The 72089-nt window shown below is 35.5% G+C and overlaps 2 protein-coding genes across 3 annotated transcripts in view; both read left to right on the top strand.

Annotated features, from left to right (window-relative positions):
• The first annotated feature begins 1900 nt into the window (after positions 1 to 1900).
• Positions 1901 to 56720, top strand: LOC129225731 (sialin-like). Of its 2 annotated transcripts, none has more exons than XM_054860224.1 (11): positions 1901 to 2015; positions 14773 to 14852; positions 16570 to 16778; positions 23198 to 23431; positions 26372 to 26555; positions 35338 to 35468; positions 36573 to 36722; positions 47268 to 47400; positions 50045 to 50200; positions 55592 to 55677; positions 56304 to 56720. In XM_054860224.1, exons 2-11 carry the CDS (start codon positions 14810 to 14812, stop codon positions 56499 to 56501), a joined length of 1524 nt encoding a protein of 507 aa, XP_054716199.1. In that variant the 5' UTR covers positions 1901 to 2015; positions 14773 to 14809; the 3' UTR covers positions 56502 to 56720. The 2 variants fall into 2 exon arrangements, with proteins under 2 accessions (XP_054716199.1, XP_054716200.1); XM_054860225.1 differs by having other exon boundaries at positions 1909 to 2015; positions 14759 to 14852.
• Positions 56721 to 70799: 14079 nt separating this feature from the next.
• LOC129227002 (sialin-like) overlaps positions 70800 to 72089 on the top strand; it is a 34054-nt gene continuing 32764 nt past the window's right edge. The window contains exon 1 of the mRNA XM_054861629.1: positions 70800 to 70934. The gene's annotated coding sequence lies outside the window, so the exon portion shown is untranslated. The remainder of the gene's footprint in view (positions 70935 to 72089) is intronic.

The following is a 72089-nucleotide window of genomic DNA, read 5'->3' on the forward strand; positions in this document are numbered from 1 at the left end:
AAGAGCCAAAAATATTCAGGGATATTACAGTTACGGAAAAACAAAATCGTTTCATAAACGTTAATCAAAAGTAACAAAATAAAATGCACATGAAGTTTTTCGATAGTTAAAAAACCAAAAGAAATTTATAACGCTATCCAGACATTAACCGCTAACAGGAAATGATTCTAACACTTGAATGAAAAAGCCAAAAAAAAAAAAAAAAAAAAAAAAAGCTAGAACTGAGAGTTTTTTTTTTCGCTAGCTTTCTGTTATAATCTACGTAGCACAAGAATCATTTTTATTAAGATTCTCACTTGTTGATTATTGATATCTTATAGCTTTTTTTTTTTTTTTTTTTTTTTGGTGATTAATAAAAGCTGCTTATCGAGTACTCAAGAAAATAATGACAGATATTTTTAGTAGCGTTTTGAATGATGGAAATTTCACGATAGTAACGGTTAACGGAAACTAAAAGACAGTAACGGTAACTGAAAAGCAATAAATGCACTTTTAACCACTTAACTATGTTTGAAAGCCCTAAAAGCTACAAAGTGATCAAAAGCTGTACTTACTTGTAATTTCGGATAATTAATCCAAGAAAAATTGTGTTCAAATCCAATAGTGTACTTCATTTAATGTGAAAGACACACAAACGCAATCATCATTTGTCCGCCATATTGAGGTGGTTGAATGTATGTCTAACTGTCTAAGGCAAAAGCGCATGCGCAATGGGTCTTTTTTGTGATTGCATGCTGTTTCGGCTCCTCTGCTCTATTTTCTAGCTTGCATTGCACCCTCAGGCACTATGCTTTCACCTTAGAGGGAATATTTTCACTCGTCTGGAACCCCTGGTTATAACAGTGCATGCTCTAATAGTATCGCTCGGTAAAGTTCGAAGTTCTGTTCGGTTAATTGAGAATATTCTGCCTTCTAAATATTTAAGTTCGGGGTACCCCTGATGACAGTCCACATCACCACAAAGGAACCGAATTTGGAACAGAAGAACACATACAAAACTAAAAGAGCAATTTAGGGTGTTTAATAGTTAATGACACAAAAAGAAAGCGCTCTTGCGTCCATTGGAATTACATGATTTTATCCATATGATTCTTATAGACGTTATATGTTTACCTCTCGTGTGACGCGGAAGATATTTATGCTGCATTCCAGTCCAAAAAAGTTTTCTCTTCAAGAATCAAGTTCAGAGTTAAAGATATACAGTCGGATCTCGATAACTCGAATATTCATTTATCTCAAAGTTTTCATTGCGTCCCAAAATTTTGAGACTGCTGTGGAAACTTCCCATAACTCAAACTACCAATAAATCAAACGTTTTAGCTGGTCCCGTGGGACTTCGAGTGATCGAGAATTAGTTGTATATACATTGTTGTAACTTATGCTATGTATGTATCTACAAGTGTAACAATTTTGAACCAATCCAAGACTTCCATTTTTATATAGGTACTAGCGGTACCCACACGGTTTTGCCCATAGTAGAATAATAAAAGGCCATTTGATTCGCCTGTATAGTTACATATAAACGTCTACTATGAGTAAAGTTTTTTTTGTGCCCTTGGGAGTCAAAGTTGGCGCCCTCTTGGTTTACCCAGTCCGCCCCTGAAGGTGAAACCATCATGCTTAAAAGTTAGGTTTTCTTTTTTACTACTACTTTTAAACAAAAGAGTTCGCATTCATTCGTGACAAGCCAAATATTTACTATTGTTCAACAGAAAAATGAATAAACATTTTCTTCAGTTTCAATCCATTATGTAACGATAAATATTGTGTCAGAAATCTCGATGTTGATAACCATTATCTTCTACCTAATACTATATCTGAAAGAGTTATGTCTGAGATAAGTTTTCGTGATAATTACTCGGAAAACCTCTAAGTGATGAAACGTTTGCGCAGTGTGGTCTAACAACCTATTACCAAGTCTTGCGAGTGCCATGTGAAAAAATATCAAGAACTGAAAATGTAAGGTGAAATTATTTTTGTCTTTCCTTTTCTGAAACGAGGATTTTATGATATAGGTGAGTAAAAAATTATATTTTGTGTTGAAAACTACAGAAGTTCAAAGAAATATTGCAATGACACGTGTTTCGGGGTTTCAAGAAATTCCTTTTTTTTAACAAAAAATATGTGGTTATGGATGAAAAAGCATGCGACGAAAGTTAATAGACGAATTTCTTTTTTTTTTTTTTTTTCACAAGTTCACATCTCTTGTAATGAAAGAGTAGCTTACTTATAATCACGAAAAGCGCATGGGAAACTTTTATTGCTATTTTGCTCGCTCCTTACGTTGATTTTAGTTTTTAGAGTTAGTTGGGCTACTATTGCAATCTTTTTATTGGCGAGAAAGTCCAGTACCGCTTGCTTCTTCTTACCTGAATAGTAGTATTGTTCGCCAAATGGGCAATACACTGCCAAATAAATCGGCAAGTCATTGAACCGTTTTTCCTCACCCTTGTTTGGGGCTGTGCACATATAACGTTATCAATTTTTCACATATTTTTGACCCCCCCCCCCTCCCCTACGATATCAAACGTTATCATTACACGACCCCCCCCCCCTCACTCTATGATATCGTTATCAGGTACAAAAAAATTAAGTTTTTAATTCTATATCCCACCCATTAATTTATAAAATTATTTGTGTACAGTCAATATCAATACCATAATTATCAGTAATGTTTTTATAAAATCGAGGTATAATTAACAAAGGTATTAAAAATAGAATAATTTTAATATTACGACTAATATGTGATAAATTAAAAAATGTATTTGTTATAATTATTTTATCACGTATAAATTGACATTTAAAAAAGGAAATTTAAGAAATTACAATAATTAAGATAAGGAAAAATGAACAAAAATTAAGTGGAATACAGTGATGAATAATGAAATAATGTCACAATTCTTCCCATGTTGGTTCCATTAGTTCTATTATAGGTATCTCGTCTGAAATGTTTGGAAGATCACTTTTCAAATCTGCACTGCAATCACACTCATCTTTATCAATCCACTGTAGATCATCATCATCCCTAAAACAAGCCAAAAGTTCTGTCCGCCTGCGAGCAGCAATACGCTTTGGTTTCATTTTCTCAATGATCATGGCTTTTCCGCATACTTTTGAATGATCTTTTAAAGCCTTTAAGGTGCAATGATATATATCACACTTCACACAAATGCGTTTTTTCAAGATTTCGTCGTTTATTGATGGCAAGAACAAATCATATGCAATTTCACTAACATTTGAAGATGTCTGCTTCAGCTTGGCAGCATCCTGCATCAATTGCGCGGCACACAAAGGAAGATATGCTCCTCCCTTTTGAATGGTTAATCCCTCACTGACTGGAACAGGAACTGGCAAGAAATGGTTCTTTAAGATTGAACCAATATTTGATCGTTTTGGTGTACAGCACGATCGATCGTCACATTTTACTATTTGACACAAATATGTGGAACATCTCATATGTGTTCTTTTCCAACTCTGACAAACTTCTGAACTTATACGTTCACTTCCAGGTGCCTGATACTTTGCTACTACAGGGTAGTCATCAATTACTGTTGAATTCCATACTTCAGAGAGCACATTTGCAGCTGCTTCGAAGTTTTTCTTCTCTTTCTCGACATCAACAGTCTTACCACTCGAATCCAAGTGATTTCCGAAGTGATCATGTGGCAAAACTAAACCTGAGAGTTGGCGGCTAAGGGGTGCCATTCGCCTCTCTACTGCATTGTAGGCCGAACGACCAGGGGCATTTGTGGCTAGGAATACGGCATCCAAATCAAACTTTTTAAAAGTCTCAATTGCGGCAAGCTGTACTTTTTCATACCGAGGATTTTCGTCGGGGCCACCATCACTTGTGATGATTAATACTGGTTTTACAGTAGAATCTTCCCTTCGAACTAATTTTGAAAATTCTGGCAGAGTCATCACATTGTCTAAGTCAAATGCATGAGTTTCAGCAGTTGAAGAATCGTGTTTAGCAGAGCGAATCGCTATATAAGTTGGACCGGAATATGATACTCTTGTCGGATCGCATGGTTTACCATCTTTAATTACTAGTCCGGCATAAACACTTGGTATTAGTTTGTGTCTAGCTGCTTTCACAAAATCATGGTCTGGAAGTCGAACACGATAGTCTAAGTGCATTATCAATGGGCTTTGATTTTTAGCAGCTGTAATGCCAATTGGTACCCTACATTTATCATCAACTGACAGAAAGACAACATCTTGACTGGTTAACGTTGCGGATAATTCTTTCAGGTGATTGATTGTCATTTTACAAAACTCGCTGTCTGCGTGAGCTCTTCTTTGATTGTTTTGTGGTTGGCATAAACGGACCGGCACAGTAGTAACATGGCGCTTTCCTTCGACTGTAGAATAATTTCGCGGCAGTAATCGCAAGTAAGTAGCTGTTCTACTTAGCATTAATCCGTGATTTTCCTTCAGTTCGTTGTGCAAGTCGTCTAATGTCATACATGAATTAAGGGCTTCACAACGTCGTCGTCCATCTGCACCAGCTCCCTGCTTCGCCAGTTCACAAATCACTTTCAAAATCTCTGGTTGGTCATTTTCCAGAGCTGGTCTCCCTATTTTCTTAACTAACTTCATATTATCTTCAGGATATTTCTCTTCCAATGCCTCAAAAAGTTTTCTCTTTTTTTCTCGCGCTTTCCTATTGGCTTCAGCTACATTTATTAGCCGTTTTAATTGCTTTTCTAGATTTTTCACATCATCTCTGGCCTTTTGAATATCAGAGTGGCTCACTTCAGCGAGCCCAACATCCCTTTGACGCAAAATCAAGAAAAGCCGATCTTTCGCTAGGGCAATTTTTGAAATCAGTGTCTTTTGTGCTGGTGCTTCTCGGGCATTGTTGATGGGCTTCTCAGATGAATCTTTCGGAATAACTTCAGGTTCGGGTTTCGAATTCGTTATTTCGCTACTTCCAGAACTGGTACTGTCATTCATAGCTGTTGACGCTGCAATCTGTGCTTTCTTCTCCGTTGAAGGTACCTGTGTAAAAATAAATGTTGTTTAGTGAGCGCCTTTGGAGTGAATGTTATATTTTCAAACAAAATATTACATTCACTAAAAAGAATTATAATAAACCCTTGACCGAGATATTAAGAATACCAATCGATTAAAAAAATTCCATTCGAAAATTCGCATCGGTTCGAGAGTTATCGTGCGAAGAAACGTCCGTACGTCCGTACTAACATTACGATCTTAGTATACACTACGTGATCCTAATAAAGAAAAATCTGACAAGTGTAAGAAAAGTCAGAAATCCATTTTATCAAATATTCAGAAACTGCAATTCAAAACCAACAATCAAAATCACTATGCTAATCTTTGATAAGTTCTAACTTTTGTTTTGATATTTTTATTTTAAAAGGATGACTAGCCTGTTCCGCAGTTGTAAAGGGGACTAAATAAAAACGAAAAGTACAATTTACATTTAACAAATTTCTAACGTATATAAGAATGCAGAATAAAAGAAAAATAATCATTTTTCTAAAGCAAACACGATTCAGTTTCGATTTCATTAGAAAAAATGTTCTGATGAAAAAAAAATCTTCCTGTCTGCTAAGGAAAACAAAAAAAACAGAAGTTCATTGGAAATGACAAAAAAAAAAAAAAAAAAAAAAAATATAAAATCATAACTAAAAAAATAAATATTCTCTAATAAAAAAAAACTTCAAAAAAAATGTAAAATCAAAAATAGAATAATCAACCATGGTCAAAAAAGAAACTAAAAAAATATAACATTCATCTATAATTCCAAACGATAAAAAAAAGCAGATGTGTATAAAAGAAAGGAAACTGAAAAAAAAAATTAAATTAAAAATTCTCACCGCTAAGAAAAAAAATCTCCTCCATAATGCTCCAATTTTCTAGTGAAACGGTTTTAGAGTAGAGTGGACGCAATAGTTTACATCCCCATGTTAATACCAACGCATGCATTATCAAATTTTTAGACCTTTGTCCAAAAGGATAAAAGCCCTGCTCTCTTTTTCTTTGCAATTTTGTTCAATTCTTCAAGCTTTCTCTGTAAAACAGTGTTGAATTCTGGATCAAACTTGTGAGCATTCCAAAATATGGTTGCCTCTCTCTGACAAACTTGTTTTGTTTTATCTGGATTTGCAGTTTGAATGCTTTTATGTAGTTCTAAAAACATTTTATTTTTATCCATTTCAAGAGATTTAGAAAACGTCTTCACACAACAAGAACGATTGCATCGATGAGTGTGACTCCACAAGTTGCCGTCTTCATTCCTTATCAGTTCGCAATTCGCATAACTTCATTGGTCAATAGGTAGAAAAAAAAAGCGAGGGAATGGAACAAAGGTGACATTGGGCGACCTTGGTCGATAGAACAAAAAGATGTATCCCAGGCGAATTCTCGGAATAACCGTGGGGGAGGAGGATTTGGCTCTGGAGTGCAGGTGTGATATTTCTGGTGTTATTTCAATCAATCGTTACTGTATGTGTTTTGTGCCTTAAATTAGAAATAAACTCGCGAATATTGCACGAAAAATACGAAAATTGCAATATTATACGAAAATTTAAAAAAGTGATAACGTTATCAAACTTAAAACCCCCCCCTCCCCCTCTCGATATCATACGATATCATTTGGCTTTACCCCCTCCCCCCCCCCTAAAATGATAACGTTATATGTGCACAGCCCCTTTCAACTAATGGAATCGTTGAATCGGTCGGGCAGCGGAGCTCAACTCGCCAGAGGTGTACAGTCACGTGTTTTGCTTCTGTATTGTGGTTCTTCTTGATTGTGGATTTACATGGAGTTACTGTCTGACCATCGATTACATGGAAAGGCTTATATCCGGTTTATGGGCGGAAATGGACGTATCTATTAGTTTACAGGGGTGTTAGTTGGTTTGTTGTAGATGTGCACTTTTGCCTCTCTGTTATTTAGCCTTAGTTTTGTAAAAATGAAAATTTGCTTACAGCAACATTTTTTAAATCTAAGGCATATTCGATCTGTGTTCTCACGGCAAAAATTGATTTATTTATTTACAACAAAGTTTCAAGCTTACCATTTTGCTTTTACATTCCTGAACGAAAAAGAAAATATTTTATTTTATTTTTGTTGTTTCCATGGTAACTTTTTTGTTTCCCATTATTTGATTTTTGAGAATGCAATAAATGGATAAGGCACTAGTGACATTATAAAACGCAAACATCAAAATCCCATCGTTATTTTCCCTTCTCCCTTGCTAGATTCATTCAGATGGAATCGTCTTTACTTGGCACATTACCAAATTACATACAATCCGTGGTCAAACAGTAATATTCACCAGAAGAAGACAGCGATAAAATCACATACAACACCTACTAAAACAAAGATGTTGTCACTACAGAAACTTAAACTGGCTATTTGCTCTATATGTTTGGTCAAGAAGTAGGACTGCTACCGCGATTACTTGAGAGTTTTTCAAGATTTTTTGCTTGATGTTATCCTAGTAAAACATACCCTGTTCACTTGTGCCCTGTGATCACATGTTTAGTATTATATCACATGTCGTCACACTTATTATAAAGTAAATTCGTCATTAATTAATTTCTAGACTGAAGCAAGTACAGAATTCAGGGTTTTGGGCTTTTGAAACTTTACAAGTAATCCAGATTTTCCAGAATTTCCATAATTCAATTCATCAATTAAAAGCTTTTTGAAAAGTTATATCTCATACTTTTCCCGTTTAACACAGAAATGTGACGCGATTTCCTTTTTTCCTTTTTACTTCCTTTTACAAAAAAGGAAGTATTATATTCGCGAAAAAATTTTCACTCAAAATTCGGTCTTAATTTCCCTTTTGCTCACCCTCGAATAAACGTTGAGTTTTTTTTCAGCCCGACCACACGCGGATAAGTGCCTAAGAACGTATAAACACTCGAAATATCCATTTTGACGATCCCCTAGTTAATTACAACGACTTTTCTCGTGATGTCCGTATGTACGTATGTATGTGCGTATGAGCGTATGTGCGTATGTATGTCGCATAACTCAAGAACAGGATAGCCTAGCAAGTTGAAATTTGGTACGTAGACTCCTAGTGGGGTCTAGTTGGGCATCTCTCCTTTTGGTTGCATTCGGGTGTCTCTAAAGGGGCCTTTTGCCCCATTTGGGGGGGGGGATCATTATTAATTTCGATGTATATTTAAGTGGTGTTATAATTTGGCGGACACTTGGCGATATATCGCCAGTTTTTTGGTAGCCAAGTTTTGTCGCCAATTGGCGACAAATTTGGTGATTTTTTAAAAATCTTGTTTTAATTTGGCCAATGGTGGTGATATTTAGAGAGTAAACTATTGAATCACATTAAAACTGCCAATAATGGGAAAATGACACTAAAATTGGAGTAAAAGGAAGTCATGTGACGTACACATCAGCTCGTTTTTTTTTCATTTCACGAAGAAAGTCATAATTGTTCCTAAAATATTACCAACTAAAATATTATCCAGATGGAACAGATTTCCGAGGCCAAATCAAAACCTTAACATTGTATTTCCAACAATTTTTCCGACAAAACAACTTTTAAACTTCCAAAAATTTTCATCATGACCATTATCAATGCAAGAGAAAGTTACCCGATGAAGTATTCCTCGGTAACAATTGAAATAATCTAACAAGATATCTTTCTATTTTGATTTGGAACAAAAGCGGAGATTACATTTCAATTCACAATAGGATATGACTGTTGAAAATTTTCAAAGCAACTCCTAGTTTGACATTACATTTGATGCTTTTTTTAAGCACATTTTAGATGATAAAACTAGTTATTATGAATTAAGTGTATCTGTTTACAAAGCACTTAGAGGACTGTGTATGCTTTAAGAAAACAATATTTTTGTGTAACATCAAGGAATTTCATGGATTCATTGGATCCAAAGAAACAGATAATAATACACCAATGCATAAACATTTTCTGCTTGAACCAACCAGCATATATTGAGCTTAAACTTTAAGTTATGTTTATCAAACTTAAATTTGAATTCTCGTGACAAAAACTTTAGTGATAGAAATGCAATTATTTTAAAAAATGAAGAAGCATTTGTTTTATTCCGAAACTATAATTTGAAAAGATAGAGAAAAAAAAATATTTTTGAATCTTAGATACTAAAGGTTTTACGTGAAGCATACAAAAAGCGTACATTTTAACATATGTCTCCCCCCCCTGTTATATGTAACTCTGTGTTGTGCGAGAAATATGATGTAAAATAAATGATCTTAATAAGAGTAGTGCAACATTAAATCAGAATGTCTAAACGTCCCCCCCCCCCCCCCCGTTATAAGCATTCTTGAATTATGCGCGAAATGTGATGCAAAGTAAATTATCTTTATAAAAATAGTGCATCTTGGAACCAGAAAAATAAGATGTCAAATTGCTTATCCCCCCCCCCCCCCCCCCGTTCTTCATGGCGTAACGAGATTTCTGTAATTTGTTACATCGCAGTGAATATTAAAATGCAAGGGTACGTTTTATTTAAACAATTTAAAATTATCCCTCGAAAATAGCTTCTAAAAACTAACTTCAGAGTGATTGGTTTATAAAGAGACAGTGTACAGTGGTGTCAACTTTTTTCTTTTGTAAAATGACAAGTAAAAAACTAATATTTTAACTTTCCCATCTTACAGTTTTTAGGTTTGCTAAATTAATTTTGTTCCCCAGTGTGAAGATAATCTCAGCTTTAAGGTGAGGTTTTCTTCCTTCGACTTATCAATCATGATCCTTAATAAGCATAAAACTGCAGTGTCATAAGGCTATATTCGAGCTGCTTGGTGTACGTTTGATATCGCAGAGTATCGCGAATTATCAACCGATTTGGATAATATAGTAGAACCTCATTTAACCGCACTAATAGGGGATCCAGGTCACGTGAATTATTAAGAGAACGTATGAAACAAAATAGATCCTATAAATTGAGCCAAAAAGTACATATATAAACTACTGCACACAGTAAAATTTTCATTTTAAATTCAAAAGAATAAAATATAAAACTGCACAAGAGAAAAGGACAAAAATACAAAATACGACTTACAAAAATAAATTTATTGCCCTAACTCGTCTTTTATTTATACAGTATACAGTAGCGGATTTTAAGGGGACCCAGCCCCCCCCCCCCCTAACGAAAAGATAAATTGATTTTGCTATTGAAAAAATATTTTTAATGAACTCCTCTATAACATAGATTTTTTTAAAGTTTCCTTTGAAAAGAACATAAAACACATAAAGCATATTTGAGCAAAAGCATTTTTGTTTGCTAAAGAAGTAATACTGGAGTTTCTTGGCAAAAACCATAATATTACAGGAATCGGCATGTAGTATAAAAATCCTATCGCAACTATATCATAGTTTTAAGAACCAATAAACAACTGCTTTGAGAAATTCGTAAAGAAATAGCTTCTGTGTTCTTCAATAAAACTTTTATGTTATGAAGCTATGATCTTCTTATTAGTTTCATAATGATATATAGTTAAATTATAAACTAGTGACTAAAAGTGGAAATGAGGTATGGGATTATTTGCCCTTGTGTTATAATCATTAAGTCAATGTTCTTAAAAACAGATTGTTTAAAAAAATATTAAGCACTTTTTGCAATGCACTCAAAAGGACAAAATAACGTTTCTGGGTCAGAAAGGACAATTTAAAAATTCCTGTAGCTTTCGAAAATTCCAAGAAAATTCACAACAATGTTTTGAGCTTACCATTTTGCTTCTACGTTCTTGAACAAAATGCCACGGAAATATAAGTTCGTTGCTTGAGGCACCTGGGACCCTGCCCCTTATCCTCTGGTGTGGTATGTTGATGGTTCCCCGGTTGGGGGCATGGCTTTATTTTGGCGCAGAAGATGGTTGCGTGGATGTACGAGAGATGTGGCTTCCTCTAACGGGAGTACCATAATGGTTAGCCGAAGGCTCTTCAAAGTAAATTTCAACTAAAGTTCTTCTTTATTTAAATAAGATTAAGTATTTTTTTTTTTCGCTTCCTACATATTTTTAAAAAGTTTTATACTTTTTTTTCCCCCGTGGGGGATTTCTAGGCTATTTGAATGAATAAAAATAAAATAAAATTAGGACAATGATAAAATGTTGATAAGAAATTTAAAAAGAAAATAGTGAAATGAAAATAGATAGGAGCATGCTCCCAGCCAGCGTGTAGCACAATAACTAGAGTGGAAACGAGGTATGAACCCGATAAGGGATTCACTCACCCCGTTTCGAAATTGAAACTAAGCTAGCAGAGCGGGAGGCCTGCGAGAATTTGTCGGATCCAATGGATCGTAATTTGGAAGGATGTTAAGTAGTGGATTGCCTGGATTGCCAACACGGGGGATGTTGTAGTGAAATCTCTTGGCAAGCTTTTTGCAAAAGTTGTGGAGCGTCGAGATGCCAACCTCTTCCACCAGTTTGTCCGTACAGACGTACCAGGGAGGGTCGCACGCCGCTCGAACCATCACTCTCTGCAAGTTCTCAACTCTGTTAAAGTTAGAGATTGCAGAAGTCGCCCATATGGGCGCTCCATAGGTAATAATGGGTCTTAGGCAGGACTTATAAATGAGCAGTTTATTATCCGTTGATAAAACGCTTTTTTTGTGCAAGAGACAATTTAGTGGTTTTTTGGAAGTGAGGTACTTCTTGCGTACCTCTTCAATGTGAGGTCGCCAGGTTAAATTACGGTCGAACGTTATGCCTAAATATTTCGCCCGCTGAGACCAATCAATCGGGTCGGTATAAAGATGCAGTTTAATAGGAGGGAGCTCAGTTGTTCTTGTAAAAAAGCAGGTAGCTATACTTTTGTTGGCATTAACTTTGATTTTCCAAGTCCTTAGCCAGATATCTAGATGTGTTAAGTGGTTTTGAATTGTTGAAAAGGCTTGATAAAGTCCCTGAGCGGAGGCTAGTATGCAGGTGTCATCTGCATAAATGGCAAGATGCGTGTTGTCCATGTGTGGGATATCGTTAGAGAAAATTGAGTAAAGAGTTGGGCCTAAGTGGCTGCCTTGGGAGGCATCCCGCCCCGTATGTGTCTAGGTGTTGAGAGAGTTTCTCTCACTCGAACGATAAAGTGCCTATTCATAAGATAGGAGCTGATAATGTTTATGAGTGCATGAAGTAACCCAAGGCGTATAAGTTTGTAAATTAGCGCATCAATCCAAACCCTATCGAATGCCTTCGCTATGTCAAGGAAAAGCCCGATGGTTTTCTGATGATTTTTTTCAGCCTCTCTGATTAGTTCTGTGACTCTAAGTAGTTGGTGGATTGTAGAGTACTTCCTGCGGAAGCCGAACTGTTCAGCTTGTATGATGTTGTGATCCGCAAGAAAGTCAAGAAGTTTATTGAGAATGCAGAATTCAGTAATTTTGGAGAGAGCAGAGAGCAAGCTGATTGGTCGGTATTCCGACGGCTCCGCTAAGAACAAAATGAAAATATTTTATTTTCCTTTTATTGTTTCCATGGTAACTATTTTTCTTTCCCCTTATTTTATTTTTGAGAATACAATAAATGAATAAGGCACTAGTGACATTATAAAACGCGTGCATCAAAATTCCATCGCTATTTTTCCTTCTCCCTGCTAGATTTATTCAGATGGAATAGTCTTTACTTGGCAGATTGTCAAATTACATACAATCCGTGGTCAAACAGTAGCTTTCAATCACAAATTTGAGTGTTGAAACATACATATTTTTCTTATTGAGAAAATTTGGTTTGAAATGACTACAACCGCACTTTTCTTCGTTTGTGGTGTCATTTTCTTGGAATTTTCGAAAATTACTGAAATTCTTAAATTGTTCTTTCTGACCCAAAAAAGTTATTTTGTCCTTTTAAGTGCATTATTAAAAGTGCTTAGTATTTAAAAAAAAATTCTCTTATTTTATTCTTTTTAGTGCAAATGTATTTCAGAAATAGAATAATTTTACCATCACGAAACTTCACCTTTTTTTTATATATATACATATAAATGCTCGGTACTAAAAGGAAAAAAACCTTTATACTGTCCTACCACGGATTGTATGGAATTTTCAAACGTCCAGATAAGACGAATCTATGTGAATAAGGGGGGAAAGTAAAAATTTGATGCGCGTATTCCACTTATTTGAATGAGACTCTGCTTCTGCGAAAGCTGACATCGGTAAAAAATAATAAATTCGTCCATATCCGGCTGTAAAACGGATGTTTGTCTTTCGATACAATCCGTGGTCAGACAGTGCGTGTCTAAATTTTTAAGCAGTTGGCACTAAAAATTAATCCTTGTTCCTCTCAAGGATTTATGCTTACTAATTTCATGCTTGCTTAAGAAAAGCCTTGATTCATTATGATTGCTTTTAACATTACTGTTGCGAGGCTACAAAATTTGTAACAATGGGTTTTATATTTAAACTTTCAATGGGGAAATTACATGAAATTTCCTATTTTCCCATAGACTAATAATAAGAGTAGACCGAGCTATGGCAACCCTTTTGCTGCTCATAAACCAAACCATGTGACTGGTGGATATCCTAGCAACAGCGGGCGTTAATCGTAGCAGACGATCAACGCCAGCTCGAAATAAAATAAATAGAATTTATGGAACACGGAAGAATGATCTTTTATGGAGTCCGATTTGTAAATTTGTTATTCTAAGTTGTAAATATTTTGTTAATATAGTGAGTTTTTCGTTTAGATAGTATTGTGCATTTTCTTTAGTCAATTTCAATAACTCTCTAAGCAATAAAAGATGCAAGCGACCAAGAAGAATCAGCAAACGGTAAGATTTTTACCTACAGTTTCAATTTAAGATAACGATTAGTACATTTTTGCGTTAACGCAAAACGTTTACGCCATTTCGTTCACGCCAACGCTGACAGCTCCAAATGAAATAAAAGTTACCGAAAACTGATCAAAAACTATTATTAATGTCAAAATAATGCATAACTAAAAGAAAAACAGTTCAATCTCTGCACCTGGAAGTTTTTTTTAATGAAAACACATTGTCTTAAAATACATATCGAGTGCCAAACTATGGATAATGCTGCCATCTAGCAACCATGCTGCCAAAGTCTTCGCCAAGCCCTTCCACTAGTCACATGATACATCTATGAACCAATTTTTTTCATCAGCAAGAATGAGAAAGCTCGGTCTACTTATTATTAGTCTATGTATTTTCCATCCTAACTGAAATAATAATTTATTTTAGAAGTTTAATTTTTCAACGTTAAGTTGTACCATAAGATTAAGCAAATCATTTAGTGAAATCCTGTAGTCTCTTATTGGTCTAGTTGCTGAGATATAAGCAAAAGCAAGCCTCAGATTACTCCGTGACAATCAGGCCAAATATAATAATAGTGCTTAATTAAAACCGCTAATTTTTTAGCATCTCGGTGTAATTTTAGTATTTAATTGGATTGAAATGTTGAAGATATTTTGCGTTCTCATTCAAAGGGGGTGTATTAAGTGCATTATATTTATGTACTAAAAAGTAAATTAATTGGCCTTGAGGGATTAAAAAAACATTAAAAAATACATTCATAAAAACTTTGTTACATAAAATCATCGTTTGGGGGGAGGGGGTGCGCTTTTCAATTTTTGAGCCCCTCCAAAAATTATTTCTGCATCCGCCCCTGACAGTATATACATCTAAATAGTTGTCCGGATTGCGTGAAGCCCGGTTTAATAGGGCCCGGATTAATGAGGGGTTACTGTAATTTTAAAATGAGGGGAAAAAAGTCTATATTTTAAAATATTCTCTATTTAAATGGAACACAGTTTCTATCTTTTAGGTGTTGTGGCGATTAAGTATTCTTTCACAAGAAAAAGATGGATGAGAAGATGAGTAGCGAAGCCCCTCGCAAGCGTCTTCGTAAGTACTTATTGCATCTATAATATAAATTGTTAATACCCTGAAAGTGTTCAATTTTTTTCCCAGCAAACACGAATTGCTTATTGGTTTCACGTAACCGTAGTTGATGCTCCTTTGATTTTATTTTTCTATGCTTATAATGGAAACTCCTCTGGTCTATGGGCCTCCGCCAGAATGTCCCTCCTCATAGGCGGTGGCGTTCATGTCCCCCGGAATCGACTTTTTTATTCCCGATCCTCTCAACTTTACTCAATCCTCTTTAGACAAAAACAGTACAAAATATTTAGCATTAATTTGAATTTTAGCATCTTGCATTCAAATTATGTTTTTCTTAACTATGAATGCGATTGTAGCCATTTGTAGAAACAAGAAACACAGCGAGTAGAATCCTATCGAAAATCGTGATTGCAAAAAACATAATTTGAATTCAAGACGTTAAAATTCAAGTGAATGCCAAGGGCTAGGTGCTAGATGTTTTTTTCCTTCTTCCTTCTCTCTCTTCTCTTTTCTTACCCCCCCCCCCCTATCAGCTGGAGCAGCGATCTCTTAAGTGCGCTAGGCGTACCCTGAAGGGGATAACATTTTTCGTGCGCAGTAACTCCCAAGAAGACTGGAATGCAATTTACTCCAAATTGTATCTCTTCATTCCTCCAAGAGGTTAAAAAGGACCAAATTTTAAAGCATTGAATGCTTGAAATTACCCTGTGACGTATATTCAGAGCAGTTAATTTAACTTTATCTATGACTCTTGCGGTTCTTATAGCTTCATGGTGCTGGATTAGTACCTCGAAGATCCGTGGGTCAACATCCTCAGAGAAGATAGACCCGCGCTAAGCTCGCACGTGTTGCGTACGTCATGTGCCCCAACTGAAGTTGCCCACTTAAAAACTTTTAAGATGTTTTACTTCAACAGGTATCATATACACGGCTCATCTTGAATCCATCTGCCATTGATGGCTGCCTTATGCAAAGTGAGGAGGATATAATGCCATCATTGAGAATATCATTAATATTTTCCTCGATATGACAGATCCAATATTTTTTTCATGCGAAATAAATCTGATGGCTGGGGCATATTTTTCGGCACATTAGGCCCAGTTTCAAAACTAACCTTTTCAAATATCAAGGGTGCTAGCAAACGAGGGAAATCAGCTACAAGGTGGTTGCACAGTGTTTAGAGAGAGGACCGTGGTTGCCTGATTGGCAAAACATCGTACTTGTGACCGGAGGGTTTCGGGTTCGATCCCAGCCTGTCAACCGTCTTCAATAATGGTGACTGGTGGACGTTAAATATGCTCGTAGTCACAAAGTCCTCCAAGTGAAACGATATCTCTGGGGAGTCCCTTCACTAGGGATTGCTCGGTTTCTGGTCCAGATCACTAAACCAGATCTGTCTTTAAAGTCTCATCCAACTGGTTTAACAACAAAAAGTGTTAGGAACGAGAGATGTTTTAGTGGAAAGAAAAGTTCAGAGAAGGATTTGAAGATCTTGGGAATATATAGGTGGAGAAATGTAACAAAAAGTCCTACCGCCTCCTTAAGGAATCAGATAGAGAAAGCCTTAGCCTGCACCAGGCTGTAGTGCTGCTGAAGATGTTTGATCCGATATTGTTTCATAGGAAATAAATCATTTGGTTTTTCTGAAAAGAGAACATTTATTTTGTAGCGAATTTTTTACTCAATCGCATTGCTGTGCTTAATATTTCAATATTTCCAGAGATGTCTGGCATTCGCTACTTGTTCACACTGCTCAGCTTCTTGGGCTTCGCCATCCTCTACATCATCAGGGTCAACTTAAACGTGGCCATCGTAGCCATGGTCAACAGGACTGCTGTCTACAAAGATCACAATGACTCCAAGTCTGAAGAATGCCCAGAAGATCTGCCGCCTATACTTCAAAACCAGACGTCTTCAGGAATTCAAAAAGTAAGGCAGAACCATGGCGAATCGACTATGTTTTAGACTATTAAGCATTTGTACTGAAACAGCTATAATATCTATGCATTTAATCAGCGTTTGAAAAATCCCGGGTGACTAAAAAATACCTCGGCGACTATTTTTTCCAGGGCAAGAATCTTTCAGCAACTATGCTGCACTGTATTTTCCAATAAATTCTGGAAAATCATTTTCCTGGACAAATGAAAAAAAAAGTTAACATTCGAGAAACTTTTTTTTTTTTGTTTTGTTTTGTTTTTTCATAAATTATTTGCTCTCGTCTCCTAGTTATCGAGAAAAAAATGCCTAATAGTCTACCGAAATTTTAGGGAAAGTCACTAAATTAAATGTCTTAGCGATAAATGGAAATTACCATGGGACTTCGCCGTCTGCATGTAGCAGTACATGCATCTGCAAAATGTGTGAAAGATGTCTTCCATTTCTCACCCAAACTAGCCAAGTTTGAGTCTTTAAATACCGGCACATTTTAAGACCTCAAGTTCGATGACAGGGAGATAGAGCAAGTAATGTATGCGTCCAAAAACATGTTTTGCAGCAATCCGAATTGCTTATCATCCTCACTTGATCGCTATTGACGTTCCGCGCGGTTCCCCTTTCAATGTTCCCACGTAATGATCATCTCTAGTAATACATGAGGCAACAACTCATCCCTATTTGTAATGTACAGTGCTCGCCAAATTATTAGACAAAAGAGGTTTTTTAGTTTTTTGTACACAATTTGTACTTAAATACTATTTATTTTACTGTTAAAGTACAGTACATACTGTACACTGATTATTACGTTATTTTAGCATAATTTAATGTTTGCAGGTGGCAGCACTGTCTGCTTCTTTTCTGTTCTTTGTTTATCTACCTACCAGGAACATAACCTCAATCAGCTTAAAAAGTCACTAGTTCTTTTTATTGGTGTGTTCTCTTATATTTAAAGTTAGTTTTAGGTAATTAGTGAGTATGTGTATGTGAGTATATATAATAGTGAGTATAAACGGTTTTTTAAATCCTTTTTTAAAAAGTTAAGAAATGGTGTAAACCTTGTGAAAAGTATGCCAAAAAGACTTAAAATGCTCATCAAGAACAAGGAAATGCATACTAAATATTAGATAATTATTTCACTGTTCGTTAATGGGTTTATAGTTATGTAATCAATAAAGAATTTGGTTTTTAAACAGTTTTAGTCTAATAATTTGGTCAGCACTGTATTTCAATTGTTAAATATATTTATTTACTTCATTTTACACAAACTGCCGAATGGCAACACCTCATTGTCGAAAAAAAAAAAAAAAAAAAAACCGCACGAGATCGTGTTCGGTAGATTTTTAATTTAATTGAGCTACGACTTCTTGAGGTGTACGACGTTATGTTCAGTAAACGTTATGTGTGATGTTAAAAAAGTCTGATTGATTTTAATATTATAATGGAGTCAAATTTATATACGAAATGAGGGAGTTGGTTTATACCTTCCCGACTTTCTTCTTACCTTAGGTTGGTTTATACTTTATAGTTTTGTCATACCTCGACGAAAACTAACCGATGAAGAACGTGCTATCGCAGTACTAATGTGTTTAGATGTTATCGCAATTCGGATTGCGAAAACATTTTTTGAATGTGTGCAACTTGCCAGCATTCAAATGAAAAGGGCCCGAAGGGCCCATCGCCAGACGCAGATGTTTTTTTTTTCTTTTTTAATATTATTTCGGTTTGCTACGAATTTAGAATTTTTTCACCAAAACACTAACTTATGAATTCCTGGTAAGATTTTACAGCTATTGTCGGTTTCTGCATATAATAATAAAAAAATGTAACGACATAATGTAGTTTAAATACCTTCGACTGTCATCATCGGTCCATTATATTTTTAAAAAATTGAATGAATGAAACTGGCATAATATTTTTAGTTTATTTTCCTTTTATTATTTCTATTTTGATATCTTTCACTTAATTATGTATCCTTTAGTTTCTTATTTATTTATTTCTTACCATTCAACGCTTTGAAAAGAGAAAGTTGAGTTTGAAAAACGACAAGACTTAGCCTGCATTTTTTCTTCAGTATTACTTTCCTTTATAAAGAAAAGAAAAAAATTCGCAGAAAAAAAAAACTCTCAAAAATCGGCTTAAATTTAAATTTTGCTCACCCCCGAGTGTTTGCTGAGTTGTTTTTTCAGCTCGATCCTGCATATCTACCTATGGACGCCCGAAATATCCATTTTGACTATTTGACCATTTGACTACAAGATTTCACGTAGCGTCTGTATGTGCTTTTGTGCGAAAGTATGTATTTCGCATAACTAGAAAAGGTACTGAGGAATATAACTAGAGAAGAAAGCAAGTTGAAATTGCGTATGTACACTCCTAGTGGGGTTTAGTCGTGCACCTCCTTTTTTGGTTGCATTCGGATGATCCAAAAGGGGTCTTTGACACCTTTTTGGGGAAAATCAGTGTTAATTTCAATGTTATAATTTGGCGTGGTATTATAATTTGTTTATAAGTGATGTTATAATTTGGCGAACATCTGACGATATATCGTCATACTTTTGATCTTCAGGTTTTGTCTCCAACTATGCTTTGAAGCGAAGTTTCTACCACAAAGCCACGCAGGCCCCCCAACGCAAAATGAATGAGGCATAATGAGTGATATAGTTTACAAAATCATTCCAATAAATTAATGAAAAAAAAATCTTTCGAAAAAATTGTCATTTTCGTGGAATTGCCTTTCACTGAAATTAGAGGCACGGTGAAAATTCGTTTTTACATACATAAAATACGCTTTATCATAAAATCTGTGATTCTTTTTGGTAGGAATATATGTGTAGTTTCAGCTGATTCAACTGGAGTAAGTTTTTGATAAAAATAATTTTTTTTCTTCAGTAATAATTTGCCTTCGTTGTAACTGTAACGGATGCTTCAATAAAATACCTTTTTAGCAGGAGCATCAGGGGCCGTGGTAGCCCGATCGGTAGAGTGTCGGATTCGGGGCCGGAGGGACCTGGGTTCGAACCTCGATGGTCGAAGACCCACCGTCGTCATTAAAGGGGACTGGGCGACGTTAAATATGCTCGTGGTCTCAATGTCCTCCAAGTGAAACGATACCTCTGGGGGTGCTAGCACCAGGTAGCTATTAGCTCCTGGACTAGTTCTAAATTCTCATTAACTGTTCGATCCGGTGATGGTGCTGCCATCTATCGGTATATAAAAATAATGGAGGCAAGGCACTTAGTATGCAGTCCTCGACATAAATACAGTTGTAGTCAGTTGTGACTCTGAATAGGAATAGGAATAGCAGGAGCGGCACGGATTTTCATTCTGTTCTTTAAGTACTGAGTATTTCAACAAAATTATTTATTCTTTGGGTTGGGAGATTTTTATTTGATTCTGATTCAGCAATCAGGATTGCTCATAGTGGTCACATTGTCCAATGTCTTACGTGTGTCAAAACCTACTCTCCTTGCAAACGGTAGATATCGAGTAACGTGATCATTATCATGTTTTTGCATGTACAAATACAGTGTTTATTTTTAATTATTACTGTTTGTTCTGCTTATAAATGTTTTGAGACGATAAATCTAAGTTTAGTGATATTTCTATTTCTTTGCTTCTTTTTATTGGCAGTATCTTTCGGGTTGAAGAGTTAAAAGTCATTATCATATTTTTTTTTTAACTTTAAACGCTTTTCTACGGCGATTTTAAATGATTCTAAGCGTATTTAAATTAGATGCTATTTTCTTTGAAAGAGAGAATTTTGACGGACAGGTGTAATCTTTATATCAGGATTTCTTTTTTAAATTACTTTATGGATTATGTTTGGAGCTTAGACAAAATTATATGTGCACATTTTAACTAACGAAACAGAATCTTTCTTTTTATTTCGGAGTGGAAAGGGTACACTTGCTCTAAGAGTTTTTTTATTTAATTTTATAGCACGAGCAGAGCCGTGCGGGTACTGCTAGTAAGATATAAATATATCCAATTTTCGACTTACACATTTAAGAAGATACAAATATGGCTTTTTCAACATTGTTGCCAACTACGATAATGAAATCTTTTGCATATGAAAAATATTTAATTCCCTTAGGTAACAATCATGAGTTGCACTTAAGGACACACACTGCATTGGAATTTTAAAATGTTAGATGAGAAGTTCTGTAAAATCTATTTCAGCTGTGTTTAAATAACAAATATTGCTTCGTTTTTTTTTTAATGCACAAAAAAAAAAAAAAAAGCTTCTTTAAAGCGTACAAAAGAGATAATGTTTACGCGAACTTTTCAGTCAGGACAAGGAAATTTCCATTACTACAGTGGTGGTAAAAAAAATTGCATCACCCGCGCCGTAAAGGAGAGGAATATCATCCCGACTGCATTCAACACACAGTCAAGCATCCCGTATCCCAGATGATTTGGGGATGTATTTCTGATCAATTAGTTGGTGGGCTTCACTATGTGCAAGGAGCAGTAAACGCTCAGGTGTACATTGGCATTTTGGAGGAGAAATAGCTTCTTACTATTCCGGATCACTTTACTTCAGTTCCAAACATCATTTTCCAGGATGATTCTGCTCCGTGCCATAGGGCAAAACTGGTAAGTAACAATTTAAAAACCTTTATTCTGCCATTGAACTTATATTGACATGGGGTTAAGTAATTTTTTTTTTCTCTAAACTCACACGCAGGTTCAGAAATGGAAAAATGAGCATGGGGTCAGCAGTTTGTCTTGGCCCGGAAACAGCCCGATCTACGTAAACAATTATCGGATTCCTGCTGTTAAATGTTTATTTTATAAGTTTTGCATGATTTTACATACATTCCTCGTTAATCGGTCGACCAAAACTTCTCACATAATCCCATTGTTGAGAATATGCGAGGTTGATGCAATTTTTTTTACCAGCGCCGTAGCTACTAAAGTAATAGAAAAGGCTTATAAGTTTACAACCATGAAAAAAGACACTGAATCCAATGAATTTAATGTGAAACAATGCTTAACTACATGGTCATGAATCGCCAAAAACATAATTTTATTAACATTTAATTCAGTGAAAAAAGTAAATGCACCAAACTGTCAACAGATTTTAAAATCACCCTTTCAACAAAATTTTGCTGCTTGAGAAAGCAAACGTATGCGTAAATTTTCAAGCAAAAATTTTGTTCATTACCCTTTACAATTATTATTTTTTTAATGAAATATGTGAACTGCCAAGCGCGGGACGACATGGCGGCTTTTTCGTGGAATGGCCCCAAAGAGTTTACCTTGTTTCTTAAAAAATACGAGAGTAGTGCCTTATAAAACGTTTGGTACTTACATATTATGCCACCTTCTATTTTCATCAACACCAAAACTATCGCAAAACTAAAACAATAAAATCTCGCCAAAATCATCAAGCCGAAAGTTTTTTTTCCAATGGGGTGGTTTCCTTCAGTCAAAAGTACTACTTTTAGTCACTGAAATTGATAGAATGAGTAAAAAAAAGTAACATGGACCCAGAAAATACTTTCATTTTCCTAACAGTTACTTTTTAATTAATTTTTTAAAATGTCCGATTTTGAAAACAAGGCGTGGTCTTTATGACGTCCTAAATTATGCAATTTAGCGCATCTTTGTACCACGTTTCCACGTTATGATAATCAAAAAGCGAATTAAATATTGCGCTCTACGCTTGCTTTCAACCATATCGTTGCCAATACACTTGAGTAAAGATGCGAATTAAATACTTTGCTCTGTGATTGGCAACTCTGAATGACATTTCATCATTTCTGATGTCACACGAGGGGCCGTGGTAGCCTGATCGGTAAGGCATTGGACTCGGGACCGGAGGGTCTCGGGTTCGATCCTCGCTGGTCGAAGACCCACCGTCGTCATTAAAGGGGACTGGGCGACGTTAAATATGCTCGTGGTCTCAATGTCCTCCAAGTGAAACGATACCTCTGGGGGTGCTAGCACCAGGTAGCTATTAGCTCTTGGACTAGTTCTAAATTCTCATTAACTGTTCGATCCGGTGATGGTGCTGCCATCTATCGGTATATAAAATAATGGAGGCAAGGCACTTAGTATGCAGTCCTCGACATAAATACAGTTGAAGTCAGTTGTGACTCTGAATAGGAATAGGAATGTCACACGACAGAAGCGTAAACAATGAAAGCCCACCGATTTAAGCATTTTTTAAAAATTATTAAACTTAAACAAATTATTTAAAAATTGGTCAGATCCTATGTTTCTGAGCATGCTCTTTCAGAAAAAAAATACTTTTAAAATTTTGGAAAAGACCCCATTGGCGACTCCGTTATTGGCGAAAATGGTGGACGGGATAATGTTGCAAGTACCAATGTTTTAAAGAGGTCTTTTCATTGTCTCATACTGCACGTTTCGCATGACAATACTAGTGAAGATGTTTTTCAATTCAGGATGGTGAATTCATCTGGTTTGTAGAGATGCAGTCAGTAGTGATAGGTGCTTTCTACTACGGTTATGCCGTATCACAAATCCCTGGAGGACGCCTGGCCGAACTGTACAGCGCCAAGTGGGTTTTCGGTCTCGGGACATTCATTCCCTGCTTGCTAACTGTGCTAACTCCACTTGCAGCACGCGCCAACATCGGAGTTCTAATTGCTGTCCGAGCTCTGGAAGGACTTGCACAGGTATGAAAGGTTAAAAAATTAAAAATGTTGTTGTTGCCAGTTTAATTTTTTAATATTAATTGATTACCGGAAGAGGTGGTAATGAGCTAGGGGGTGGATAGCTTTAAGAGGGCCATTGATCTTCATTTGGGGACTTATAAACTGACTAGGACCAGCCTAGCTGGACTCAGAGCCTGTTACTGGTCGCTGCGTTTGTATTTGTGTTGTTTCACTGGCACTTCTACGTCGGCTAAACACTGATTTAGGTTGAATTCTGAAACACAAAATGGCCAGAGTAGAACAGCTAGGATTAAGACCCTGATGAATTTCGTGAGGATAGTTCGACTTTTAAACTTCTGTTCGAAACAATACTCGGATTAGTAAATGATACACCTGCGGCAACAAATATTGACAACTTAACTTTTTGCTATTGAAGTGAAGTGAAGCGCTACATGTTGTCATTGCGTCATGTTACTCGCGCCTCGCACTCGTACGAATCACGTGTAGATAATCCTTGGAATATTTTTTACCATTTTCTTTTCCCTTCTTGTATTGTCCAAAATGTTTGAATAAATGTGTCGCTTTTGTGTAACTTCGTTTTCTTCATGAACATAACACGCCAACCTGCCGTAAATTGGTGACCTGAGGACTTATTAAAAAAAATGTATGCAGTTAATGTTATCTGCAGCCTTAAGAATGCGTGTTAATGAAGCATTTTGCGTCATTGTTTTCCTGAGAACTTTGATTAGTAAGTTTTTGCATTTGGAGCTACTACTGTGAATTAGCGATGACTGCTCCCGATCAACAAAATCAGGTTGCGGAAGTTGCAATTCGCATCCCACCAAGTTTTGCTCCTGGCCCTCAGGACAACCTCATCAATCAATGCCGCAAAGTCAAGTAGTCAGTGGAAATCAACCTCATGGGCCAGGTGTTTCACAAAATTTTAGTACAACACCTCACCCTCCTGTTGGTCACTCACCTGGTCCCCAGCAGCAGCATTAACAGCAGCAGCAGCAACAACAGCAATCTCCAGTCTCTCAACAAGCTCAACAGCAGCAGGCACAGCAACAGCCCCAGCAACAACAACAACCACAGGCTCAACAGCAGCAGCAACAAGCATCGCAACAACCACAGCAACAGCCTCAGCAGCAGCCTGTACCCCAGCAACAAACATAACAGCAGCCGCATCAGCAACAAGCCGGATCCCAGCAGTCTTCCGCTAGCCAACAACAATCGAGAATACAGTACAGCCAGACTGCTAATCAGCCTCATCAGTCCCAGAGCAATTTCAATATTTCTCAGAGCACCACTCCCCAGCCTCAAGTGTACACTACCCAATCTGCTACATAAACCAATTACCTCATCGAGTGGTTCTTCATTGAAACCTACAACTCCTTCATCAGAAGATGAAGCAACTGTTCAACCAAGGACTACACGTTCTGGATGTCATGTGCATTTTCCCGCAAAATATCGTTGACACTGGGAGGGGAGTATGCGGCAACAAATATTGACAACTTAACTTTTTGCTATTGAAGTGAAGTGAAGCGCTACATGTTGTCATTGCGTCATGTTACTCGCGCCTCGCACTCGTACGAATCACGTGTAGATAATCCTTGGAATATTTTTTACCATTTTCTTTTCCCTTCTTGTATTGTCCAAAATGTTTGAATAAATGTGTCGCTTTTGTGTAACTTCGTTTTCTTCATGAACATAACACGCCAACCTGCCGTACACCAAAAATGTCCTAATGAGACTTAATGATTAACACTGTAATATTATTCCTCTTCAAGACAAAAGTTTCATATTACTTGCAACTAATTGCGTTTATCATTTATACTAGTTACGTAGTATAATCCTAGTTACTACATCAATCATATAATAACTAGGGGGTCTGCCACTTGCTCATTAACTGTGCCGGCAAACGGCAGTGGCTCAATGCCACCTGCGGCGGGTGACTATTGATGATCTAAATGCTTTTACCCCTGTATATGTCCTCCGGAGATCTTAGATATCTGGCCCCATCCGTTTTGGAGGGGTGAGACAGGGTGGAATGGCTTTCCTTGGATGACTTGTATCTAACGGTGATAGTATTTACCTGGTAGACATTCCCAGTCCCCCCCCCCCTTCCCCAAATGTGTGAAACGAATAGGATTCCAGGTCAGAATGTGTAACAAGTGGTTCCAACATTGAGCATTTTTAGTTGAGCATTTTGCGCAATGCGCTCACACGTTGCACATTTGTGTATTGGAACTTTATTTTTAAAGAAAACTTTATCTTTAAATTCATATAATACTTACTGTACAATGTGCAGTAGTTCCGAAAATATGATTTTTTGAAATTGGGTCCATCATTTCACCCGCGTTGTGCTTTAAGTACGTTACTCATTGAACCTCCAAGGAAAACTTTGAAATGAGAGGCCTGACTCTAATCTACCTCAAATAACTCTGCCTCTTCCCTTCTTTTATTCCGATAAATGGGTTAGGTTAGAGCAGCTATATTAATATGCCGGCACATCAGCTTAAGTTTAGCCAGTTTCGATCGGATTTTTCATTGTTCGGAGCTAAAGTTACCAGAAAAAAGTTACGGGTTTTGCCAAATTATCCAAAATAAATAAATAAATATTCGCAGTGAAAACTCAACAAACGTGATCACTTGCCAGAAAAGACAGTCACTCTAACACGCGCTCCGATCTAAAACGGCTGATCTTAAGCTGGTGCGTCGGCTCTTATATATATATAGGGGCCTTAGGTTCACCAGTGGTGATGTTAGGTTCGGCAAGTGCCAGATATATGTACATCGTAAAATCTAAAGTTGCTTTCGAAGTAAAATCAATATAAATAAACATAAGCGCAGGTTTTGCCTATGTTTACAATCTAATAATTTTCGGGTTTGTTTTTTTCTGATTTGAACTCTCTTGTTTCTGTTAATTGCAAGTTTTAATTGTTAGTTCCGTATTTGCAGGGAGTGACGTTGCCTGCGATGTACTCCCTGATGGGCCGCTGGTTTCCTGACTCGGAGAAAGCTTTCCTTTCCGCTTTGGTGCGTATTGGCTTCGGCATGGGCACGGTTGCAGGCATGAATCTCTCCGCCTATCTTTGCGAAAACGGTCCTTTTGGTGGTTGGCCTTCTGCTTTTTACATAGTTGGTAAAAATGTTCAGTCATTTTGAATTTTTTTAAATTATACTTGATCATCTAAAACCAATAAAAGTTGGTTGTATCTTTGTATGTATGTATGTATGTCATCGCAATTCCTGGTGAACGACAGAAAACTGGGCATCGAACCAGGTATCGATAAATTCGTAATTTTTCTGGCTACATGTTTAGCTAAGTCTTATAATTGTGCGACTTTAATTAGCGGATATACTAATGGGCAATTCCACGGAAATGGGGAACTGATGACCAATTTTTCAAAAATCCTTTTTTTCTCACAAATTAGGTATCATTTTGAAGCTTATGAGTTGAATTATATGAAAATAAATAAAATTACCACAAAAGTTAATGTTTATAAGAGTTACAAGCCTTTGAACAAAGGTATTTTAGACATGCAGCCATGGTGGATTTTTTAATATCTTGTTGGAATTGATATTTCAAACTATAGTTGCAACATTTTTCAAATTGTAACTGATTCAGATTCCTGCCACAACACTTTAGAACAAATTTAGCACAAAAAATGAGACCTAAACAAAATATTTTTGTTTTTAAAAGCTTATTTATAACAGGCACTTTGATAAAATTACGTCCGACACTAAATTGCATAAAAGTTTGTGCTGTATAAAATAGGATGGGATATTTTACAAAACATTTTACCTGCAAATCACAACATCAATTACTATTGAAAATGTGCAATCCAAACGAAATTCAAATAAATAGTTTTTTGTTATTTTATGGTGTCGGACGCAAAAAATTAATTACGTCCGACACCAAGGTTTTTAAATTTAGTACCTTGTTCTGATTACAGAATTTCTTTGATTGAAAATAGAAGGGATAGAGGACAGCAATAATAGCATTTCTTTATACTTTAGTCATTAAAATGTTTTTATAATAGGTACTCTTACTTTAAAACATTTTTTTTAAACCATTAAACTGGTAGGTAATTGATGAATCACAACTGGTTTAATTTGTTACGTATTTTTTTCCCCTAGAAGCACTGAACTTATAAGGAATAGTTTTTTCTTTATTTAAAGCATATTAAAATACAGCAATTTTTCAGCAGAACGAAATCCAATCTAGTAAACTGGGCACATGCCATACCCAAGCCACGATCTTCACATCCCATGCGTGAATTCCCAAAGAATTCTTTCAAACTTTTGCAATAATTTTTGATACTTTGGATCATACTAAACTCGCCGTGCATAAATTTATAAGTTACCTTTCGGAATATCTTAAAACTAAATACTCAAGCACAAAAAATAGTTTTCTCAGATAGACCCAGCTTACAATTTAAGCAAAGCTACCTATTAACAAAATTTGCATTTATTTGAGCAGAAATTCAACACAAAATTTACCCGGAATTTCTTTGCAGTGTTCCCTGGGAAAGGAGCTGTAGACAGCATAGTTGGTAAGATAAAAAAAAAAAAAGTGGCGTAATGTAAACGCTTGAAGTAAAATGACGGCGGGGGGGGGGGGGGGGATCTCAACCAAATCAGACCACCACTGCAACCAAAGGCTCATTGTACTAGACAAGCTGGAATAGTGTTGAGCAGTATGCCGCAAGAATTATGCATCTGTGGCTTCTTCATTTATCGGCAGTGAACTTTAAGTACACATATCATCAGAAGAGACCATGCATAATTCAGCAACATTGTAACAATATTTGAGAAAACCCTTGTAATACTGCATGCACTCAAGTCAAAGCAATTTAATTGAATAAAATTACTATCTCTGACACTTCTTCCTCAAAAACACTTAGGATGGTTGTTCTAAAGAATTATCTGACAGTGATACATTGGATGAATTTGAAGATTTTGCACAACTTAAAGTACACAACTGGGTTGCGGTTAACTATGAGTCTGTACATTACCCAGGATGCATTTCTCTGTTAAATGGTGAAATGATTGAAATGTCTGTGATGTATAGGACGAAAGGGCACTTTAAATGGCGAAAAGAGGAAGATAAAATCTTGTATACAAAATAAAATATTTTTAAGAATTTTTTTTTCCACTTATGCCAATTAGAAGTGGCTGATAATCAACATTTACGAAAAAAATTGATATTTACTGTTGTAATTATCTAAACATCTCATTTATTGTCATTAACATATTACTCAAGGTTTAAAGCAAAATTAAAAGTAATTTAAAAAGGTTTTAAACACTTTTGTTTACATCCGACACCATGGCAATTTTGTACATATTACGTCCGACACCAAGTTTTTTCGTCCGGCACCAATACCGAAGTCCCTATTTTGGCACTTAATACCCCTAAAATTAAAAAAATATTTATGAGTTATTAATATTTCATCATTGCTCTTTGACATAAAAGTAGTTTCATTGTTGCAGATTAAGCCATTGACTTGAATCTTAGATTTCAGTTTTGCAAGTCTCATTTTTCAGATTCAGCTCATACGTCCGACACCATGAGTTAAACATTTTTTTTTCGTAAAATAAAATTTTGTATGAGAAATTCTTTTTATGCTAAAAAGTTCTACATACATTAGTAAGTATTTAAAAAAATATTTTGATCTGTTTCAAAATTGTTAACCAATAAATGTGTTGGTTTTTTAAAGTGAATTTTGTGCAATTCTTACGTCCGACACCGTGGAATTGCCCCAATTAAAAGCATAATTTTTTGACTGGTTCCTCCTTCCGAATCCCTGTTAGCTGACTTTCCCGTCAAAGCATTCGCAAGGCGGCTAATCTAGTCGCCCTGGCGGTTAGTTTATAGTCCAGAATCTGAAGGGGGTTGAGCATACATGGAAAGGCTGACGCAATATTATTTTTGATTATTGTTACAGGCACGATGGTGATTATGAAACCACATGTCGTCGCCCCCCTGGGTGGTCGACAACCCCGGGGGAGGGGGGAAAGCAGTGGGGGAAGACGTTTGCTAAAACATTCATAACTCGCGAACTATTTGAGATAAAACACTGAAAAAAGTGGCAGTCGACGCAACAAAACAAGGGCTTCATAAAAGTTGAATATGATTATGGACCTATCTTTGTTGGTTTCTGAGTAAAATTCCATTTTTTGCAAACAAGAAAAATTTTTGAATAAAATGCGCAAAACAAACTTTTTTTGACCAAAATGAATTCCAAATCAAAATTGTTTGATTTTTTTTCAAATAAAGTCCTAAATATCATTATTCAGTTTGTTAAAACTATTTAAGTACTGTTAACGCGTTGAAAAACAAAATGACAGTAGCAAGCTCGAACACTATTCGTAGTATAGTTCAGGATCTGAAGGGGGTTTGAGCATGCATGGAAGACCTGACGCAAAATTATTTTTGATTATTGTTACAGGCACTATAGTGATTGTAAAAACACATGTCCCCCCCCCCCCTTGGCGGTCGACATCCCCGGGGGAGGGGGGAAAGCAGTAGGGGGACGCCGTTTACTAAAACACTCATAACTCGCGAACCGTAGGAGGTAAAACACTAAAAATGTGGCAAAAGATGCAACAGAACAAGGGCTTGAAACACCTAAGTATGTTTATTGTTCTATCTTTGTTGGTTTATAAGTAAAATTCCTTTTTTAGCAACCATGCAAAAATTTTGAATAAAATACGAAAAGCTTTTTTTCCAAAGATAAGCTCTTTTTTAAAATTATTTAACCGTTTAGGGAATCAACTAAATCTGAAACTTCATCATTCAGTTTGTTTAAAACTACTTAATTATTACCAATGAGAGCGTTAAAAAGCGAAATAGAAAATGCAAGCACTGCCTAAGTTAGCGCATTGAATAAAACGGCAGTATGCTAAGGAGAAAAAAATAGCCTTATTATCCTTCTGACGAACTATTCATTCTTCAGTTTACAAACTTATTCCAATTACAAAGTATTCAATTATGGCTTTAATTTTGTTATATACTGCTTTAAATTTGAGAGGAACTAGGGAACCAGGCCCACAGTAGTTTCAACAATTCAAATATAATTTTTATTTATTTCTATTAATTTATATTTTCAATTTGCACAAAAGAATATTGCGGGTATTGTTTTGCGGATATTGTTTTTTATAATTTACCCAACAAAGAACAATGATACAAGAAATAATAAGTTCTAAATAAATATAAAAAATGAGAAGCATCTTTGAGCTTTTATGAAAACGAATATAAATATAAAATTATACACTAGAGTTCTAAAAAAACTAATTAAATAAAATTAGTAAAATAATGCGTATTAAAAAATAATTGCAGAATATCAATATGCATACATAAAGCATTAATATACCAGAAATTCTGAAAGCTGGATCGTACTCTTTTTTGTTGACTTGTAGCTGTTCTGTTGAATCGTTCTCTTCCGAGTATTTTGTACTTTATGGTTTTTTGCTTTAGCCTTAATAGCACAGTATTTACAGCAAGATGAATTATTGATAAAGCATTTACAAGATTATTTACAGTTCTTGCCTGCGCAGAGTGAAATTAAACTCTCTGGTAACACTGGCTGCATCATAAGGTGTGGCTTTATTGTTTTATTTTCATTCAAGTAAAACCCAAACTTGGTTACATCTAAAGGCACTACTAAGGTACAGGGGAATTGATTCAATAGTACAGTTGAGCAATACTTCTTAGCACATGTTGGAAAGAATTTCAGGAGCATGGTAGAGAGCTGATATTATATTTATTTCTGATGGAAGTGACAAGAAATTATTGTGTAATGGTTGCATTCGCAAGAAATACCTATTTTCTTGACATTTTTTTTATAATAGAGCTTCTAACAGTTGAAATTCTGAAGCACTCAGATATTGTTTCATTGATAACTCTAGTGTACAAAAAACAGTTTCCGACTTTTTTGGTAAAGAGAAAGCATACTTTTTTGTTCCTATTTTACTTATTGAATCGCAGTCGGAAAATGCATCAAAAGCTTGTAAAATTTTAGATGCTTTTTCCCTAAGTGCTCCTGAAGATAGATGCCATCCTAAAGCTCTTTTCGTTTCCACAACACCAGCACATGAAATGGCAACCTCTGTCCGTTAACAAAGATTGCCAATAAGAATTCATTAGTTTCTGATCTATAAACTATTAGTTATTTTTTCCACTATTTTGCACTGAATCATATGCAGAAAGATTATGTTGCGTGCTTCGTCCTGGTTGAACTCGGGCATTTCGGAGAAATTTATTACTTGACTCTCAGATTTTAAATAATATTCATTTTCGTTTTCAGAGTTACCAGACACCAGAAGCTGCAGGAACGGATATGTTACATATTACATACTCTGAAATGTACTTTTAAAAGTTCTTCTTATTTTCAGGAATGTCTATGACACGAAACCACTGGTTTGGTACCTAGTGATTTTTTTTATAAGCGAAGGAGACTTTCCTGAACTTCTGGTTTTCAAGTTATGAAAACGACAGTGAGATATACCGATCGTGTTTAAGGTCCACTCGTATAGTTTGAGTATTGGAGAGAAAGTGTTATTATTTTTTATTTGGAGACCTACAAAATCTTTGCTGCATTTGAAAGTAGTGTTTGGGACATCATGGACCAAAGTCATTCCATCGATAACTTGAACTTTGTTCTTAAAATAGGGTGCTTCTTCCAGAATTTTGCTGCAAGAAGTATCATTTTCAATTACATTCACAAAATCGGACCTCTCGCTTTGCTTCAGTGAACCATTCTGATGAACCTAACCTAGCATTGTGCTTATTGTATGGGAATAGTTTTTAGATGTACTAACAATGTTTTTTTGGTTTTCTTTTGCTGTTTTGCAGCCGCTATTGAAGACATTGCCATTGCAGGACTTCTCTGGATAAGAGACTATTCACATTTTCTTTAACGTTCCACTGAAATTTTGATGCTGCTTATGTGGCACTAGCCTCTCTCACTATGTTTCATAACTCAGGTGTAAAATCTGCAAAAAGGTTATCCTGATTGTTTATCCTTTCCGTAATTACTTCGTACTTGCAAACTTGCATGTTTTAATTTTTTAAAAAGTGTCATTGTGACACATACTAAGCAGCTATAATGCGTTAAAGGTTAAATAATGAAGTAATTACTTAACTGGGACATTGTTTTGATAATATTACGAAATAAAACCGCCAAAACAGGAGAGTCACAAAATTTACTTTGGTTTATGTGGAGTCTTAAGGTACATTCCGCAAACTTTTTTTTTTTTTTTTTTTTTTTGTGAATTACCTCAAATGCTTTTTGAGCTTGCTTTTAGTTCACTTTTCAACGCTTTGATAATAATTAAGTAATTTTAAACAAACTGGATAGTGATATTTCAGATTTTATTGGTTCCCTAAACAATTAAATAATTTTGATAATTCGAAAAAAAAAGAGTATTTTATTCAAAATTTTTGCTTTTTTGTGAAAAATACAATTTTACTCAGAAACTAACAAAGATATGATGATAGTCATACATAGCTTTTATGAAGCCCTTGTTTTGTTGCGTCGATTGCCACTTTTTACAGTGTTTTATTTCAAATACTTCGCGAATTATGAGTGTTTTAGCAAACGGCTCCCCCCACTGCTTTCCCCCCTCCCCCGGGGTTGTCGACCACCCAGGGGGTGACGACATGTGGTTTCATAATCACTATAGTGCCTGTGACATTAATCAGAAATAATTTTGCGTCAGGTTTTCCATGCATGCTCAAACCCCCCTTTAGATCCTAAACTATACTACGAATAGTGTTTGAGCTTGCTACTGTCATTTTGTTTTTCAACACGTTAACATTACTTAAATACTTTTAACAAACTGAATAATGATATTTAGGACTTTATTTGAAAAAAAATCAAACAATTTTTATTTGGAATTTATTTTGGTCAAAAAAAGTTTGTTTTGCGCATTTTATTCAAAAATTTTTCTTGTTTGCGAAAAATGGAATTTTACTCAGAAACTAACAAAGATAGGTCCATAATCATATTTAGCTTTTATGAAGCCCTTGTTTTGTTGCGTCGATTGCCACTTTTTTCAGTGTTTTATCTCAAATAGTTCGCGAGTTATGAATGTTTTAGCAAACGTCTCCCCCCACTGCTTTCCCCCTCCCCCGGGGTTGTCGACCACCCAGGGGGGCGACGACATGTGGTTTCATAATCACCATCGTGCCTGTAACAATAATCAAAAATAATATTGCGTCAGCCTTTCCATGCATGCTCAACCCCCTTCAGATCCCGGTCTATTAGTCTTTACGCCGGCGCCATTGCATGCAGAGTCGGATACAAGGGAAGGGTGATGGGATTTATGCCCCCCCCCCCCTTGAACCGTTGACAATAGTATCCATCCACATTGTGTTAAAATACTTCATGAACAAATTATAATAGATTTCCGTAGTCTTTTCAATTAATAAATTATTTTTGAAAGTAAATATTTGAAACACTACTTCTTTTCGTTGCTTATGAAACTAATTTGTAATGTTTATGAACTATTAGATGCCTTATCCCTAGCCGTTGTAGTGCTTTTTACCCAAGCAATTTCAGAAATTTGACGTATCCAAAACTGTAAGTTTGAGATAACTTCAGCCTCGTCAAAGCAAAGCATTTCCCGGCATGTTAAACATTACCAAAACATATTTTCAAATTATCATGCCGTGGCGTGAGTTTCATTGCTGATGACGCCAGGAACGTTACTCGAATTACTTTCATTCGCTATTATATATATATATATATATATATATATATATATATATATATATATATATATATATATATATATATATATATAGTATTTTAATATATAAAAATCTTCTGTGCGGACGTTTGTCACCATAAGGCTTTTAATCGGCAGGACCGATTTTGATAAAAAAAATTTGTGTGTAATTAAGTTGTGGCAAGCATGGTTTCGAAGCGCGATGGATCGAATCGGGAACGGTTTTGTTAGTTAATTAATTAATTTAAACATTGGATGGTTATATTCCTCAAATGATTAATATTTATTTTTATAATTGTTGAGCGAGAACTTAAATAAATATTTTACCCGTTGCCAAAGGACAATAAGAAAGCCAGCTCTGCTTTTTGTAATGAAATTTCCTTCTGTGATATGTCAGTTGAGAATAGATGAAACGTAGAGAGAGAGAGTGAAGCCTTCATTTTTTGAAAGCAACGATTTTAGGTCCCGAGATATATTTTAAAGTAAAGCACTGGAAGGTTCACACAAAACGTGTGTTCTGTCGTCGTAGTTGAACCATGTGACCGGATCGGTGCTTTTGGTTTTCCTAACCAAATGATCAGAAAGTACCGTACCAAGCAACATTTGTTTCTCGGCTCAAATCCATCTGAGTTTTGGCATCAATGTCAAGAATACTTTAAGGATTATCAAACTAATCAGTACATTATTAAAAGAAAAGATGATGGAATTTGAAGACGAAACAAATTTTATTTTCGCCCGTATAAGTTACAACAGGATAGTTCTGTACACAAAAGATCAGTGCAGTGGAAGATCTTCATCTTTGGTGGAAAGAACAAATTAGGCCATATACTTAATTTAAAAAGTTTTCGTTCAAAAGATTGGACCGCTAATCGGTCGGAGTTGGCTTCGCTCACTGATTGGCTGGATTCCAGTAACGTGGTGGCTTGGCGACTTTGGCTATAAACAATAGAGTTGCATGATCATTTGTTTTCATTTTAAAGCTACTGTTAATGAAATTTATTGCATTTTTTGTTTATTTGTTTATATATATATATATATATATATATATATATATATATATATATATATATATATATATATATATATATATATATATATATATATATATATATATATATATATATATATATATATATATATATATATATATATGGGGATTCTAACAAGAAAATATATTTTATGCGTTTTAGGTATATTGGGATGCATTTGGTTTGCACTTTGGACGTTTTTAGTGTCGGAATCGCCTGCAAATCATCCATTCATAACAACAAAAGAAATTAAACTTATCATTTCTGATCAAAAAACAAGACAAGATACTAAGGTAAGGTTTTATTTCATCTTCATTTTTTGAGACACATTTTGGCAATAGGACGATTCTACGAAACGTGGTCCTGACACACTGAAATATTTTTTTCACATAAATTGAAAACAAATCCCTTTTTTTTAGATGAAAAAATATCGACTCTTTTCAATTTCAGCATCAATTTTGTGATAAAAGCATTTTTAAGCACTTTTATTATACTGACTGTCACGGAGAAATCTGAGGCTTGGTTTTGCTTATATCTCTGCAACTAGACCACTTAGAGACTTCGTGATTTCACTAAATGATTTGCTTAATCGTAAGGTCAATTTAACACTGAAAAATTAAAATTCTGAAAGAAAATATACCAATTTGTACTACGGTTGTTTCTAAACGAAATCACATATCTATATACATAAATGGCTACTTCTGTATGTAAGTATGTCCGGGGTAAACTTCAAAACTACTTGACCGATTTTAACCATTTTTCACCACAGATAGCTATATTATCAGAAAGCAACATAGGCATTTATTTCTAAAAAACTTAATTGAAAAACGTTATGATGGAAAACAGTAAATGTCATATAATTTCTCCATTAAATGAATAAACATAAAACTCATTGTTACGAAAATTCGTTGCCTAACAACAGCAATATTAAAAGTAATCATAATGAAAATTTTGAATCAATGCTTCTCCGGAGCAAACATGAGTTTAAAGTCATTTAAATATTTGGAAACTCTATTTTTTGCATACTTAGAGAAACAAATAGAGAGCTTTTTTTTTTGTGTGTGTGTGTGTGTGTGTATTATAAATAATGCGCACGGTTTTTTTAGTGATCTTTGTCATTGTTAGTTCATATTTCGGAAATTCTTCAATTTTTTATATGCTAAACGTTGTGCTTTCGTTTGCTATTTTACTTTTATGGGTAAGGAACAAGCTCGATTTTTAATCACGTCAAAGCGGTGTGTTTTGAGTTCTTTTAGTTAAAACAGAAAACGAATGAAAGTAGCGATTGTTTCTCACAATTATTACTGACCCTGGCAACGCCGAGTATTTTTGCTAGTTTATAATAAGGGCACCTTCATTATAATTTGAAACGAACTAATTTCTGCCTTTTTTTTTAGTTGCCTCCTATCCCATGGAAGAAGATGTTGACATCTGTTCCTTTCATAGCTCTTCTGATAACACAAATCGGCGACGATTGGTGCTTTTTTACAATTTTAAATGACTTGCCTACTTTTTTTGACACCATTCTACACTTCAACATTGAAAAGGTCTGTACTTTTTTTTTTTTTTAAGTTTTTATTATACAAGCTCTGTCCCGTCAGTTTCGGTTTATTAGGTTAGAAGTTGGTGGAATTAGTTTTTCAATCGTTACCAAGAGCAAAATTGAATAAAAGGATCTAGTGGGGTAAGGTGGTCACAAAATCCAGGTTTTTCAACTTAGGTTGGTAGTAAATACAAGAATTTCTTCGAAAATTTCAAATATTTTTGCTGGTATTATTATACACGCTACAAAAAATTTTGGGAGGAAAAAGTTGATTAAAATAGTATTATTACATTTTCTTTTTCAGTTATGTGCTTGTCAATTAATGAGTGGTTAAGTGGTCATAGTTTAAAAAAAATAGATGCAAAACCATTACAACCAACCATATTGTTACGCGTTCGTTGCAGCTTCAAACTTCCTTTGAATGACGACACAGTTCTTGAGAAAACACAGGAGATTTATTTACAACTATGTACAAGAAATGTCGTTAGCAACTGCTAAATCAATCGTCAGCAATTAAGCAAATATTAATTAACACCGTAAACTCAATGGTCACACGCGGATTTACTTCAAAATCCGCAAAAACACAGAGCTAAATGCATGCTCTCCAGCGCACGGCTGATACGATTCCAGGGACGGATACAAGGGAGGGGCGATGGCGGCGATCGCCCCTCCCTTGAGGGACCATCCATTGGCAATTTTTCCGAATTGAAGTCCTAAAATGCAAGTGTGGACTGTTTTTGGTGATGTTAAGAAATGGAATGGAGTTCAAATCTCCCTTCCGGAAACTTTTTGGAGTAGAAGTTTCAAAAGGGCAATTATAGACGCTCTTTAGCGATGTTAGAAGGATAAGAAGCTTGAAAGCAGTTTGCAAAAGTCCAAGTTATAAGGACAAGATTGAAGAATTCTCGGACAATGTTGGGATCGAATGGGTTGAGTGACCATCCTATGGTAATTTTTCGAATTTGAAATTTTAAGAAGAGGAATAATTTCGCAGACCTATTTGGCTAAATCTTAATACTATAGTTGTTTTGCATAAAAATACCGTGCCCCCCCTCCCCACCAGTGTAAACCACATGCGCAAGAAGTCAGTTAAAATATCAATCGCCCCCTCCTTGAACATTGTCTGGATCCGTCCTTGTACGATTCACAAGCAAAACTAAAAACTCATTCAAATGGCACACGGCTTTTTACTCGGTAATAAAATATCCAGAAAATCCTACCAAATTCTACCACTTTCTCATATTTTCTTTTTATTCCATTCACAAATCTTATTATTCAGAAATGGGCTAACCGTATACTTCAGTCGAATGTTAGAGTGTTGTATGTACATTGCAAGAAACTATTTATAGGTTACCTTACTAAGATAATTTTAGATGAAAAATAATGGAATAAACGCCAAATTTAGTCAGATTACAATAAATTAATCACAAAAATGGTTACTATTTACATAATTTGTAACAATATTTTTTAATGCTCAACACACATAGCTCTTTCAAAAAACTGATTTTATAAAAAAAATAATTAAATTTTTGACTGTCAAATGTCGTCAAAAATTGGTTTACCAAGGGATCACCATATTTGAGTTCAATTTAATCAATATCCTCAGAGAAGGCGTGAAAACTTCCATTTTTTTTCCTTTAGGAATGTATTAAAGATAGGTGTGAACAGAATGTCTAACATACCTAAATTAGATAAGAAATTATTACACCTAAAGAGTGTTCAGAATAAAATTTTACTTTCTTAAAATATCAAATCGAAAAAAAAAATATCAAGCTCGAACAATTTAATGATTAAGAAATACTTTTAGTTCTAAACTTCTACTTTTTATTGATACCTAACAAAAGTTAATTAAGCACTTTTATTATACTTGGCCTAATTGTCACGGGGACATCTGAGGCTTGGTTTTGCTTTGCAGCTAGACCACTTAGAGACTTCGGGATTTCACTAAATAATTTGCTTTAATCTTAAAGTACAACTTAACGCTGAAAATTTAAAATTCTAAAATAAAATCATTATTTCAGTTAGAATGAAAAAGAGCAAATTTCATGTAATTTCCCTTTTTAATATTTAAATATAAAACTCTTTGTTACAAATTTTGTTGCCTTCAGACAGTAATGTTAATAGTAATCATAACGAAAATTTTAAATCAAGGCTTATCTGAAGCAAGCATGAAATTAACAAGCTCAATTCCTAGAGAGGAACAAGGATTAAGTTTTAGTGCCAACTGCTTAAAGTTGAAGACACGTATACAGATTTTTTCCCTTTTAGTACCGAGCATTTATATGAAAAAAATAAAGTGAAGTTCCGTGATTGGTAAAAGTATGCTATTTCTGACATACATTTACACTAAAAGGAATAAAATAACAGATTTAAAAAAAAATACTAAGCACTTTTTATAATGCACTCAAAAGGACAAAATAACTTTCCTGGGTAAGGAAGGACAATTTTAATATTCCTGTAGTTTTCGAAAATTCCAAGAAAATGACACCACAAACGAAGAAAACTGTGGCTCAAGTCATTTCAAACCAAACTTTCCCATTAAGAAAAATATACAAGTTTCAGCACTCAAATTTATGATTGAAAACTAGGTAATGATAGGAAATTCTCTTCACGACTTGAGTCGCACTTTTCTTCGTTTGTGGTCATTTTCTTGGAATTTTCAAAAACTACAGGAATACTTAAATTGTCCTTTCTGAACCAGAAAGGTTATTTTATCCTTTTGAGTACATTATGAAAAGTGCTTAGTATTTTTTTAAAAATTCTGTTATTGAAACATAATTTTTTCTATAACTAAAAGCTGTGGTTGTTGAAAAAGCACTCAGAATTTGTCAAATACTATAAGCTTACAACCTTGTTCTAATTCGATCTTTGTATTGTATAGCTCGGCATTAATATTGCACTAATTCAATTACTGTATTGTAAAGTTAATAAGATCAGTTGTTTTTAAACCCCTTTTTCCGTAAAACAGTACATGTTTAGTAAAATTAAAACTGGGTTGAACAGAGATTGGAGCGCCTCTTACAGATTATTTGAATTGAAAATATAAAATATCATTTATAAAGAACTAGATGCTTTGCCCGGTTTGCCTTGAAAATAAAAATTTTGTCAACCGACGCATATTCAACAATCAAGCTTAAATAAAAAAATAAAAAATATACCATGAAAAATTTCCCTTATAAACAATGACGATAGATATTAAAATACTTTTAAGAAATTCAAATGAGAATGATGGATCAAAAAGCGTAAGCATGGAAACACAAAATAAAATAATTTTAAGAAATGAAAATGAGAAAAACAATGGATTCAAAAAGCGTAGCCGTGGAAACACAAAACAAAATGGCTAACAACTTTAATGAAGATGAGATTTTTCGAACTTGATTCAAAACGGCTTGTAACTTTTTTTCCTTTGGAGATATAAGCTTGGTTTTTTGGAACATACGTCGAGATAGATCTGGAGTTTAAAAAGCCGCATTTTCCAATAGTACAAAAAGAAAACTGCGGGACAATTCCTTCACTTTTTATTGATAGATTTAATGAAAAAGTAGTGCCTAAATTTCTGCTAAGCCTAATAAAATTCGAGCTAAAAAAGCAAATAACCCGCCGCATTTAGGTTAGAGGATTGAGACAAACTACGTAGAACGCGGAAAATTCCACCCTTTCTAACGATATATAATATTATTTGTGCAAGTAATTTTTCACCCCCTTATTCGGGAATTTATGTGAAAATTTTGAATAAATTGGGGCGGGGGGGGGGGGAGAACTAGTCATCGAATTTTTTTTCTCGAACCGGTATGCAAACCTTTTCCGGACTTAAAGAAATAAATAATGAAAGTTTCAGCGAAGTCGGCCGGGTAGTTCTCGAGTTTTGCGCGTTTAAACACGCAGACGCTTTTTGCAGACTACTTTTATACTTTTGCTACTTTTATACTATGTAAAGATTTATGTACACGAATCGTCTACGCACTTTAAAGCACGTTTTAGAAAATGGATAATTACTGAATTAAAACATTTCCCTATCGTCTGCGCGAATTAACATGATACCCCAATTTTACGTTCCTCAAGGATCTGTGTTGAAAAAACCTGAAATACGAGAAAACTTAAAATACGGGAAATACATAGAAGGCAAAAATCAAATAGAAAAGAACTAATAGTATTATAAGATATGACTGTTTTAAAAGGTATAATATCTATATTTTACGAAAAGAACAAAACTCTTCATACCATTTTAGATCAATTCAACAACATTTAGTTGCGAACCCTGGCGTTTAAGTTGAAAATAGTCCGTAATAGTGAACTGGTTTTAAGTCAGAGTTCCTAGTAAATGCAGCATCTTCCAGGATTAAAATACAGTGGACTTCCTCTATCTGAAGACTCTATAACGTGAACACCCCGATGTTTTGAACACATTTTGATGGTTTCGACGAAAGTCCATAGACTTAATATAGGCTGACCTCTCTGTACTCTGAACACCCTATAAGATGAACACCCCACTATTACGAACCCTATTTTCAACCTCCTTCAGTTGTTACCTCTCTAGACAGGGTGAGTTCGATAGAATCTGCCTTATGAAAAGGGGTGATAGAAGAGACCGGTAGATATACGGAAAATGAGTAAAAAAAAACAACAACAAAATTCTGAGAAAACGATCGATTTCTGAGATTCCTAAAGGACCTACACACAAAATAAGTACATATTTGGAAAGAGCAGACTAAATCCTACAAAATGACACTTTTTCCATCACGATACACATTTTACAACGAGCTAAAAGTTATGAAGCATTGGACACACTCAGAATTGAAATGTTGCCTAAGTTTTCAATCGACATTTTCAAAAACAATCATATGAGCTACAATCGGTCAAATGTACCAAAAACTGATCCGTTTCACTAGCTTTCAGATGATACAACAACAAATCATATTAAGATTGAAGTTCAGTAGAAATTCAGGCTTTTGTTTGAAACAGTGTAAAAATCTGCATTAGTTGAAAGAGTAAAACCAGCGAAGAGTCGCACTTTTCTGTTTTAAATTTTCATTTTTATATCAAAATAATGCTTTTAACATTTTATTAAGTGAAAAACACAAGAGATAACAATAAGTAGAAGTAAATGAAGCATTACTTACCCGCGCTTTTCAGAAAGGAAAAATCAATAATAAAAAAGTAACATAACATCAATGAGTACATTTAATGAATCATAAAAATTTACAGTAGATGCTTAAATTAGTCGCCGCCACCCCACCCTTGCCTTTTTGCGAACGGAAACAACCGCTGCCCTAAATAATTTTTCATTTCTTAATTTTACTACTGCTCCATCAAGCAAGTTGCGCAATACCTGCGAACTGGCTACTTCTGTTTTGTTTCCTCTTGTTTTAAGAATCCCCAAAGAAGTCTAATGGCGATCTGGGCGGCTAAGGAATGGGACCTATACGACCAGTCATAGGGGATACTGTTCAGTTAGAAAATTGCCAATGGCATTTGAAGAATGTGTATAGGGGCTCCATATCGTGTTGGAAAATGATTTACGCTCTCTCTGGAGCAGGAATTGCATCAAGTAAGTCAGGCAAATGATGTTCAATGAACTCTAAATATGTCTTTTCTGTTAGCCACTTCGAAACACAATCAAATAATCTCCGATTACGCCAAACCAAACAATTAAGCTGAATAAAGTTTGGAACGATGAGCTTTGCGTTAAAAAAGGATTATGTTCAGTATACTGCTCCAGTTTTGCAAATTTATGATGCCCTCTCGAGTAAACAACGACTCATCTATCCACAGTATATTTTTTTAGAAAATGGTGTTTTTCAATGTCTCAGGCTACAGGCCATCTGCAAAATGTTACCCGCTTTTCTAAACCTGAAATGCAAAATTCTTGTACTAGTGTGAAATGGTAAGGATGATACAGTGCTGGTAAGAAAAATTGAATCACACTCGCATTTTCACAACAATGGGATTATGTGAGAAGTTTTTGTCGACCAATTTACGATGAATGTATGTGAAATTCTGCAAAACTTATGAAATAAACATTTAACAGCAGGAATCCGAAAATTGTTTACGTAGATCGGGCTGTTTCCGGACCAAGGCAAACTGCTGACCCCATGCTCATTTTTCTATTTCTGAACCTGCGTGTGAGTTTAGCGAAAAAAAAAATTACTTAACCCCATGTCAATTTAAGTCTAATGGCAGGATAAAGGTTTTTAAATTGTTACTTATCAGTTTTACCCTATGGCACGGAGCAGAATCCTCTTGGGAAATGACGTTTGGAACTGAAGTAAAGTGATCCCGGAGAGTAGGAAGCAATTTCTCCTCCAAAATGCCACTATACACATGAGCGTTTACTGTTCCTTGCACATAGTGAAGCCCACCAACTCCTTGATCAGAAATACATTCCCAAATCATCTGGGATACGGAATGCTTGACTGTGGATTGAATGCAGTCGGGATGATATTCCTCTCCTTTGCGACGCGGGTGATGCAATTTTTTTTTACCACCACTGTACGTTAAACTGTTTAAACTAAAAACGAAATAAATGCTAGAGTTTAGGTCCTATACCGAGTAGAATTAGAACTAATCCAAAATTCAACACCTCTACCTCAGTTACTGGTACAGTTCACTAGGCTAAGTGCTGAACGTAGTCCAATTACGCAATAGAACACATATACACGCATTATCCAGTCTCCCTATAACGAACACCCCCATAATCTGAACACTTTTGTACGGTTCCATGAGTGTTCAGAATAGAGAGAGTCCACTGTACTTGGCAAGTTTATTCTTATTCTTTTTGAGAAAGAAAGTAGTATTTCACTATTTTTAAGCGCTTTAATGTAATATTGGAAGAAGGGACAGGCTGTGCTTCCGGTTCGTTTTGCTCATCTTCATTGGCGGACGAAAAGTCTTTTTTGTTTACTTCCCGCGGAAAACGTAGAATGCAGGAAATACATAAATAACAGACTCTCCACTCGAATCAAATTAACATTATTAATTTACGGAAAAACTTGGACCTCATGAAAATAATGTGAAATGCAGGAAAAACGTAGCTTTGGGGGACGTAAAATCAGAGTTTCACAGTAATTGAATGAAAGGTGAAAATGATTCGCAATGAGAGTTCAGCATTATGTCTTCTGTTCCCCACTAGACGACTTCTCATGGCAATTAATTTTATAAAATAGAAATTAAAATTGAAACCACCTCTTCGTGGATCAATCGTACTTCAAAAAACATTCTTTGAATATGGGTTGTTTCCCAAAATTTATTTATTTATTTTTTAAATAACATGCTTGAAAACATAGGATTTGACCATTTTTTGAATAATTTGACAAAGTTAAATGTTTTAAAAAAATTATTTGCATCGGTGCGCAGATTGAAATTTATTTTTTACGCTTCCGCACATGACATCACAAGTCAGGAAATGCCATTCACTAATTATATTAGCGCACATTGCAACGTAGCATAACCTGGCAACGCATTTGACACCAAAGCGTAAACATTTAGATCACCAATGAAGTGGCGCGGAAAAGTACATCACTTGTGCCACCATTAAGATCACACCTTATTTCCAAAATCGGACATTTAAAAAAAAATTAAATAAAAAACAACTGTTGTGAAAATAAAAGTTCTTTCTGACTCCACTTTTTTTTTTTTTTTTTGCTTATTCTGCCAATTTCAGTGGCTAAAGATAGTACTTTTGACTGAAGGAAACAACTTCATTATGTGACGTAATTACAACCAAGGGTCTTCTTTTCACGGGGAAGCTCAGTTGAATAAACAGTTTCGAACAAGTCGTTATTAGGGAGCGTAACCAGATAGAAAAGTAAAGGAATCATCCGGCGTCCTTCACACAACAGTCAGGTACTCCAGGCACATGTGCGGCTACCATTCTCAACCGGGTTATTACGATTCGGCGCGACCGTTTCGGCGTGGCTGTTTCGGCGCGGCCGTTTCGGCGATGGCCAATTCGACGCTGACCGTTTCGGCGCTGGACGTTTCGGCGCCAGATTTTTGCATTATGAACTTTGTGAATTTTAGACATTTTAGTTCAAAGAAGAAAAAAGATTTCTGGAAGAAGTATGTTAATTTGGCGCTCTAGAAGCTAGTTAAAATTTATTTTTAAAATTACAGTGGGGGTGGGGAAGAGGGAGCATATGTGATAAACGCATATTTTACTGCGACAATATAAAGGAAAATATCTTGAAAAATTAGCAAATAATGCCAGTACCAGTCCTACTTCTTCGTCATTTTTTTTAAAATTAATGCTGAGCCGTTTTGTGTTTCTGTGATGATTACTTCTTTGTTGTAGCAGCTATTGGAAATAATTTCATGAGTCTTCTTCACGTGAAAACACTTTTCAAACTAACCTAAAAGCTCGACTTAACTATTGCAAACCCATGTATGGACATCAGGGTAAATTTAAGGCAATGTTTGATTTCTTTTTATTGACTAAAAAATAATTTATTTTTGAAAGTTCTAAACACTAATATTTTTCTGTAATTGATTTATAAATTTATTGCAAATTACTTTTTTTTTAAGTCTTATCATTTCTTTTTATTGCTTTTTTTTTGTTACCAAATAGTTAGTTCACAGTTTCATGCTATAGAGCAGTTACAGGAACTAAAAAGACACAAAATATTTTATTATAATTTTAAAAAAAGTTCAAAATGTATTTTATTCATTATATTAGTCTTTATGAAACTTAGAAGAAATATATTATAATAATCTTTACATAATAAATATTATTTGTATCTTGTGCTCTTATAAGTTGTTTTTCTTGTCTATCCTGTGTTCAAAGCACGCTACACAACTTAAAACTTTATAGAGAGCAGGGTTGCGGGCGATTTTCTCAGCACGTTAACTTTTTCCAACGACAAATATAAAAAATTCATCTTATTATTAGTTGAGAGATTTTAATTTTTCACAGAAAAGATATTTAAGCAAATGCACAAACTAATGATCAGCAACGAAAAAAATTCAATTTAAATTCAATAAGTTTTATATTTAAATTTCATAGAAAAATGTCAATGCTGTCTCCTAACTTATCTACTTCGAAAAATTATGAAGATGGTTTTAAACTTATATTTTATTAACTAATAATAAATAAGAAAACAAAATACATCTTTAAAAATATTACTTCATAAAACTTTTTACAAAGCCTAAAAAACAAAAGATATCTTGAATTTTGAAGCAATGTTTGGCATATTTGTATGCAGAAAATTTCGATTTTTGAGCAGGTCGTATTGAAATGGGTCGCGCCGAAACGGTCGCGCCGAACCGACGGCGCCGAAATGGGTTTCGCGCCGAAACGGCCTCGCCAAAACGGTGGCGCCGAAACGGCCGCGCCGAATCTCAACCCGATGAGTTGAATTAACTAAAAGGGCATTGCCGAGCTTTCGCTCTACACACGAGTAGACTTGTTAAGTCAACTTGGTTCAGTTTTAACAGCGCTATAAAGTAGCTGCTCGAATCAATTCAGCTTAGTCCAGTGGTGTGAGACCTGAAATTATTTTTTTTTTTTACGTACCCTTTTTTCCCGAGAAGGAAAGCTGATTCAGCTAAGTTGCCTCGCGCGAACACAACAAAAAACGCGAGTCAACTGGTTGACAGGCAACTTTTTCGAAAAGTTGATTCAACTATGGCTCCACTAGATGGCGCTGGCGCATAATGGGCCTTGACAATGGGGTTGTTTCCTTCAGTCAAAAGTAGGACTTTTTGTCACTAAAATTGATAGAATGAGCAAAAAAAAAAAAAAAACATGGACCCAGAAAATACTTTTATTTTCCCAACAGTTTTTTTTTTTTATTAATTTTTTTAAATGTCCGATTTTTGAAGCAAGGCGTGGTCTTGATGACGTCACAAATGATGCACTTTGCCGCATCTTTCTACAGCGATTCCACGTTATGATAATCAAGCAGTGAATTAAAATTGCGCTCTACGCTTGCTATCAACCACATCGTTGCCAATACACGTGAGTAAAGATGCGAATTAAATATTTTGCTCTGTGAATGGCAACACAAAATGGTATTTCATCATTTGTGATGTCATTGGACAGAAGCATAAACATTGAAAGCGCGTCGATTTAAGTATTTTTTTTTAAATATTAAACTTAAACACATTATTTTAAAATGGACAGATCCTATGTTTTTAAACATGCTCTTTCAGAAAAAATACTTTTAAAATTTTGGAAACGACCCCATTTATTACTTATCTGTGTAAACCGATGCAGCTCATTCATCCATCAGTTAATGTCATCGTTTCAAAGTTTGTTTAATATTGTTTGGATGTCGCCCATTTTGACAGCTGAACGGAACCCAGCTGCATCCACCAATCAATGGCAACGTAATGGAAACAGGGGTTCTCTGTAGCGCTCTCTTTGTTGCCATGAGTTTCAGCGACATTCACGGCCTATAAGAATTAAGTGGGGCCATGATCTACTACCACCTAGTACTAGTACAACTAACCGCCTAGTGTAAAGGAGGCAAAACACCTCCAATTAGTTGGTAAATGCTTGCCTCACTCAATGCGAAAAGATTAAATTCTAATTGTAATTCCGTTCTATTTCCAGAACGGCTTCTTATCTTCATTTCCGAGGCTGCTTCAGATTGCCGTAACCATAATCGTTGGATTCACGTCCGACCTGTTCGTTCGTCGTAAATACGCCAGCGTAGGATTTATGCGAAAATTCTGCCAAATGACTAGTAAGTATACAAGACAATGTAGAGCAGTGTTTATTAATTTCTTGGATGGGTGGAACCCTTTTAGTGCCCATCTTTTTTCGTGGAAACCCTGGTTTTTCTTCGGTAGTATAGCTTACAGTGATGGTAAAACAAATTGCTTCAACCTCGCATTTTCACATAAATGGGATTATGTGAGAAGTTTTGGTCGACCGATTAAAGATGAATGTATGTGAGATTCTGCAAATCTTATGAAATAAACATTTAACAGCAGGAATCCGATAATTGTTTACGTAGATCGGGGCTGTTTCCGGGCCAAGGCAAATTGCTGACCCCATGCTCATTTTTCCATTTCTGAACCTGCGTGTGAGTTTAGAGAAAAAAATTACTTAACCTCATGTCAATTTAAATCTAAAGACAGGATAAAGGTTTTTAAATTGTTACTTACCAGTTTTGACCTTGATCAGAAATACATCCCCACATCATCTGTGGAGGCTGTACTGTGTGTTGAATGCAGGCGGGATGATGTTCCTCTCTTTTGCGGCGCGGGTGATGCAATTTTTTTTACCACCACTGTAAATACAACTAACCAAAAATAATTATGCGTGAGTACCGTGAGACACAGAAGTTCAATAAAACCGTTTAATTTTAAAAAAACTGAAAATTCTATTTCTCTTAAATGGTTCAATATTTGTCACTGTAATAGATATTATGAAAATGGGTCTCGAAAAATCTACATGTTCACGCAAACGAAAACAAAAATAATAAAATAATAGTTTAAAAAACTAAAAAAAAAAACACACACTTTTGTAGCAATCTGAACTAAAAAGTAAAAATTAATCTTTGGATGGTAAGTATGATAAAATAATTGATCAAACAATGGGGTCGCTTCCAAAATTTTGAAAGTATTTTTTTCTGAAAGAGCATACTTAAAATCATAGGATCTGACCATTGTTTAAAATAATTTGATTATGCTTCATATTAAAAAAAAAAATTACTTAAATCGGTGCGCTTTCGTATTTTACTGAGACGGAGATAGAACGATTTAGAAGATTATGGATTGGTAAATTGGGTTAAAGCTGTAACAGTCATAATTCTGTACAAGCATCACTTTTTGTTGGTGCAGGGCTTTAAACCTTCCTTTGAAATTTAAAACTACTGAGTAATAGATGTTTGGACAATTTCTTTGATACTCGACTCGAAATAGTTCTCTTTCGATTTTATGGAGAGAAAAAAATACTGTCTTTTGCAGCCTGCTGCATAAGATCTGTTTTTAGTTTCCAGGCCATGTAAAGCATTTGAAAAAGTAAGTTTTAATGGGAGTTTCGTTATCACCTTCAGCATCATAATCACTATTCGTTGGTTGCCCCCTCTCCCCCACCCGTCAAAAATTGTTGATTCCAAAAAAAAAAAAAAGAAGTCTTTTTCTGCTTCGGACAATATGGAAGATATGTTTTTAGTTTCCAGGCCATGCAAAGCATTTGAAAAAGTAAGTTTTAATGGGAGTTTCAAGATCACTTTCAGTATCAGAATCACTATTCGTTGGTTGCCTCCTCTCCCCCACCCGTCAAAAATTGTTGATTCCAAAAAAAAAAAAAAAAAGTATATTTCTGCTTCGGACAATATGGATGTAACATTTAGAAAACAATCCAATGTTTCCTAACTCAAATTAAAAAAAAAAAAAAGGCTTTTAAAATAATTCGTTATTTTGGGGTTTGTTATTCGGAAAATAAGGGGTTTTGCCTTCATTTTAGTCGGGGCAAAAGAAAAACTTGCTAAATCGAGAAATTCGATAAACAGAGGTTCGTTAAATCGAGATCCGACTGTATTTACACCAAAAAGCGGCACTTGAATTGTTTATTAAAAAAAATATTATTTTTGGCCAATTTGTCAAAACCCGATAGTTTGCTGTGGTAACCCTAGCTTCGCAACAATGAAAAATCCAATTCAAAATGGCTAAACCTTAAGGGAAAACCTAACCTGGCAGTGTCCTATTTCTATGATTAGGGTTTGTGTAGCCTTCACACTGCTGCCAGGATGGGATTGCTCCAGCTATAGGTAGTGCTATTAGTCAATAAGCGGCGTTACATTGTTTCCTTATTTGACAAACTAGAAAATCGCCCGTCATGGTATGACGGGTGAATGTTTTTTCTACATTTGAACGAAGCCATTGCCTGTTTTGTGGTACAGTAAAACCTGTTCAGTTGACCACCTTTGTAAGTTGACCACCTGTCTAAGTTGACCGCTATTTTCAGGCACAGAATTAGATCTCATCATATAATTCAACCTCTATAAATTGACCACCTGTTAAAGTTGACCACTAAAGAAGTGCACCGCAAGTGGTCAACTTATACAGGTTTCACTGTATTTTTATAGTTGAAATTGTTCACCATTTTATCCACCGTTCATTGTTCACCATTTTTTCGTTTCTTCATTCCCCTGAAATGACGCAATCTTACCTGTAAAACAGTTAAGTGACCGGATCGAGTTTAGCCTTGTCACAATAAAACCTTTCCCTGCATGTCAAACATTACTAAAACATATTATTAAATTCTCATGTCGTCGCGCGAATTTCATTGTTGAAGCACGCGGGTTACTCAATCATCGGCTATTATTTATATGAGGATATTATGTGAAGTTGATTAACTAGAAGATGCTTTTTTCTTAGCAACCCTAGGCGCCGTACTAGGACTCTTGGGTGTGTGCCTATCCGGATGTAATGCCAATCTCCACATCGCCTTCTTTACGATTGCGATGACGTTTTCTTCATTCAGCGCTGGAGGCTACATCCTCACTCCACTCGATCTATCTCCGGAATACTCGGGTGAGTAAGAAATTCAATTATGCAGAGACTAAAAAAATGAGTGCTTGAACTACGTAGTGCCCAACCTACGGCCCGCGGGCAGCGACTCCGATTCACGTTGCCCGTTGTTAAGCCCTGGTTTCCTAGAAGCGAAATCACCGAGCTTTGGCGTCGCTACTCGGCGTGACGCTGAAATTAAAGTCAAGTGATTCCGACGTGGCCACTCACGACGTCGATTTCGCTCAGGCGCGCATGCGCAGAAGAATCATTTTTTCCTCTCGGCGATAAGCGACGCCGAAGGTCGGCGATTCGCTCCTAGGAAACCAATGCTTTAGTTACGAATTGATGAGCATATTCTGGAACTTTCTAAACTTACGGGTAAAGCTTGACCACGGAGAGATGGCGGACGCCCTTGAAGCAGAAAAATCACTCGTAATGTATGCTGTTTATTGTTCTTTGTAATAGATAGGATCAGCGAGAACGCGCATTTTACTGCTCGGCGCTTTCTGGCTGATTCTACCTATTACAGTGATGGCCAAATTATTAGACTAAGACTGTTTTAAAAGCAAATTCTTCATTGTTTACATAACTATAGACACATTAACAAACAGTGAAATAATTATCTAATACTTAGTATGCATTCTCTTGTTCTTGATGAGCATTTTAAGTCCTTTTGGCATACTTTTCACAAGGTTTACACCATTTCTTAACTTTTTAAAAAAAGGAGGTAAAAATTGTTCATACTCACTGTTATATACACTCACATACACATACTCACTAATTACCTAAAACTAACTTTAAATATAACAGAACACATTAATAAAAAGAACTAGTGAACTGTTTAAGCTGATTGAGGTTATGTTCCTGGTAGGTAGATAAACAAAGAACATAAACAAAGCAGACAGTGCTGCCACGTGCAAACATTAAATTATGCTAAAATTAAGTAATAATCAGTGTACAGTATGTACTGTACTTTAACAGTAAAATAAATAGTGTTTTAGTACAAATAGTGTACAAAAAACAAAAAAAAAAAAAAAAACAATTTAGTCTAATAATTTGGCCAGCACTGTACAAATGATACAAGATGTTTCAGCTTCTAGGTCATCTGTCATCTTTCCGTGGTCAAGTTTTAGTCTTTATTCGGCACTAGCAGTACCCGCACGGCTTTGCCCGTAGTAGAAAATTAAGAGGTCATTTGGTTCGCCTGTACATTTGCAAATAATGGATGATGAATTTCTCGCCAATTTGCTATGTTCATTTGCTCACCCATGGTCGCATATGGTAGTTCACTCGTTCACGTTATGGTAATTAGCTAGTCCTAGTTATGGTAATTCGTTCGTCCACGTTATGAGCAAACGTGAGCAAAATGAAAATTAGGGCCGATTTTTGGGTAAAATTTTTTTCGCGAATACAATACTTCCTTTTTTTGTAAAAGGAAGTAAAAACAGATGGAAACTTCGAATTAATAATAACGTAAGCATCTGGTAATGGGAAGGGGGGGGGGGGGGTTCTTGTTCAGTAATTTTCTTTCCTTTTCCGTGTAACTTTACTAACTTTATAACTACTAGTGGCACGTTTCTTACCATATTGGCGTTTTACTGTTGTTTTTGCTGCTGAGCTTAAATTCGAAAATTACTTCGCGTTATTTGTTTTAAAAGCATTGACCTAATTAAACTTTGTGTTATCAAGTGAAAAAGGAGTGGGTAACATGCACTGAATTATTTCTAAACAGTAGATAACAGGGAAATAATTAAAAATAGAAGATAGGACTTTACAGTGCTTATTCTTTTCTTTTATTGTTAGCTTTTAGAGAAGGGTCATTCTCCAGAAAACGTAACTTTTGAACGCAAATATTTTTCAATTTCGAATCCTTTTTTTTTTCATTCTTACATGAAAGTGTTACCTACTAGAAGTAACCATAAACAATGGCCCAGCTAAGTGCCAATTATTTTACTTATAAATAAAAAAAAATGCCTTGTTCACGGAAATAACAAAAATAAATAGAAAGAAACTTTAATACTTAAAAATCGGAGGCCAATTTAATATCAAAGTAGTATTTTTTTAATTATGCAAACAATCAGCAAATTTAATGATTAATGGGAATAGAATATTAAGCTCTATTAATTAAAGTACGACTTAATTAATAGTTTCAAATGTATGTTAAAAAACAGTATTTAGTAATTTTGAGGATCTACAGACAACTTTTAATTTTGGTAGAATGCCTAATATTGATGTAGCTCCGCTCCATCAGTTATTTTCACCTCAGAAATAATGGCATTGATAAGGTCTGTCACGGAGGTGAGGATCTTTCCTTTAATATAGGCCTAATAGATACATTTTTCATGGAATTTTTTTTTCGTTGCTACAATCTGCAAATGTTAAGCATATGAAAATATGTTCACTTCTTTTTTACATTAATTTACATCCCTGAAATTCAAGTTCACGGAGGTGAGAAGTCAACTTAACCACAGTAAGTTTTTAAAGCAAAATCTATCTTCTTGTTTTTCGACAATAATCCCACAACTTCAACTATGGCTGAAAATAAGCAAAGGAGCTCCTTCTATGATGTAAAATAAAATCTGATGTCGTTACTGCCACGCGTGAATGAGGAATGGCATTTTGTGTTTAGGTAACGGAGGTGAGAATTTATTGTGTGACATGACTCCTTGTCCTTCTAAAACGAACTAAAACACAATATTAAAAAATAAAATATATTTAAACAATTAGTATTTGAGACACTTGTAAAAATAATAATAAATCAATAAGTATACACTTTTAATTAAACAAGTTATTAAGCAACATAAACAGACACACAAGGTGTGTGACATGCCACGGAGGTGAGGATTCACATGTTGTGAAACAAAAATATACTAAAATAAAAATTATTGTTGAAAAATTGTTGGCGGGTTTAAAATAGATATATTTTTGATGAAATTAAAAATCATTGTTAAATGAATTGTTCCTTAAAGTTTTTACTGTAAAAGGCGTGTGACAGAAAAGTTACACTTTTTGAAGAATGACCCATAAATATGTAGTTCTAGTTTCCAGTAACTTTTTTAATCCAAGAAAGGACTTAAAATATAAGATAGTCTTTTTCCAATTCGCTTAAAAAAAAAAAAAAAAAATTCTTCAAACAATTGGCGGAAAGGTTGCACCTGTGGGAAATGAATTGAATGGACAAAAACGCTTCAAGTATGATTGAATTTTTGATGAGTAAGGTAAGGTTAAGGTATGGGCACATGGGGCACGGGCTTAGGTCACCAACATTTGGGGAACACCAAATCTGTAGCTAAAGTTTCTTAAAAATGGAATGAATTCGAATCACACCAATGCAAAACCAAATATTAAATCTAGGTGGAGAAAAATCTACTAAAAATACCAACCACTTACAAACCCCAAAGTCACTCCAGGTTTAATATCGTATTTTATTGCATTTTAAATGCTATACAAGAGATATTTTTGATACTGTCTGACCACGGATTGTATGGAGAGACAAACATCAATTTTACAGCCGAAAATGGACGAACCTATTATTTTTTAGCGATGCCAGCTTTTGCAGAAGCAGAGTCTCATTCAAATGAGCGGAATACCGGCATCAAATTTTTACTTTTCCCACTCATTCAGATAGATTCGTCTTATCTGGACGTTTGAAAATTCCATACAATCCATGGTTGGACAGTATTTATGTCCTATTGCTACCAGGCAAAAGTTTGACAACACCCCATATTATATTGTTTTCGTAATTTATAATGCAATGTGAGACATTACTTTTCTCCGCACGCAACCCACAACTTAGCTGTAAGCCTTAGGTTCCACCGTTCGGGGGGGGGGGGGAGTCCGCGTAGCGTGCCACCCACACGGCTGGGTGCGACATGTGAGACATTACTGCATATGATGAAGTACGAGTTGCGGGGCAATATGAAATCACTCCCTTTTATAAAACTTAAGCTAAAGATTTGACGCCCTCCGAATTCTTTTTCCCCAGGTATTCCTGTGTGTCATGTGTCCGAGCCCTAATATGACCCTGTATGCAGGGTGTTCCGTTTTAACCTGCAAGACCTTTATTTTTGCAACCGTTAGTCCTAGATATATACTTCCGATTGTTCAAAATCAAATGCAGAATTCAGACATTGAAAGTTTGAAGTGAAAATAAAAATAAGTCAAAAAAGATATTAATTTATATATATGTGTGAGTGTATATATATATATATATATACGTATCTAATTTGAATTCTGACGCTTTGAATTCGAATTATGTTTTTCGCAATCACGAGTTGCGACAGGACCCTACTCATTGGAGGCTGTTGTTTCTAAAAACGCCTCATGTCCTCCCAAGCCTGCCCCACCTCCTGGGCGGTTACGTGTGTGTATGTGTGTAAGGACTTGATTGTGTGTAGACGTGTGTTTATGTAGGAGTGTGTGTATGCAGGACATGGACGCCACCGTCTAGGAGGAGGGGATTCCGGTGGATAGTGCTGCTAGTGGAGGCTTGAACCAGAGGAGCAGCTCCGTCCTCCGGTGGACGGCGGTGTTGCAGAGGCCCCTGGTCCATTCTGAGAAAGGAACCGGACATCAAGGACGGTCAAATGAAAGCAATAAGCAATCGTGATTGGTCAAAAATGCAAAATTTAACCTTTTACACGGGCCCCAGGTCCCCTAACTAATGTTTAGTGAAATAATCTCCATTGAAAACTATTACTGACACAAAACACTTGACATTTGTGCGACCAAAACTCAAGGAGATATTCCATTTCAAAGTTTTAAGGAACCATACAGAAGATGAGATTGGAACTTATCGTTCTTTCAAGGAGAATGACAGGTCGTCAAAGTAAGAAAAACAAGATATTTATATTTTTCATTGCTATTCAAAAATTTATGCAAATGTTATGCCGTGAGACGCAAAAACACACGACAAAACCTCCAACAATTTGAAAAACTACACTCTATGGGCACATATCATTTTAAACACTTATTAAGCGCTATATTTTCCCCCAAAAGGTGTTATTAACGGCGAGTGAAAAGCGGTGTAAGTCACAAAAAAGCTGCGTTTCATATCTCGGTGAATATCAGTCGTACTAATTTCAACCCTTATGTGTTGGAACTATTTTTCGATGGAGATTATTTCCCTAAATATAAGTTAGAGAACCTGGGTAGAACCTCGTATGAAAATTTGAATTTTGTATTTTTTGACTTATTTTCATTTTTGTTTCAAACTTTCAATATCTTAACTCTGCATCTGATTTTGAACATTTTTGCAATTGGAAGTATACATCTAGGCCTAACGGTTGTGAAAATAAAGGTCTTGCAGGTTAAAACGGAACACCCTATATAGAAATAAGAGTTGAGCTTCGCTTTGAGTCATTATTTCAAGCTCGACCGTTAGAAAGGAATAAAATCGTTTTCTTCTTGTAGGTACTGTTGCAGGAATAGCCAGTACCTTGTCAAATGCGACTGGATTTCTAGCACCGCTGGTAGTTGGTGTTTTGACAGATGAATCAGTAAGTTGAAAGTGATTTTCTTTTTAAATGTATGTGTGTACGTACGGAGCGCTAAATCCTCTTAAAGATATTTTTATGCTCCTCCCCCTCCCCCTCTCCAAGTTCTTACGTACTTACTCTCATTTCACATGATTTGCTAATGTATAACTCAAATTGCAAGTCTGAAAAAGATCTAGTAAGTTATTCAAAAGGATTCTTAAGAAATGAATTCAAAATAACATACATAGTTACATACATCGGTACACACGCTCATTTTTTAATAATATAAGACATTTTATGCTGCGTTCACGAGTAAGATGGACTAGATGTAAAAGAAATAAATGCTATATTTTATGATATAATGTCTTCAGTGAATGGCATTTCAATACTTGTGATGTCATGTGCAAAAGCGTGAAAAAGGAAATTGAATCCGCGCACTGATTAAAATAATTGTTAAAAAATATTAAACTTTGTCATTTTTTTAAATGGTCTAACCGTATGTTTTTAAGCATGCTCTTTCAGCAAAAATACTTCTAAAATTTTGAAAACGACCCCATTAGATTATTTTAATTTTGATCAAAGTTTTATCATAAATATGACTTATCTCAAAATACAATTTAACAAATATTTTGTCTTGTTTTTTTCAGCAAACTCTTCATCAGTGGCACATTGTCTTCTACATCACAATGGGAATATTTCTGTCAACAGGATTGGTTTTTCTGTTTTTTTCGTCAGCTGAAAAACAGCCCTGGTCTTTCCCTGAAACGAGCTACTATGGTGATTTGCAGACCATGCCAGGAGATGAAACTCTCAGCTCACGAATCTTGGAAAAACCTCATTCATAAGTGTGATTGCACAATCTGCAAGAATGTAGAATAATTCGCCACTGGCGCCTGGCGACTTTTAACTATCTTTCTTGGCAAAACAGAAAAGGCAGTTTACTCCGGCGCCATGTTTGCTCTTCATTTAAACCTCTGTGGATCTTTTATTGTTATTTAATTAAAGTTACATTGTATAGAGTTTTGCACTCTGGATTACATTTGATGGAGGTTTTAAACTGTTCAATTTGGAATTGTTTTACAATTTAGTGTAACATTTAAAGTTATTTCATGACTTGTTTTATTCATTTTGGCGAATTATCTTATATTTTAATGGAATTTTCAATATCATAAATCGACTTGTTTTATTCATTCTGTTGAACTATTTTAGGTTTTAACGACTTAATTTATTTATTTTGTGCGGATTACTTTTACTTAATTAATGGAGCTTTTAATCTTGTTTAATAATGGCGTCTTCTATTTAAAAAAAACTTTAAAAATCGAAACAATGTGTGATATCGCCAAATGAGTAGTTTCAATGTCACTTAAACCACACATGGCGATAAATACTTCGGCTGTCATTTAGTTGTAGAATGGCGCCAATTTGGCAGTCTTGTCCAGAGAATTACACGAATAGTGTAGTAGTTTCAAACTATTACACTATTCGTGCAAAAATTATTTGCCCACAAGATTACGTTATCGAAATATGAAGTTAGAGTCTGTCGAAAATTTAAGAAAAGCGCCCAACTTAAAGATTTAACGAGTAAGTGAAGATTACCCGCTATTTCACCATCTGAACACAAGACATCCATTTGCAAAGCGTGTGAAAGCTTTCTTCATTACTCACCGAATCTCGATAAAATTGGCGATATAATACCTCACGTTTCGATGATAGGGACACGGGGGCAAATGACACTGTGCTGCAAAAAAAAAAAAAAAAAAAAAAAAAACCTTCAAAATGCTTCTGATATAATTCTTGCTTATACTTACGTAAAATAACCTCCTAAATTGATCATAATGATAATTTTTGATTTTTTTTTCTTTTATAATTTCGACTTTAGAGATAGTTAATAATTTATTTCGGAGAGACGATTTTTTTCTCCTCTTACCTGATTTTCCCCAAAATGTCAGAATTTCATCCAGTTCTTCGAATTAGTTTTAATATTATTGTTACAAAAGTACATTATGTTAACTAGACATGGAACTTATATTAAGAGGTAGCCTGAAGTCTGTAGGCTAATTTAGGAGCACTTTTAATTGAAATTAATTTTTTATTTATTTATAGCCATTTAATCCAAGACTTTTATTCTTTGTAAAAATTATTCGGTTATGTAAAAGCACTATGCTAAAGGAGAAAAGTATTGACGCAACATGGAAACTTTGTTAGATAGTTTCTTTATTTCTCCATGAAATCGCAAAAAAAAAAAAAAAACCGTATGTACATATTTCTTTTAATGAACTGATATTTAATAACAATTAATTTTTTGTTGAATCAAAAACTAAGAATTTAATAAGTAAGTTGTAAAATGCGTAATGTACTCATATGTATGGATAGAAGTACAGTGCTAGTAAAAAAAATTGCATCACCCTCGCATTTTCACAACAATGGGATTATGTGAGAAGTTTTGGTCGACCGATTAACGATGAATGTATGTGAAATTCTGAAAAACTTATGAAATGAACATTTAACAGCAAAAATCCGATAATTGTTTACGTAGATCGGGCTGTTTCCGGGCCAAGACAAACTGCTGACCCCATGCTCACTTTTCCATTTCTGAACCTGCGTGTGAGTTTAGAGAAAAAAAATTACTTAACCCCATGTCAATTGAAGTCTAATGGCAAGATAAAGGTTTTGAAAATGTTACTTACCAGTTTTGCCCTATGGCACGGAGCAGAATCAGTCTGGAAAATGACGTTTGGAACTTAAGTAAAGTGATCCCGGATAGTAGGAAGCAATTTGTCCTCCAAAATGCCAATATACACCTGAGCGTTTACTGTTCCTTGCACAAAGTGAAGCCCACCAAGCCCTTGATCAGAAATACATCCCCAAATCATCTGGGATACGGGATGCTCTACTGTGTGTTCAATGCAGTCGGGATGATATTCCTCTCCTTTGTGGCGCGGGTGATGCAAGTTTTTTTTACCACCACTGTAAAGTAGAAGAACAAAATAACTAAAAATAAATGATGTATCATCAAAAGTTGGGTCTGAGATTCATCCTAGTTTCTTGTTGAAGGTATACTTTAAAAAATTTATCAAAAAAATATTTTAGAAAATATCTTTTTTGCCTATTAATCTGCAAAATTTTGCCGAGCAGCCGATTAATCGTTACTGCCGATTAATCGGCGCATCCCTATTGTCAATAAATGCGCACTAGTCCAACCAAACCCGAGCGGAACACTTGCTCTCTGGTGTCTTCTCTTCGGAGTTAAACAATATATCTTGTTAATGTTATTTAACACTTTGGTTTTGTTTATTTAGGCAGATTATTTAATATTTTATTGCTATAGTAACCTTTTCGTGGTCTTTTTTTTTTGAGCAATGACGAATTGCTTATTATCCTCCTCACTTGACCAAAGTTGATGTTGCTCTGATTTTTCAAATTTCCATGGTTAAAGGTTAGGACGTTTGTTTTTAATATTTATTTAGAGAGCGAACTTTCGTCGTCATAGTTACAAATCATCTACTGTTTGATTATATTCACGCTTTTTTCAGGGCTTAACTCAAGCAAACTTTACTTGAAAAAAAAAGGGTTTTTTTGTGTAAAATTGCGTTTTTCCAGGAAAAAACACCTATATAGATGAACTTAAGCAGCAAAACTTGATCTAAATACAAAATTTCTAGATTACTAATTCCCACCATTTAAGATTGAAAAGAAATAAAAAGACATAACGTTATACGCTGTAAATATAATCTTTACGATAAGTGTACTGGTGGATATCGTCAATAAAATCTTTGTCTTTATCACCTCATCCTAATCACCATTTCTTTTTCGATGACTATTGGATAGGCCTGGTATTACCTATTTCGGAAAATTATCAGTCATAGCATGACGGTTGCAAATTTCTTAGCCATTTCCATTTCATTCCATTTGTAGAAAGAAGAAACTCAACGAGTAGGGTCCTATCGCAACTCGTGATTACAAAAAAACATAATTTAAATTCAAGACGCCAAAATTCAAGTTATTTAATTTATTTATTTGTTTAACTTATTTTTTTATCTTATTATTTGTGGAATTTTAGCATTTTAATGGAAGTAATGTAACTGGCTATGACGCGAAGGTTTCTGGAAATTCACCACGTCCATACTACCATAGCTCTTCGTGCATGTCGCCAACATTTGTCACAACATAAAGTCTCCCTCAGTCGCATTTCTAAAATGGTATTCTGATGTGTTCCCTTCAACTTGTGCATAAAGGGGTCATTTCCAAAATTTTAAAAGTATTTTTTTCTGAAAGAGCATGCTTAAAAACATAGGATCTGACCATTTTTTAAATAATTTGTTTAAGTTTAATGCTTTTAAAAAATTACTTAAATCGGCGCGCTTTCAATGTTTATGCTTCTGTCCGATGACATCACAAATGATGAAGTGCCATTCTGTGTCGCCATTCACAGAGCAAAATATTTAATTCGCATCTTTATCCACGTGTATTGGCAACGATATGGTTGGTAGCAAGCGTAGAGCGCAATTTTAATTCTCTTTTTGTTTATCATAACGTGGAATCGCGGTAGAAAGATGCGGCAAAGTGCATCATTTGTGACGTCATCAAGACCACGCCTTGTTTCAAAAATTAGACATTTTAAAAAATTAATTAAAAAATAACTGTTGGGAAAATGAAAGAATTTTCTGGGTTTATGTTTTTTTTTTTTTTTTTTTTTTGTTTATTCTATCAATTTCAGTGACCAAAAAGTACTACTTTTGACTGAAGGAAACAACCCCATGATTCCCAGTTCCAATAAACTATGGGAGGCGCTACACTCTCTGGCGAATGGCGGCTGATAGAGATAAAATAAGCAAATGCCGTAACTTCTAACCTGCTTTTCAGCTCAATGAATGACAGTAATTATCGTGTTTATGATATTTTTCCTCCTCTTTTCTTTTGAAATTACACTACACAACAAACTCTTCAAAGCCTATATTTTATCCCAAAGGAAAACGTGGAACAGAATGTTTTACCACTTTCGATAGTTTCCAAAATCGTCGGAAGGTAGCGAATTTAAACTCTAGAACTGAGAATAGTGAGATTACTGCTCGATTGCCACATTTCCGTCAGTAATTGTTTGGTTTAGACTACATTAGCTAAGCCGAAGGAAAAATATTTTTTACTGCGGTTGATTTCCTATTTCCAGTAAAACACATTACAAGAAATGAAAACTTGGGATATTTCGCAGCAATTATGCCTTGTATTTTTTCAAATATACCCATCGTAAATGTAGCATGATGGGGTTGTAATTCAATGAAACTTACTTTAAAACAAAGTACAAGTAACTTTTTATAAAAGTTGATGTATCATATTTAAATTACTTATTTATCTTTAAGTACAAATCCTGTTCTTGAAGTAAATACCTTCGCAAATCTTATTTTTCTTCCTCCCAATATGGAACGCGAGAATATGTTCCTATTTAATCATTGGTCCATTGGATAAGTACTATCACTCCTCTTAGTTTGTAAAATCAATTTTGAATCACCCTATATCAGATACCAATAAAATTAATACAGTAACCGCCACTTATAAAATCACTGGATTATAAAATCGGCCGCTTTTAAAAAGCAAATATGCAAGAACAGAATCATTACAATGTTAAAACTATCTTTACTAATAATAAAGCTAAAAGTCTCTCTCTCTGGATGTCTGTAGGATGTCAGGATCTCTGTGACGTCTAGACCACTCGGCCGATTTTCATGAAATTTGACACAAAGTTAGTTTGTAGCATGGGGGTGTGAATTTCGAAGCTTTAAAAAATTCAATGTGGTTCTTTTTCTATTTTGATTTTAAGAACAAAAATAGCATAAGCTGGAGGAGTAAATTACGAAATTATCATAACGTGGAACCGTAACATGGGCACAAGCCAATTGGCGAGATACGAAATTATCATAACGTGGAACCGTTACATGGGTACAAGCCAATTGGCGAGAAAATTCACCATACATTATTTGTAAATATACAGGCGAACCAAAAGACCTTTTAATTTTTCTATTACGGCCAAAGCCGTGGGGGTACAACTAGTCCTTTCTTAAAATCATTATCGCCGCTTTTTAAAATCAAGCTTTGAGAGATTAATTGCTAAAAATGGAAAAAGACAACTATAATATGTTACAAATTGTTGCAGACATAATAAATTCGAAAGTTATGTCACACCAAAAAGTAGAGGAACCGATCTCGGAAGATGAGAAAAAGGCAGTGCCGTTTTTTTTTTTCAGTAGATGTTAGAAAAACGCTTGGTAGTCATACGATGCACTTCAGAATTCAGAGTGAGGACGGAATGTTGAAAATTTTACGAACATTTTTATAAACATTCAAACGGTGTCGAATCTTTACTTTCAAATTCTGTTAATCACGCAACAACACCATTAGTTCAAGACCCTTATGTAAATTCAAAAAATGTGCTTCTTGATTCGATAAAATGTCAAATGTATTTTAAAACACTTAAAATAAATTTTAATAAAGTGATTAATTTTTTACATTTGATATATTTTTCTTTCTTTTTTTTTGAGTACTTAAATCTTAAAACATTTTCATTTTTTCGACTGCAGAAATGCCGGTTTATAAAATCAAATGTCCTTAGAACGAAGGTGATTTTAATAAGTGGCGGGCACTGTAAAAGATTTTTGGTAATATTAACGCATTGCAGTGTAATGAGATGTGGATCATTAAAGCTTAACCCAGCTTGAAAAACTTGACTTCACACATCACTAACAGATAAGCATCTTTACTCATACAATTAAAATCAATATTTGCATAGGTAAATTTATAAGAGGAACTTCCATAACAAACTCTTCTTTCAAAGTGCCATGACATTCGAAACTGCAAAAGAAAAAAATAAAAAATATAATTACGTTGCTTACGTTCGACGAGCACGACCGGTAGCGAACGGTTGGCTAATCACTTGACAGCAATGACGTCAACGGTTACTAACCGGTTGTTCACGAAGCAATGTTTCATCGAACGCTTTCGGTTGATCACCGGTTACTTGCGCAGACATGACGCAGACGAAAGGTGAAAAATACATATAATTGGTCAAAAATGTCACGTGGTTCCATCAACCAATCAACCAGCTAGAGTTACGGTCGACCGGTAGATCAACCGATGAGGCTCATAAAACGACATTGGAAGCAACCGGTTAACTGGTAACTCTCAAGAACGCTGCGGTTAGCAACCGGTTACTCACCGGTCTACTGGTCAGGTTCGTCGAACGCAAGCGTGAAGTTGCTAAGCTCAAAAAATAGCGTGTGCTGCATCATTCTGATTTACCAGGATAGCTCCAAAAGCATTTTGGAAAACATCGAAGCAAACTAGTGATGGGCATAATCGAGATCTTTTAATAATCGAGATATCGGGAATCGAGTACTTCTGATAATCGAGTGATTGATAATCGAGATCTTTTTAATTCGAGAACTCGAGCGATTGACTTCTCAAGATCTTCCGAATCGAGTACTCGAGCGATTGACTTCTCGAGATCTTTTGAATCGAGTACTCGAGCAATTTACTTCTCGAGATCTTTTGAATCGAGATCTCGAGATGTTTTAAATCGAGATCTCGAGCGTGAGCAAGACCCACACATCAAGGGGTAAACTCCCAGCTGGGCTGACGCCCAGCACGGGGACCTTCCCCGGCGCAATAAGTACCAAGCACGTCCGTAGCATGATACGACTATCGACCGCCGCACTCAGCCGTGCGGGGGGCCCGCTACGCGGACCCCCCGGGCGGTGGAACCTAAGGCCTACGGCTAAGAGGTGGGGTGCGTGTGGAGAAAAGTATCTAGACTTCCTGAGTTCCAGAATCAAGTTTACTTTTACAGGGGTGTTCGCTAAGGGTGTCCATGGCGCACACAACGCCAATAAAATTTTAAGAGGAGAGGGGGCTGAGAGTGTCTTTTAAATCGCATTAGGGGGTAGGGGGCTCTTGTGCTAGGAGTTGCTCCGTAATATTTGAGAGGGTGCGCCATCGCTCTTGAGGGGTTGTGGGAGTGGGCATTTCTGACTTCTAGAACAGTCGACTTCACGAATTGTTTCTGTAGGGTTGCGCACGAGGGGAAGGTGTACCATCAAGCTCGTAATTTAGGGGGTCAGAAAGGGACAATGCGTCCCACCCCCGGGTTTTCGAAATAATGGTACTGACATATATGTAGGCGTAGGTTTTGTTATTAATTTGTACAATATACACTGAGTATATATATTCTCTTATCCCCCCCCCCCCGCCCCTGTCCTGGAAAATTTGAAATAAAGGACCTGAGTGTCATGACGCGTACTTCTGTCACTGCAACTTTGAGGGTAGGCCCGATGAGGAGACCGTTGACCCCTCTGGACCAGAGGGGTCAATCGCCTCCCCGGCTTTGAAAATTAATGCTTCTTAATGTACGGGAACGTGCTTTTTGTAGTTTTTTCGTTTAATTTTGCACTGAGTACATACCCTTTGCTCACCTCCCCTCAAGCTTCACCCTGGATGGACCAGTTTATGAGGGTCAATTTGGTAGGTTTTAGTCTCTTTTTAAGGAGAAGGGTTTCACACCTTAGAGGGAAGGGATGTAGGGCTGTACTTTTGCGTAATCTGCGCCATTGAAATTTTTAGGGGTCATTTTTGAGACTTCCTTTATCTCAATTTTAGGGGGGGGGATGTTCGTGGGCTCTTTTCCTAGTCAGATGCTCCGTAACATTTGAGAGGGTGTGCCATCGCCCTGGGGGAAGGGGATGCCCTCGAGTTTTAAAACATCGAGGTTTTTTTTATAGGGGTAACATCTAGAAGGGGCGACCCATCCTGGCTTTTAGAAATTATTATTTACATTTAAATGAAGTTTTTGCTGTTAGTAGGAATACTATGCGTTGATTATATGCCCTTTAACCCCTTCCATCCCCCTAAAGTGTAAAATTTGAAATATGGGCCTGAGAGTTATGATGCATACATAACCACTGAAACTTCAATTTACGGAGTTAAATTGCCCTTGCCCCCTCCTTGAAAAATTTTATATTTTGCATTCAAGTGGAACTAGTTTTCGTTGTTTTCCGATAAAAGTTGCATAGTAATTAATTGAGTCTGTTTTGGGGGATACATTTAATAGATACATTTAATAGTCTTTATTGTGGGTCTCAATTCTTGGGGAATGCAGATTCAACGAGAGCTTGATTTCGGAGGCCTTCAGGGGATGTTTGATTCTCTTCTACCACGTGATTATTTCGAAAGATTTCGGACGCTTATTAAGCAAGAAGTTAATAATGTAAACAAGTCGAGGAATCGCAGCTCTGCACAAAAGGGCTCATTTGTTCTTGTTTATAGCTTTGCTTTTTTTTTTTTTTTTGCTGCTGCTGTTGGTAGTAGGGTTAGTATCTGACTTATATAAGAGAAGGGAGGAAGGGTAAAATATTTCTCGCTATGATTTACAGGGCATTAGGATTCCCGGCGCATTAATAATAGTGCAACTTTAAGTGGAATTCCATTTGTTTGCTTCTTTCATGATTCGCTCTTTTTTATTTTTATTTTTCACTTTTATTGATTAGGGGAAAATCTAATAACAATGGGTGCAGGGAGTGAATTTGAGATGTTTCTGAGTACATAAAGTAGTTTTTATGCTTGTCGTGTGGAATTAATTTTAGCTCACATTCTTTGGTCCAATTTTTTAATTGAAATTACATTATATGCAGATCATTATTGTCTATTTTTTTTTTCATTCCATACGTATCATATTTGTATCTTGTTTGCGTATCATTTATTTTCGCGTGTGCATACTCTAATAATGTTATATTAGTTATACTTTTAAAATGTTGATTAGTAGTACATTATTTACTCAACTTAAAAATTTGGAGTCATTCTATTGAGATGCTTATTTTATGATTTTTTTTTAAACTGCTGAAACTGTTTGGGCTGGCAGCGGTCCATTTCGAAACTTTGGGTCCCGTGGCTCCGCTTCATTTTCCTTGCGTTGGTCCTCAAAAAGGGTTAACTGATTACCAAGTTTCTCTAAAAATTCAGATTATTCGATTTTCAAATCATCCGAAAGCGTCGCTCGATAGTGAACATTCAGCAACAAGCAATTATCTAGAAGTGCCCACGAGAGGGTAGGGGGAGGTCCATGGTGCAGACCGTGCCAAAATGAAATTTAAATGAGGAGGGGGTAACTCCAGAAGGCTTTTGATCTTACTTTAGGAGGCTCTTGTTCTGGGGGTTCTCCGTCGCATTTGAGGAGTGGGTTTCATCACACTTAGGAAGATAGGCAGCCTTGTATTATAAATACACATCGTTTAAATGTTTCATACACGTTTTAAAATGGTTGTTACAACGTAACAACCGTTTTAAAACGTTTACTCAACGAAATGTATTATCTGGTTAACCCCATTCGAAAAAAGCACCCGAGAAGCTCTTATTCGAAACTAAATTAGGATGTCCGTTCGTTCTTGTGAGCAACGGGACTCCTCGTGACAATCACTTTCCCCCTCCAAGTACGATAGTCCCAAAAAAAGCAAAGACCCCTCAGAAATTTGAATTACCCGGTTTGAGCCATAACGTCTCCCTCCTCGCGATAACCTCTACGAATGAATCCCTAGAATAGTTAACCACTCAAAAGGTTTGTTCAATTTCTCAGGATCACATTTGAGGGGTTGGGGACGTAGGAGGAAGGTGTCCCCCCGTTTTTTTAGCTAAACTGTTCCCACTTTTTAGTTTCAATATATAATTAATGTAAACAACTCTCAAGTTCAAACCTGTTTGTGTTGCCCAATCACATGTCCATATTATCATTATCCCCCACTTTTTAAAATTTTTTTGATCTAAATAACTGTCAAGTGCAAAGCAATATGGAAAGCATTTCTCTACCTGTTATTTCAAGATTTCATCAACGGAATACACAACCCGTGCCCCCCCCCCCTTAACGCGCTCATATGATATAATTCCTTAATTATTTTCGTTCAAAAATATATCGTTCGATTATAAAGAGATATTTTGATAATCGAAAATTTGACACCAAACATTCAAATATAACCCCATCAGAAATAAAGCACGCAAGAAGCAATCATTCTATTTTAAAACCATTCCAAATCCATCAATTCCAAGAGCGATGACGCACCACATATGCTGGAGCGTGCACAGAAATTTCGGGGCTTGTCACAAATGACTTTGACGGGCCTCCTCAATATTGTTTACCCCTACGTCCCTAATACATTTCACCTCTCATTTTAAAAATCTCGGGCCCGGGCCAACAGGTGTCCCTTTTCTCCCCCTCGCCCTGTGCACGCCCCTGCACGAATGGAGTTCTCCCCCAAGAGCGCTATCCCGAAAAGAGAAAATCTGAAAATTACAATTCCGCAGTTTGCGTCTTAACTCCCGTCCCCTTCTCCTGGTTGTCACCCAGTGCGAATGAATTACACGAGAACTAGGCTACTTGCTTCATTAAGAAATAAATAAATACCTTTGTGCCAAGAAGTAACAGGAAATAACTAACTTTTGTAGCACAAATATATAGATTACTGCAGACACGTGTCTCGGGTTTGAGTACCCAATGGTTTAGTCGAAGGTAGACGTAAGGGGGGAGAGGTTCCGTTTGGTTTTAACTAAAGTATTCCCATTTTGACATGATATATAATTTTAGTTTTAATGCCCCTCAAGTTAGAACCTTTTTAGCGCTCCCCACCCTTTGCTTCCACCACCGGGACACACCACCCATGTCACCCATAGACCCGTCCATGTGTTGATTCGCTAACATATTTCTCCCAAAAATATATCAATGGGCTACCAAATCATCCCAAAGAATCATCTGATAATCAGGCATTCGGCAGCATACATGGAACTAATTACAACACTATTCGAATGCAAGCACAACACACAAACTTCTACAACAAATATTCGAGAGGCAAATCTTTGATTATAAAATCATTTAGACCGCAGGAGTATCCATTCCTCAAGTGTGCTGGCGCACCTCTTAAAAACGAACCTCTCCCCCCCCCCCTCCTTAAGAGCGCCATGATCCCCTTTTCCTGTGCATTTTTTTTTCGGAAAAAAAAAACACGCACATTTATATGTCAAAACATCAATTTTTTAAAGCCAGCCCTCTGACAGGAGTGCCCACCCCCCTAAAAGCAAGGGCACAACCCTCTCCTAAATTTTGCAAAGAACCCTCCCCCCAAAAACAACAAGAGCTCTCCAAAAAAAGTAAGAAATACCCCTCAAAACAACGCTCCTAAAAATTTCAATGGCGTAGTCTGCACCATGACCCCCTTCCCCCACCTGTGGGCACCCCTGCCTCTGACCCACTAAATGACAGATCTGTCCAGGTAACTGAATCCTTTCAGAAGTCAAAGTTCAGATTATCAAATCGATTGAGAAGTACACTGCTCGAGTGATTGACTTCTCGAGAACTCGAGAAATCAACATCTCAAGAAGTTCACAAAGCGAGAACTCGAGCAGTCCATCACTCGAGAACTCGGAAAGTGATAATCGAGCACTCGAGCAGTCCATCGCTCGAGATCTCGGAAAGTGATAATCGAGCACTCGAGCAGTCATCGCTCGAGAACTCGCGAAGGGATAACGAGAACTCGAGATGTGATAATCGAGAACTCGAGATGTGATAATCGAGAACTCGAGATGTGATAATCGAGAACTCGAGATGTGATAATCGAGAATTCGAGATACGTTAATCGAGAACTCGTAATAATCGAGTTCTCGAGTGATCTTTGATAATCGAGTGATTCGATTATGAGAACTCGATTGTGCCCATCACTAAAGCAAACAATAGTTGACGAAGCACAGCATATGTTTGTGGCAAATCACAATTGGCTAAACGGCACCAGTAACAGACAAGCTTAAGACATCGCTCTCAGGTTAATTCAATTTTCTGATCCTTTTAATGTATTTAGACTTTTAAAACTTTTTTTCTCTCATGCAACCACATCTCATCTAACGTTTGGCTGCTTCTGGATCCTCTGAGTTAGTTAATTCTATTTTTATTTGCTCCATCTCGGGAAAAAAGGTCCACCCCCCAATAACAGACACCGAAAAATCTGATGATACCCAGTAACAGATAGGATGAGGAATGGACGAAATTCCCTTTTTCTCTTTAAAATGTGCAAAAATTCTTTATTTTTTGAACTAAAGCCTTATTAAATTCAAATGAACATGAAGCACCAGCTGACCTCGTGGTAGCTGTTCATAACCTTCCACCACTGCCTTGTAAATACCAACTGGCTAATGAATTTCCCTCTAATAACACTGGATGGTTGCACCGTATTCATAGGTCGCAGCAAAGTCAGTTTAACTTAACCCGCCTTAAATTGTTATTAATTAAATCCAAAATTGTAACTATCTTTTACTGGACCTTTGTCTTTTGCTATATTACCCTGTCGTTATCCTACATTTCTAATAATATAATGGTATAAAATCATTTTTTTACACACTTAAATCATTCTCAGCATGTTCCACGTTCCCTATTCCTGACGTTTGAACGATATCACACCTGTACTCCAACGCCTGCCACAATGAGGTGGTTTCCTTCAGTCAAAAATACTACTTTTAGTCATTGAAACGGATAGAATGAGCAAAAAAAAAAAAAACATGGGCCTAGAAAATACTTTTATTTTCCCAACAGTTATTTTTTAATTAATTTTTTTAAATGCCCAATTTTTCAAACAAGGCGTGGTCTTGATGACGTCACAAGTGATGCTCTTTGGCGCATCTTTTCAGCGTTTCCACGTTATGATAATCAAGAAGCGAATTAAAATTGTGCTCTACGCTTGCTATCAGCAAAATCGTTGCCAATACTCGTGAGTAAAGATGAGAATTAAATATTTAGCTCTGTGTTTGGCAACACTGAATGGCAGTTCATCATTTGAGATGTCATCCGGCAGAAACGTAAATAATGAAAGCCAACAGATTTAAGTATTTTTTTAAAAATGTTAAACTTAAACAAATGATTTAAAAAATAATCAGATCCTATGTTTTTAAGCATGCTGTTTCAGAAAAAAATAATTTTAAAATTTTGGAAATGACCCCATTGTTGTAGCGCGTAAAGAGCCACAGAAGTGATAATTGCTGCTGGGAATCAATTTTTCAGTAAGCAAGATCGGCGGATAAGGGAGTATAAAAACGAAATATCCCTTGCACATCCCCACAGTAAAAAATCACATGAATTTAGATCTGGTGACTGGGGGGGGGGGGGGGTCAGTCATATAAAGTGCTAACTCACCTCTCCCTTGCTCGCCATATTGACTAAAGAATAATAAGTGGGAGATCTGCGATGACACGGAGAGACATCTGGTGGTAGCAGACTGAAACTTAGCAACTTGTTCTATCATTCAATCTCCACCAAAGAGTTGTAGGTCCCAAATCGGTAGGCTTATTACGAAACCCCAACATTCGTTTCGAATCCCCTTGTATCGCTTTAATTTGAATGAAAGCATTTCTTAAACTTGAAAGAATGTTTTTTGAGCAAGAAGTATTAAATATTCAACATGAAAAAAGACATTTCTTGAGAATAAACTCCAGAGTATGTTTTGCAGCAAAACTAATGAAAAAATTGATCTTGTTTCCGATAACATGGTGTGTATATAATCTTTCCTTTTATCTCTTCATCTTCATAGTTTTTTCCCCTTGATAATAGGTCGTGAAGTACAAAAAAACAAAATCAAAAATAAATTGATGCGTAAAAAACAATCAAATAACTTATAAAAATTCCAATAAATAGTTTTAAAATAACAATTAACGTAATCATAAAAGTAATTCGAGTATTTATTATTTCTTGTTTCATTTTTATTACTTTTTTTCCCTTTTTTCTTTTTCTTTTTGATAATGCTCGCTCCAATATCGCTATCTTTTTGGCGCTGATAAAAAGCTCGTTAAAATAACTTCTTCGTTGCACAAAAACTAATCTGTTGTACAGATGAAGTTATTTCTACTCAGTTTAAGTCACTTAAATGCTTCTTTAACACATTTCTCACTTTGAAAGTAGTTTTCTATTTAAAAAAACAAGTGTACACAAAAGCACGAATAATTTCAACTTCATAGTAAAATTCTCTTTTGATTTTTTTACTGATAAAATCTTATCTGTTATCTGAATGAATTGCGTTTTAGATTATAATCGGAAACAACTACTTGGAATATACTTAATCATAAAAAGCATTGGAGCAGTGCACTCTGGCGAAGTGTTATCAAATGTTTCAAAATGACAATTGTTAAGATAGAAAACACCTTTTCATAAAATTAATCATGAATAATGGGAAATGAAAAAGCTCAATTTCTGGTCCCGTAAGTTTATGAAACAGGTGAGTAATTCTAAATTTTATTCAACATTTCATGGTTAGCAAGAAGGCTGTTAGAATTAAACGAGTCTACTTTCTCGTACATTAACATCTATTTTTTAACTAAGTTCTAATGTTACAGGTTACGTCAAATGTACCTTTTTTGGAATTTAAAACTTGTTTTGAAAACAAAATTAATTTTTTCTGTTGATATAAAAATTTAGATTATGCAAAAAAGATGTCAAGTTTATTCTTACTAAAATAAAGAGTGTATTTTTTTAGAGGTATAGAACTTTAAGTTGGCAACACTGTTTGATATGTGTGTCATTTTGATAGCTGTCACTTGTTTTGTGTTCAGTTCAGTTTGCCATTTCATCATGAATCGACAACAAGGCGGTGCACCACACAGTGCGTGTCACAATTGATTTATTGAAACAAACGTTCGGTGAACGAATCATTTCACGTAATGGACCCGTGCGTTGACTTGCAAGATCATGCGATTTAACACCGTTGGACTACGTTTTGTGGGGCTATGTGGAGTCTCTGGTATGCACCGATAAGCCACAGACAATTAACGCCTTAAAAGAGAACATTCTCCGCTTTATTACTGACATACGGCCTCTATTGCTGCAAAAAAAGAGAAAATTGGACTTTCTCCGACCCAGCCGAGGTAGCCATATGCCAGAAATCATATTTAAATAAAAATGGCAAAGAATCATCTTTCAAATAAAGCAACATTCATGGCAATTAACAGCATTTAACCGTGTTTCATTTGAACCTAAAGCTCTCTACCTCTAAAAAAAAACACCCTTTTTTAAACACAGGGCTTCAGTACATTTTAGCTATTCACCAATTTCTTTACAGGAACAATCTAATTTAAAGCACTTTTTTTTTTCCCATAGTTAAGGGTACAAGTAGGGATTGCAATACCGGTATACCGAATACCGGTATTTCGAGCAATTTTGCAGTTTCGAAATACCGGTATTTACTGAGGTAAAATAACGGTATTTTCGGTATTAGCTGAAAATAATAAATAATTTCTATTAAATAATTTTTAATTTAACTAACTAAATATCTACTTATATTTTAAATGTACATTTCTTTTTCCATGCTACAGAACCAAAATCAATCTATTGATGTAAAAATTTGGCTTCAAAAGCATGAACTAATAAAATATCA

This window comes from Uloborus diversus, chromosome 7 (genome assembly GCF_026930045.1).
Source record: "Uloborus diversus isolate 005 chromosome 7, Udiv.v.3.1, whole genome shotgun sequence".
NCBI classification, from domain to species: domain Eukaryota; kingdom Metazoa; phylum Arthropoda; class Arachnida; order Araneae; family Uloboridae; genus Uloborus; species Uloborus diversus.

Coding starts and splice junctions, on each gene's coding strand:
- LOC129225731 (XM_054860224.1), top strand. CDS start 14,810: ATGGATGAGAAGATGAGTAGCGAAGCCCCTCGCAAGCGTCTTC. Junction 35,469..36,572: donor AAACAAGACAAGATACTAAG/GTAAGGTTTTAT, acceptor CTTTTTTTTTAG/TTGCCTCCTATCCCATGGAA. Junction 55,678..56,303: donor GTGTTTTGACAGATGAATCA/GTAAGTTGAAAG, acceptor TGTTTTTTTCAG/CAAACTCTTCATCAGTGGCA.